This window comes from Megalobrama amblycephala, linkage group LG7 (assembly GCF_018812025.1).
Source record: "Megalobrama amblycephala isolate DHTTF-2021 linkage group LG7, ASM1881202v1, whole genome shotgun sequence".
NCBI classification, from domain to species: Eukaryota; Metazoa; Chordata; class Actinopteri; order Cypriniformes; family Xenocyprididae; genus Megalobrama; species Megalobrama amblycephala.
Window position 1 is genome coordinate 34,467,681 of NC_063050.1, and position 72,089 is coordinate 34,539,769.

The 72,089-nt window shown below is 42.2% G+C and overlaps 3 protein-coding genes, 1 long non-coding RNA gene and 1 pseudogene across 6 annotated transcripts; 4 read left to right on the plus strand and 1 right to left on the minus strand.

Annotated features, from left to right (window-relative positions):
- Window positions 1-17,277: 17,277 nt before the first annotated feature.
- On the plus strand, window positions 17,278-17,977 carry LOC125271443 (zinc finger BED domain-containing protein 4-like). The gene is made up of 3 exons (XM_048195508.1): window positions 17,278-17,475; window positions 17,571-17,691; window positions 17,774-17,977. The coding sequence occupies exons 1-3, from the start codon at window positions 17,302-17,304 to the stop codon at window positions 17,923-17,925; spliced, it is 447 nt and encodes a 148-aa protein (XP_048051465.1). The 5' UTR covers window positions 17,278-17,301; the 3' UTR covers window positions 17,926-17,977.
- Window positions 17,978-21,693: 3,716 nt separating this feature from the next.
- On the minus strand, window positions 21,694-24,037 carry LOC125272384. The gene is made up of 3 exons (XR_007185828.1): window positions 23,859-24,037; window positions 23,544-23,751; window positions 21,694-23,292 (listed from the first exon to the last, which is right to left on the minus strand). It is a non-coding gene; the product is annotated as an uncharacterized LOC125272384 (long non-coding RNA).
- Window positions 24,038-30,396: 6,359 nt separating this feature from the next.
- On the plus strand, window positions 30,397-35,620 carry LOC125272386 (pre-mRNA-splicing factor CWC22 homolog). The gene is made up of 4 exons (XM_048197180.1): window positions 30,397-30,953; window positions 34,562-34,622; window positions 34,866-35,003; window positions 35,234-35,620. The coding sequence occupies exons 2-4, from the start codon at window positions 34,562-34,564 to the stop codon at window positions 35,491-35,493; spliced, it is 459 nt and encodes a 152-aa protein (XP_048053137.1). The 5' UTR covers window positions 30,397-30,953; the 3' UTR covers window positions 35,494-35,620.
- Window positions 35,621-41,500: 5,880 nt separating this feature from the next.
- Window positions 41,501-49,382, plus strand: LOC125272385. 3 transcript variants are annotated; one of them, XM_048197179.1, is made up of 9 exons: window positions 41,501-41,636; window positions 42,597-42,752; window positions 42,863-42,950; window positions 43,080-43,168; window positions 43,320-43,394; window positions 43,561-43,635; window positions 43,839-43,846; window positions 43,937-44,148; window positions 44,371-49,382. In XM_048197179.1, the coding sequence occupies exon 9, from the start codon at window positions 47,810-47,812 to the stop codon at window positions 49,073-49,075; it is 1,266 nt and encodes a 421-aa protein (XP_048053136.1). In that variant the 5' UTR covers window positions 41,501-41,636; window positions 42,597-42,752; window positions 42,863-42,950; window positions 43,080-43,168; window positions 43,320-43,394; window positions 43,561-43,635; window positions 43,839-43,846; window positions 43,937-44,148; window positions 44,371-47,809; the 3' UTR covers window positions 49,076-49,382. The 3 variants fall into 3 exon arrangements, with proteins under 3 accessions (XP_048053136.1, XP_048053135.1, XP_048053134.1); XM_048197178.1 differs by having other exon boundaries at window positions 42,879-42,950; XM_048197177.1 differs by having other exon boundaries at window positions 43,561-43,846.
- A 5,481-nt stretch (window positions 49,383-54,863) lies between these two features.
- Window positions 54,864-60,492, plus strand: LOC125273154 (annotated as a pseudogene).
- Window positions 60,493-72,089: the final 11,597 nt, after the last annotated feature.

Consider the following 72,089-nt stretch of genomic DNA (forward strand, 5'->3'; position numbering starts at 1 on the left):
CTTATTAATAGACAGTAAGGTAGTTATAGTTAATATATAGTTATTTAAGGGTGGATATCAGGTAGGTTTTAGGGATGTTGTAGAATAAGGTCATGCAGAATAAGGCACTGATATCTGCTTTATAAGTAATAATAAACAGCCAATATGCAAGCTAATAAGCAACTAGTTTAAAGGTCCCGTTCTTCGTGATCCCATGTTTCAAACTTTAGTTAGTGTGTAATGTTGTTGTTAGAGTATAAATAAAATCTGTAAAATTTTAAAGCTCAAAGTTCAATGCCAAGCGAGATATTTTATTTAACAGAAGTCGCTTACATCGAACGGCCAGTTTGGACTACATTCCTCTACTTCCTTCTTTAATGACGTCACTAAAACAGTTTTTTGACTAACCTCTGCCCACAGGAATACACAAGAGTTGCGTTTGTAGAGTGTGTTTGTCGCCATGTCGTCGAAACGCTGTTATTTTCATCCCGCAGTCCAATCACCGGGTCTGATTCCGGCTCAAATTGATAGGGTAAAATTAAAGACATGTTTACAATAACACTGAGCGTGTGCATCTCCACGTTTATGGTAAGAGGCGTGACCTTTCCGGGCAAGGTTCGCTAAGCTGCTGTCGAATCACAACACAGGAACCACTGGCACAATCAGAACTCGTTACGTATTTCTGAAGGAGGGATTTCATAGAACAAGGAAGTCATCAGCCCGTTTTTATGACAGTGGAAACAGCGGTATACAGATAAGTAAATTATGTGAAAAATACTGTGTTTTTTTACACGCGAAACATGAACACATGTTATATTGCACACTATAAACACAATCAAAGCTTCAAAAAAACACGAAAAACGTGACCTTTAAAGTGAGAATTGTTCCCCAGTGCTTCCCACACACAGACTTTACTTGGGCAGGCCGCCCACGTATAATAACGGCCGCCCAAGTATATTTGGAGACACATTTTTTCTTTTATTATTTTTATCCACTTATATTTTTATATCCGCGCTAGATAATGAAACCATCCGCGATCGATAAACTAGTCGTTTCATACCTGCTCGTTATGTGTGTGTCAGAACTGTTTACTCCCGCTAACATTCCCACAGGCGCTGCATTTTGCAAAGTCACTAGGCGGTGCTGTTGCGCGTTCTACAAGCTCACGCAACTGCGCTTCAGTCTGCTTCAAAGTGATTCTCAATCAATGAAAAGCGCAGATTTATGCCAAGTGATTGCTAATGAACTCAAGTTGATGAATTATTACAATGTCTACTTAATGGCCTTTATATAAAACGTTTTAGACGATTGTAAGAATCTGAAGGATCAGCCTGCAATAGTACAGACATTTCAAAATAAGAGTACCTGTGTATTTCGGGCTTGTTTATAATTAAAAGTCACACGCTAAGTTTTTTTCTTTTTCTTTTGGGCATTATTGGTATTTTGGTTACACAATAAATTGTATTTAATTTGATTTCCATTTAATTCATTGTAAATTATTGCAGTCTCCCCCACAGGAAGAAAAGACTAAGAACATTATTTGACACATATATTATTCATTTTAAAAATTTTACTAGTAAAATCTGTGTCCCATTCACTGAGAGAGACACTATATGACAGCAAGGAGAACATAGGAAAAGGTAAACCATTTAAATGCTAAAATTTTGCATAATTTACAATGCATAATAATGCATAATATTAGTATGTAATTAAATGCAATATGCTATGTAATTAAAATTAATTCCAATAAATAAAAATACTGTTAAAAATCACACATTATTTGTTTGTCACATGTAGTAGACCATTTTTGGCCGTGGGTAATAGGAGGATTTTTTGCCCGGCTACCACCGCAAGTATATTTCAAACCTGTGGGAAGCACTGTGTTCCCCATACTAAAGTGTTACCCTCTGAGGAAAAAATGCGTATTAAGTTATTTAATGAGCTTTCTCAGTTCACCTGAGTTTCCTAAAGATACGTTACTCCTGTCAGAAGCTCTTCCCCCTCTGGTGTTGTTGATTTGTTCACGCCTGAAATCACAGAACATTTTTTCTTCAATGTGATTGGTATTAAATTATTAAACATTTAATGTAATCAAGGTAATTTGTTTACCATTAAAGATAATTTCATTTCGTTTCATTTGATTTTCGCGCTTCCTGTAAGGGATGTCAGTACAGCATTTTAAATAAATTAGCTCACTTCCAATTACCCATTGACAGATTACCAAAAAAAACCTTAACAAAACTATCAAAGCCTCTCTTCTGAACATAAAGATGTGATTAAAAACGCAAACTTTCATAAGAGCTCAGTATATTAGCCAAACAGTTCTGAAAACGGTTATGCTAACAGACTTTTTCGAAGAAAATAAACTATTTCAATAAAGTAAATATTCGACAGAAGCGTGTCAATTACAGGTAAGAAACATATCCAGAACAGTTTTATACTATTTATGTGATTTTAGGGACTAAACTCACCCGAAAGCAGAGAAAGCAACAGCGAGAGATGGAGATTTTGCAGCTTGTCCGTTACTGCGGTGCACCGTTACCATGGAACGTTCAAAGCGCGCGCCCATTAAAACACGTCAAAGTCACGCAGCATTTAAACATCTACCATTACCGGTTTATGACCTGATCCGCTTATTTTGCAGAGGACGAGATATGTTAAAATAATTTGACTACTTACTACTACTTAAAACTTTTCTGAACTAAACAAGCTGGGCTGACCTAGCATTCCGCTGCTCATCTTCCCTTTGCCTCCAAGAAATTGAGATTACAAACTGCCTAAACTAGTGTCGCAGAATTATAAAAAGATTTTTCTAATTTACTTAAAGTGAAAACTTACCTGAGAACCACAGATGTTGCCGGAGTCGTCATTTCTCTCGTCCGTTGCAGAGATGAATGGTCACGCACAAACAGAAAAGCGCGGCATATCGGCCTGCAGTCGTGATCCGACCCAAAGCCGACGAGCCGGAAATAGAGCTCGGACTGAAGATACGCACCTATGCCTGGCCGATCTTTATTAGATGTTACAGATATGAGGCCGACGTTCCGCTCTGCGGTGCTATCTGTGTGCTATCTGGGAACTTGAAGTTAACCCTTACGCCTGTTTCACACTGCAAGTGTGAGCGGCGCGTGAGCAGTGTGTGAGCAGTGTAACTACATCACTGCACTTGCAGAGACGTGCGAGTATTCACATTGGAAGCATTTGTACAGCGTCACAGCAGCGGCTCGAAGCTACATATAAAGTGAGCATTTCTTTACAAAGACAGCTATAAATTTGTTTTTGTAAGTTGGTCATTTATAAACTTGATAGCCTTAAAAGTTTGTTAACATGGGGAGGTGTACAACATTTGCATATAAACGTAATAAATAAATAAAAGCCTTGTGTCATCCATTGCTACACATGAATGAGGTAAGCTTTGTATTTTACATCATATGCCACGTGTACGTTTACAAGCCAGCAAACTCGGGTTTGATTTGGGTATATATATATCTGTGTAATAACTAAAATAATGTTTTTTACACTTTTCAGAAGGATGCGTTCTTGGGGCAACACATTTATTTCTGTTAAAACACATGAAATAGGCAGGTTTAACAAGGAGCACTTTCCGCTTACGCCTGTTTCACACATAATCCGTCTGCAGTGCGTGTGCGGTCCGTATGCAGTGCGTATGTGTTGCTGAAGCAGGAAGTGGCCATTGTGCTTTCACACAGCACACGTTTGCAGTGCGCTACGAGACTGTTCGAGTTTAATATTTACTAAAATGAAAATTCATCAAAATTGTAACGTGTACTCCAGATTTATATTTATACATCATGTACACTTTCAACATACTTATTTAGATGTACATTGATACATTAAGACGTTTTATAACTACTTCACGGTCTGCCCTATATAAATGACATGTAGCATACTAATTAGACATACAAATGTATGTACAATGAGCTATTTAATGCGTAAACTTAAATGTATACACCTACATGCTAATAACATTTAGCTGCAAAGTGACGACCCCCGCCCCCTAAAAAAAGATAGCAACACTACTGTATTCACGAACAACATATAGGCTTTACAGCAATAATGTTTGTAATCATTTTGAAAAACCATAAACATAAATAACGTAATGTTATATTCATTACGCTTATATATTGACAGTTGCTGGAGTAGTTTAGTACACGTAAACATGACACAAAGATTTGAAAACTTACTGTCGACACCAACAGCCGACGAAACTGCTTCCATGCCTTTTCCTTCGCATTCAAATCTTTGTACAATACATTCTGCGGGTCATACAGAATTTTATGTTCCCTTTCAGTCGGTCACGTTCGACGTACGTCAGTAGTGACCGACGAATTGGGATATCGCTTAGAGAGCCCTATCAGCTTCGTGTGAACTAAAACAGGCCAATGGAATTGGCGTGCGATATTTGCATAATGCGCACCGCCCCCGCCAGGTGTATATAAATAGGAAGCGGATGCAATCGCACTCTGTCTTTCGCTTCGGAGCCATATACTGGTGTCCTGCTTCAGACTTTTTGTTTAAAACTAAAACTGCCTCAGAAGAGGATTTACAGCGAGCTGTCCGTGTTGGTAGTCAAGGCACTCCAGCGAGGTCGCGAGTTTCCGAGGAGCCGAGCTATAAGCTCTCAACTGCTGTTGTAACAGCAACACTCTAAAAGTGTGTGTGCGTGTTGCGATTTGGGCCGGTTCCTCGGTGTGTTCAGGGAGTGGTGTACCTGAGCGCATCGCGTCACTCCCTGTGTGCTTCAGCACAAGTGAGCTGATCTTTCCCCTTCTAAAAGAGCTTTACAGACGAACCCTGACAGTATGTCATTTCGTCTGTGCGTTACTGGGTGCGGTCGTTCCCTGGTCCCTGCTGATGGGCACAATCGCTGCATCTCGTGTTTGGGCGTTCAGCACGCTGAAGCAGCTTTTGTGGATGGTTCATGTTCCCATTGCGGGAATATGACTATCGCGGTGCTGAGGTCTAGACTCTCCTTCCTGAGGTCTCAGGAAGCGGGGGTCCCCTCTCCTATGCCCCGTTCGACCGTTTTTTCCGGCCCGGGCCGGAAGGACGGTTCGGCGGTGTATGGGAAGGGTGACCTGAGGATTACGGTCAGGGCTTCCCTGCCGAGCGGAAACGCTCCGCGGGCCCCTGCCGCCTCATCAGCACCGCAACCCGTCGTGCCGCCGTTGGTTTCCGCTGGGCCCTCTACGGACTGTCCAGCCGTTACCTTTGGTGCGCCTGCGGCGGACCGGATGTCGATCTCTGCATCGGAAGGTGAGCCAGGGTCCTCGGGGGAGGAAGATCCGGACGCGCTGCCGCCCTCCGGGACGGTAGCGGTGGCCGAGTCGGATCCCGAGTTGACGGCTGTGCTTTCCCGGGCCGCCTTGTGTGTCGGGCTCGAGTGGAACCCTCCACCCTGCCCCGGCCCATCTCGGTTGGATGATTGGTACTTGGGGGGGGTCGCGCTGGTCAGGTCCAGCGTCCCGCCCCAATGCCTTTCTTCCCGGAAGTGCACGATGAGGTGACCAGGTCTTGGCAAACACCTTATAGTGTTCGTGCGAGGCCCGGTCCCTCGTCCGCCTTCTCCTCCCTGGATGGCGGAGAAGCCAGGGGGTACGCGAGGATCCCGCCAGTCGAGCGGTCCGTTGCGATGCAGCTGTGTCCAACGGCCACTGGCTGGCGTGGTGAGCCGCGCCTCCCGTCCCGGGCCTGTAAGTTCTCAGCCGGTCTGACTGAGAAGGCTTACAGCTCCTGTGGGCAGGCTGCCTCCGCCCTGCACGCGATGGCCCTTTTGCAGGTGTACCAGGCAAAAGCGCTGTCGGAGATGCCCCAGGAAGGGCCTGACCAACAACTGCTTGGGGAGCTGCGCGCTGCCACCGACCTTGCCCTCCGGGCGACGAAGGTGACAGCACGCGCTGTTGGTCATGCGATGTCTACCCTGGTAGTCCAGCAACGCCATCTCTGGCTGACCTTGGCGGACATGCGGGAAACCGACAAGCAGCGGTTCCTGAATTCCCCCGTGTCCCCGGTCGGCCTCTTCGGCGACGCGGTGGAGAGCTTCGCCCAACAGTTCTCCACCGCACAGAAGCAGGCTGAGGCTATCAAACACGTCATGCCACGGCGGTCCGCTGCTGCCTCCACCCACCCGCCCGTGGCTCAGCCTCAGCCCGCTCGTCGCCGAGGGCGCCCGCCTGCGTCGTCCTCCGCCCCTGCTGGTTCGGCAAAGCAGCAGCCTACACCGGCCAAGCAGCAGGGTGCCGGTCGCGGACGTGGTGCCCAGCCCGTCTCAGCCAAGCCAGGTGGCAAACGCAAAAGGAAGTCACGGCCCTGAGACGGGCAACCTGGAGGGGAAGGATCTTGCTCTTCGGGAGAGTTTTCCACCTTCTCTCCCACCCCCGGAGGAGGGCCGGGGGGAATTTGTGATGTCTGTCTATCTTCCGCCGCTGGCTCCCCGGAGTCCAGCGGTACCCACTTTATCACAAAAAGAGCAGTTTCCTCAAACTCCAGGTCACAACAGGGTGCGCCTGCCAGTGTGCCAGGCCCCGCCTCGCCACTCGCAGCCCCCTCCCATTTCGCCAGCAGGTGGCAGTGTGATGGTGCAGCCCGCGCCCCGTGCGCCGTCTCCCATACGCACTGCTGCCTCCCAGAGTTCGACCACACTCCGGGCCGCTCCCATGCCGTCCGAGTTGGATCCCACTCTACCTTGCTGCCCCACCCCCGGTGCGTCTGTGGTGCCTTTGGTCCCGCTGGCTCGGAGTCTGGAGGCGTGGATCACGCTTCCCAGCCCGTCCCGCTGGCTCATTCGCACTATCAGACTCGGCTATGCGATTCAGTTCGCCCGGCGTCCCCCGGTCTTCAGGGGTGTCCACTTCACTCAGGTGTCGTTGGACAGTGCACCTGTTCTCCGGGCGGAGATTGCTGTCCTCCTGGCGAAGGATGCAATCGAGCCGGTCCCTCCAGCCGATATGAAGTCGGGGTTTTACAGCCCCTACTTCATTGTACCGAAAAAGGGCGGTGGGCTACGGCCAATCCTGGATCTGCGCGTCCTGAACCGGTATCTCCACAAGATGCCGTTCAAGATGCTCACGCAGAAGCGCATTTTCGAATGCGTCCGTCCCCGGGATTGGTTTGCAGCAATCGACCTGAAGGACGCGTACTTTCATGTCTCGATTCTGCCTCGACACAGACCCTTCCTGCGGTTTGCGTTCGAGGGTCGGGCATATCAACACAAAGTCCTGCCCTTCGGGCTGGCCCTGTCCCCCCGCGTCTTTACGAAGGTTGCGGAGGCGGCCATTGTTCCCCTCAAGGAACAGGGCGCTCGTATCCTCAACTATCTCGACGACTGGCTGATCCTGGCCAGCTCGCGAGAGCAGTTGTGCGAACACAGGGACATGGTTTTAGCTCACCTCAGCCGGTTGGGTCTTCGGGTCAACTGGGACAAGAGCAAACTCGCCCCCGGGCAGAGGATCTCTTATCTCGGTCTCGAGCTAGACTCGGTCGCACGGACTGCGCGTCTCACCGAGGCGCGCGTCCAGTCGCTGTTGAACTGCCTGAGCTCGCTCAAGCGCAGGACAGCGGCTCCACTGAAAGATTTTCAGAGGCTCCTGGGGCATATGGCATCTGTAGCCGCGGTCACGCCGCTCGGATTGCTCCATATGAGACCGCTTCAACACTGGCTCCGCGGCCGGGTCCCGAGATGGGCGTGGCAGCGCGGCACGCTCCGTGTGCCCGTGACACCGAGCTGCCGCCGCACCCTTGTCCGGTGGTCGGACCCTTCGTTCCTGCGGGCCGGAGTACCCCTGGAACAAGTGTCCAGGCATGCTGTGGTCTCCACAGATGCCTCTGCCACGGGATGGGGGGCCACGTACAACGGGCATGCAGTGTCGGGTCTTTGGACGGGGCCTCAGCTGCATTGGCATATCAATTGCCTCGAGTTGCTAGCAGTACGTCTTGCTCTGGCCCGCTTCAAGGAGCTGTTGTCAGACAAGCATGTACTGGTCCGTTCGGACAGCACTGCGGCCGTTGCGTACATCAACCATCAAGGTGGTCTACGCTCCCGTCGCATGTCGCAACTCGCCCGCCATCTCTTGTTGTGGAGTCAGAAGCATCTGAGGTCCCTTCGGGCCACTCATGTCCCAGGTGTGCTCAACCGTGCGGCCGACGAGCTGTCACGGCAGCCTCCACTTGCGGGCGAGTGGCGGCTCCACCCCCAGGCGGTTCAGCTGATTTGGCAGCGTTTCGGCGAGGCCCAGGTAGACCTGTTTGCCTCCCCGGAAACTGCCCACTGCCAGTGGTTCTATTCCCTGACCGGCGGCACGCTCGGCACGGACGCCCTGGCACACAGCTGGCCCCCGGGTCTACGCAAATATGCGTTTCCCCCAGTGAGCCTTCTCGCACAACTCCTGTGCAAGGTCAGGGAGGACGGGGAGCAGGTTCTGTTAGTGGCTCCGTACTGGCCCACTCGGACCTGGTTCTCAGACCTCATTCTCCTCGCGACAGCCCCTCCCTGGCCGATTCCTCTGAGGAAGGACCTCCTGACTCAGAGACGGGGCACCCTGTGGCACCCGCGTCCCGATCTGTGGAACCTCCACGTGTGGTCCCTGGACGGGATGCGGAGGTTCTGAGTGATCTCCCGCAAGCGGTCGTAGACACCATCACTTCCGCTAGAGCTCCTTCCACTAGGAGTCTCTACGCGCTGAAGTGGAACCTGTTCGTCGAATGGTGCGCCTCTCGCCGAGAGGCCCCCGATCATGCTCGGTCAGATCTGTGCTTTCCTTCCTGCAAAAAGGGTTGGAGCGAAGGCTGTCTCCCTCCACCCTGAAGGTGTATGTTGCCGCTATCGCTGCACATCACCACGCAGTTGAGGGTAAGTCCCTGGGGAAACACGATCTGATCGTCAGGTTCCTGAGGGGGGCAAGGAGACTGAATCCTCCTCGCCCTTCCTCCGTACCCTCTTGGGATCTGACCCTGGTTCTCACAGCTCTCCGGGGTCATCCCTTTGAGCCTTTGCGATCAGTCGACCTGAAGGTTATGTCCCTAAAAACTGTCCTTCTGGTTGCATTGGCTTCCCTGAAGAGGGTAGGGGACCTGCATGCATTTTCGGTCGACGAAGCGGGCCTAGAATTCGGGCCCGGTGTTTCTCACGTTATCCTGAGACCCCGGCCTGGATACGTGCCCAAGGTTCCTACCACTCCCTTCAGAGATCAGGTAGTGAACCTGCAAGCGCTGCCCTCGGAGGAGGCAGACCCAGCCCTAGCTTTGCTCTGTCCCGTCCGCGCTCTGCGTGTGTACGTGGACAGAACGCGAAGCTTCAGGACCTCAGATCAGCTCTTTGTCTGTTACGGAGGCCAGCAGATGGGAAAGGCTGTCTCCAAGCAGAGGATGGCCCACTGGATAGTGGATGCCATCGCCTTGGCGTATGAATCCCAGGGCGTGCCTTGCCCGCTCGGGTTGAGAGCCCACTCCACCAGAGGGGTGGCCTCTTCCTGGGCGCTGGCCCATGGCGCCTCGCTGACAGATATCTGTAGAGCTGCGGGCTGGGCGACACCTAACACGTTCGCTAGGTTTTATAGCCTACGTGTAGAGCCGGTATCTTCACGTGTACTCGCATCTACTAGTCGGTAGACGTGTTGTACCCGCTCTAAGTGTCGGCTTGCAATGCCATTCCCGCCCCCTGGGCCGGATACGTGCATACTTTTACTCCAGTCGTGTTCCCCGCTTGGCGAACCCTGTCGAGTTCCTCCGCCTCCCCTTCGGCTTGGACATTGCGGAGTGTCTGATGCCAGGCCTACATCCGTCGCTGACGCTGTCTGTTGGCTGGGGCCCATATGTCGTGACCCCTCTACGTGAGCGGTCCCATATGTGTATTGTCCACGGGTCTAAACTCCCTACGGCGAGCCCGTGTCTTTCCCTTAGCAGAGCCAGCTCTGCTGTCACCTGTCAGATGAATCTCCCCCTACCCAGGTGGAGCCATCCCAGGGACCCCATATGCGTACTGCCCCCCGGGCCAGTCCATATGTGTATTCTCCACGTAAACTCCTCCCCCATTGGGTAGGTAGTGGCCTCCGCAGCGTCCCTTACGGGTTCGCTTCCCCAGTGTAGTCTAGTTTACTTAGTGGGTATTCGGTAAGACAGCAGTAAACTCTCTCGGCGTAAGCTCGCCCTTTCACCGTTCCAGCTGGTGCTATGGGTAGCCGAGCTTGCGCTGGGCACTGGAAGGGGTTTCGTAACTGTGGCGCTTTAGTTGGGATCCCAATTCGTCGGTCACTACTGACGTACGTCGAACGTGACCGACTGAAAGGGAACGTCTCGGTTACGTATGTAACCCTCGTTCCCTGAAGGAGGGAACGGAGACGTACGTCCCGTCGCCACAGTTTCTGTGCCCTCGCTGTAGTGCGGACACCAGCTGTCTCCTCAGCGAAAAACAGAGTGCGATTGCATCCGCTTCCTATTTATATACACCTGGCGGGGGGGTGCGCATTATGCAAATATCGCACGCCAATTCCATTGGCCTGTTTTAGTTCACACGAAGCTGATAGGGCTCTCTAAGCGATATCCCAATTCGTCGGTCACTACTGACGTACGTCTCCGTTCCCTCCTTCAGGGAACGAGGGTTACATACGTAACCGAGACGTTTTTCCACCTCAACGATGAGACGAGTGTCATCCATGTCACCTAGTTTTTGAATAGGTTGGTTTAGGTCCGCCTGTCACGTCATTGCCTGCTGGGATGCGAGTTTCCCTCTAACGATGGGGAAAAACATATCTGATCGCATTATGAAAGTAAACACTGTTCATTTTTTTAAAATAAAATAATTGTTTTGAAATGATACAACTGAACTGTGAAATTGAAATGTTTCCTTTTGGCATGAATATAGCTTGTTGCTGGCATGGCGTTAAATCATTAAAAAAAATTCTTTATGTAATGTACTAAATGTACAAAGTAGTTTAAATGTGCATAATTTCTTTTTTTTTTTTTTTTTTTTTACAATTTCAGGTCAATCCATGTTCATTTTGCCCACACACATAGACTCAGTACGTAAACGATCGCTGCACTGATGCAGACGCACCGCTCCTGGAACACAATGACGGACCGCAACCGCGTGCAGTGTGAACGCTCTAATCCGTTAACATGGGTGCGTAAAAAAATACGCAACGCATACGCACTGCAGACGGATTATGTGTGAAACAGGCGTTAGTTTGTGCAACACTCATCACATACTGAATACTATATCTATTGTCTTAGAGTCAGGTACCTTAACAGAGTATCATTAACGATAATATGTCTGATCGAAAATGTCTACACAGATACATGGCAATGGACATATTACTCCTTATCCCTTTCGCACGTAAGTTTCAAATATTCTGGCTGACCCCCCAGCGTGAGTTTTTTGAAGCGACCGTTATTTAGAACGTATCACTTTATGGTTTCCAAGGTGACGCGTCATTGCTTGTTATGTGACACACTGCAGCACTGTATGAATGCTAATCTGCTTTCATTTAATTTTTCCTTTGTTATTCAAAATATTCACAAATTTGTTGACTATAGCATGAAATATCTAATATTCCGATTGACAAATATGTGCAAGTGGATGTGTTTTGCAGTTTAAACACCTTTTATAACGATCATGTTAGTTGAGCCATATGCGCGATGGGCGCCTCCATGTTAGTTTGCGCCGCACAGAGAATCGGATCTGTTGGATTTACAACCCGTGAATTTATCCACTTCTCCCGAAATACATGAAAGTAAGTGAGTCGGTGAACTGGGGAAGAATAGAGTAAGCTTTAAAGTTACTTTCACAATGTGTATCTGATATGAATAAAACGTGTCGTCTAATTATAATATAAAGGGTTGTTATTTCCGCTTCTATAGACACCATTGTGTATTTTACAAACTCTAAATATATTGTTTTGTTAGTACTCGTGTGTATTTAAATGTCTGAAATCTACAATAAACATTATTTGGTTGAAAACACTGCATATATGTAATATATGAAAAGCGCTGCGCGCGTCCGTCTCTGGTTTAGCCCATAGACTGTAAAAAAAGATGGACGACGCGACGCCGTTTCCTTCCATTGTAATGAACTGAAGGTAAAACGGACGATGATGGGCGTTGACATGTTGGAACCTGGGCATGCGCAGAAAGACTTGTCAGTGAAACCAGGAGGCGGAGGCAGAGTCGCGGTATCAAACTTCCGCCCAGACGTCTGCGTCATCAAGATCAGATCACCTATTTGTTTTATTATCTATTGTTTATTATATTTTCCTTTTCCTCCTCCCTTTTTCATTTGGCTTAAACGATGGCTTAATTACATCTGGCAATAAGGAATTTACATTTATTTGAATGTTTATTAATGCACATTGTTCAGTTTTAAACTAAATTACTCATAACTAGGTCAAAACAACATATCGTAATTGATGTATTTTAAATAAATAAATTATACACAAATTAAAATTATACTTGTAAAAAAATATTCTGTTTCTAGAGTAATAATATTTTTGAAACCTCGGTAAAGTTGAACTAACTCTACAGCAGATCGATTGCTGTAACGTTAGACAGTGCTCTTTAATTAACTAGAGTAGGATTAGTTTTGTCCTGATAATTATTATTTTATACCCATAAAGATAATTAGTAACTGCCAGATTATGATCACCTGCTTTTTCCGTCATGGCTAACATTAGCCGTGTTATCTTGGCTAATAACATTTAGCTTATAAAGCCCACATTTAACGTGACCGAAAAAAACTCAGTGATCCGTCAGATCTGTAGGTCGGTTAGGACAGTTTACTGCTGAACAACAACTTTTGTCAGTGAGAAATAACACAGAAATCGAAAAATAATAGTTATTTATTCATTTTCAATCTCCCCTCAAAGCTCCGACAGTCCTCAGAGAAGCTGTCAATCAACTGTAAATCGTGACGACACGCCCCGTTTCTATAGCACCAAATTGCTTGCAAAAATCAAACTGATCACAAAAATGAACTACTGAATATATATCAGCATGATAACAACTACCTTAAATGACCAAAACCATCTTTCGGAAAATTTTATTGTATGTGTAATTAATTTTTTGTTATTTTGACAAGTGCCATTAGTTTGCATTGAGAGGGTGGGTTTATGACTTGTACTGCATCCAGCCACCAGGGGGCGATCAAAGAGCCCGCGGCTTCACTTTTCAGGACGTATGAGACACACCCGGTTTAGCCCCAGCCAAAGTGCGCACGCACATTTGAATTTGGCAGTTGATCACGCGATGCACTGAACGTTCTAATCACACCAGTGTGATCGTACGTGTTAAAGGGTTATACCACACTCAATTCTCAGGAAATACCTGCTCTAAATCCATAAAACCTGTCACTAGACAGATCGGAAGGTGTTCGGTGCTCACTCTGACACAAAAAAATTAATACAAGCGGAAATTAATACAAGCGGGTATGCATAAACTCAAACATAACATGAAAATAACTATTTGAAGAAGTATTACTCTTTTTAATCACCGTTTTTAATCTTCGGTGAAATATGCTAACAAACTGACTTTATCTCAGGAACTATAATTTTCAATAACAATCTCACAAAATTATTAATAGAAGTATTTTACCTCTGAATCTTACTGGAATTCTTTTTAACAGTACATCCTGAATGCACTTTTAAATGTAATGGCCGACAGAGTGACAATAAATGGGGTTTTATCATGTTAATGCAGTGGTCTCAAACTGCCGGCCCGTGGGCCATTTACGGCCCACCCTCCCCCTCTACCCGGCCCGCAACTGATCTCAAAAATAAAACATAATCCGGCCCGCTAAATTATTATTATTCTCGAGTTGCTACCTGTCTGATATGCAAAGAAAAAGTCGCCGTTCTATGGGGGCATTCACATATCGCGTCACATAAGCGGCCGCGCCGCGTTCTACTCCTTTCCAATGCGCTTTCGCTCCAGTGGCGTCTGTCGTTGCTATGCAACCATGAGCCGCGCTCTCAGTCGCTTCTATTATGAGCGCGCTTGCCTAAATTACAGTAAAAGCACTCGACTTTAAGTCACGAGCGTCGATTTAAACCACCGAAACGCGTCTGATGCAGCCATTAAACGTTACCAATGCTCAAACGGCATCTTGGACAAATGCGCTGCCAGGTGTCTGTCAAGGAACAGAAGAGTGTACAAATGTATTCAGGGATTGTATTTGTTCAGTAGCCTACAGTGTTGGTCAGTGCAAAATTTTAATGTTATTTAAGCTAACATAAAGTAAGGGAAAATACTTCCACTAAATATTAAAAACTAATAATGTATGTAACAATGAGAGAATTTTTTTTTTTTTTTTCAAAATAAAGTTGATATATATATATATATATATATATATACATATATATATATATATATATATACCAGCTTTTTGTTCATTTCTGACCCCTCCACACCACAAGTGTTGATGGTTTTGTTCCTAAATTACTATTTTTTTTTTATTCCATGCACCTTGCTGGATGTGAGAAGTTGCACCAGACTATTGCAATTAATAGTATATTAGTAGTATATTAGTAATAGTATTATATAATTATATTACACTCTGTAACAATGAGAGAGACACTGCTGTTTACATTTAGTATGGTAAATAAAATATTTATAGTATAGTTATAAAGATATTTTAGTAGGCAAATTTGATGTAAATGAGAAATAATGCAAGGGAAAGTAAATTTTCTGAAATGTTACGCTTTATATATATCGTATATCTCAACTATATGTATTTTTAGAAATTCACTTCTCACTTTGATCATGCTGTAACTAGTCTTCCTTAGAATTGATAACACTCTCGTCCGCCATTTTATGTACAACACTCTTAATCACGGTTAAAGTCAATATTTCTTACTTATTCATGCATGAACTAAAACTCTACAAGAACATAGTATTGTTGGGCATTACTACAGTAGTGATTATTGCCAGCTTACCTGTTAAAACACATGAAATAGGCAGGTTTAACAAGGAGCACTTTCCGCTTAGTTTGTGCAACACTCATCACGTACTGAATACTATTTCTATTGTCAGCTACTGATGCATAGTATGATGCTCGGGTGCCCCCTGCTGGCGAAGCTAACAAGAACCATTTTAAACAGAACAGTGCACTCCAGTAATGCAAATTAATTTCAAGCTAATTCACTTTGTTCCCTGACAACAGTAATTAATGAGATAAAAATTTGAAGGGGGCATTTTTTTTTATCTGCCTTTTTTAAATACTCAGCGCTACATATATATATATATATATATATATATATATATATAGGGTTCATATTTTCTGGCTGGTTTACTTTAGTTTTTTTTTAATAACACACCATACTTTAACCCAAAATGAATAATTAATTAGTTTTTATGGGTAAGTCTTCTATAATTATTTTTGGTTCTTAACTTTCTTTTCTGTCATACTCAAATTCTTGTTAAAACACATTAGACATGCGTATTCTGTGCATTTTGAACTCTTTGTGTGAAATTATATTTATTTTGTTTATCAAAAGTGTGCTTTCACTTTAATTGAGCGTCAGCATCACAGCAAAAATAGACTCGGCGCCGAAACCCCCGCTTCACTGCTGCTTACGCGACAGAAACATAAGGGCAAGGCAGAAGGTAATGTCAAAGGCAATGGTCAAGGCAAGCAGCAAACGATCATCAAACAAGGAATAAACAGTCCAGGGTCAAAGGCAAGGCTAGGAACTAGGAACAAGAATTAACACGGAAAACATACGACTAAACAATACTCAGCCTTGTGTGTGTGTCTGGGTGCAGCTTATAAAAGCTTATAAAGCCCAAGGAGCGGATACTTCCAGATACTCCCAAAACAGTGCAACCCCGGAGGATGGTGGAACAGAATGGGAGGAGGGACGGAGGGCCAGGACCATGTGGTCGGACAAGGACTGAAGGCAGAAACAGGATCGAGGGCTGAGACAGGAGCGGACTCGTGGGCTTAGACAGAAACCCCTCTGGGTTCGGGACAGAGATGGAAGCCCCCTCAGAGCTCAGGGCGGAGACTGGAGCTGACTTGGCTACTGAAGTGGAGTCTGTAAACACCGGCGAAGCAGCCATCTTGTCTGTAGACACCGGCGGAGGAGCCATCTTGTCCGTAGACACTGGCGGAATGGCCATCTTGTCCGTAGACACTGGCGGAGCGGCCATCTTGTCCGTAGACACTGGCGGAGCAGCCATCTTGTCCATAGACACTGGCTTGATGGTCATGATGGGATGATCAGCGGAGACGTGACGTGGCTCTGGACGATCAGCGGAGACGTGACGTGGCTCTGGGAGTTCTGCTGAGACGTGGCGAGGCTCTGGGAGGTCGGCTGAGACGTGGCAAGGCTCTGGGAGGTCGGCTGAGACGTGACGCGGCTCTGGAAGATCAGCGGAGATGTGACACGGCTCTGGAAGATCAGTGGAGATGTGACAGGGCTCTGGAAGATCAGCGAAGACTTGACAGGGCTCTGGAAGATCAGCGGAGACGTAACAGGGCTCTGGAAGATCAACTATGACTTGACTTGACTCAGGAAGATCAACTGTGACTTGACTTGACTCAGGAAGATCAACTGCGACTTGACTAGGTTCAGGAATGGCAGCCATCTTAGCTGAGGGCTCAAGCGTGGCAGCCATCTTAGCTGAGGGCTCAAGCGTGGCAGCCATCTTAGCTGAGGGCTCAGGTGTGGCAATTACAGGACAGGAAGTGGCATAAAGCACAGGGCTAGTAATCTTTAAAACAGTACATGCTGGTAATAAAGATGGGCCAAGCTCCGTGGCCATCGGAGCTTGGTGCGTTCTGCTGAGTATGGCTGAGTATTCTGTAAAGTAGGGAGTCGTGACGACAAGGGGTTGATTCAAACGCAGGCTTTATTAGAATGAGCGTAATTGTACAGGCAAGGGTCAAACACCAGCAAACAGAAACAAAAGGGCAAGGCAGAAGTAGTGATGGGACATTTGAACCGAGGCTTCGGAGCTTGTGTCGAGCATAAATGGGCGTGCCAGATGAAGCGTCGATTCGAGGCTTGTGTTGGGAATGTAGAAATCACGTGACCGATGACAAACGAGGCCTCGGTTTGTGTGGAATACGTCATCAGTTCGGTTTGAGTGTCGCTTCCGGATAAAGGGGGTTCGAAACACGCGCCACCTTGTGGGTGTTTCAGGAGTAGTAGAACCAGTAGTAGTAGTAGAGTGTCGGAGAGTCAGAGTTAGAGAGTTGTGTCATTGTCGTTATTGTATTATTAGAGCTATATTATTATATTATATTAGGTTATATTAGGTTGGTATATTGTTATTATTAATTATATTAGTTATATTATATTATTATTATATTACATGGATAAGATTGGTTGGATTGCTTTGGATTTTTGGATTTGGACTGGACTGCTTGTTGATTTGGATTGCCCTTTTGGATTTGTTTGCTTTTTTTGTGACCTCTTAATGGAGCCAGCAAGAAAGAGGAAATCCTCCCCTGTCTGGGAGCATTTTGAAATGGTTGCTCACAATAAGGTATGTGTAATTGTTATATTTTACTGTCTTAATATAATTATAATCCTCACTATATGGCTGTATAATGTTTCATGTCTATTATTTCATGTTTCAAGGTGAAATGCTTGCTGTGCCTGAAGGAGCTGACATACAGCAATAACACCTCCTCCATGCTCAGGCATTATCGAGCACTGCATGAACATGCAGAAACTAGTAACAATCCACACAGTACTCAAAGTAATACATAATATATATTTTTTTATTTATTTAAATAAGGTGTTAAGCTCCTACAATACACCAGCTTTGTATTTTATTATAGATTCCAAAAAAGAAATGGTGAATGAGGCCCTGGTGAACATGGTCGTCAAGGACTCCCAACCCTTTTCCATTGTTGAAGATGCTGGATTTAGGGAGCTCCTGCATGTGTTGGATCCTACTTATGTTATCCCAACTCGAAAGGTATATGATTAATAAAGTGGTTTATAATTATTCAAGCAGTTAATTAAAAGTAACTGCATTTCTTTTTATCCACAGGCTTTGAAGGTCATGGTTGAAAATAAATACAAGGAGGCTAAGGAGAAGGCCAGAGAGCAGTTGCAGAAAGTTGCGGCTGTAAGCCTTACGTCTGACATGTGGACATCCCTACACATGGATGCCTACCTAGCAGTAACCTGCCATTTTATAGATGAAAACGACAAGCTCTGCACTATTTCATTAGGTGTAGAGCATTTTCCTAAGAGCCATACCGCTGAGAACTTTGCTACTGGACACATCAAGCTCATGGAGGAGTGGGGCATAAAGGAGAAAGTGAAGTGCCTGGTAACTGATGCGGCAGCCAATATGATTGCATGTGTAAGATCATTAAATGTTAGGCATGCAATATGCATTGCACATGCACTAAATCTCATTGTGAGGAAGTCCTTTGATGACATCAGCAGCTTCAATGACATTAGATTGAAATGTAGGAAACTTGTGACATATTTCCGAACAAGCACAACAGCAAAAGAAAGACTGGCCCAAGTACAAGAGCAGATGGGGAGACCAGTACTGAAGCTGATAACTGAAGTGGACACTCGCTGGAACAGCACTTATAACATGCTGGAACGGCTCTATCAGCTGAGAGAGCCAGTGGGGGCAGCCCTTGCCTGTCTAAGGACTGACATCACCCCACCTACTGCCTTGGAGTATAAGGCTATCCAAGATGCCTTACATGTTCTTGCCCCTTTACACCAGGCTACAGTAGAGCTTTCTGCTGAGAAAAGAGTGTCTGCCTCAAAAGTGATTCATTTGATGAAGATGTTGAATCATACGGTAACGAGTAAGCTGGAAGGCCTCAAGTCCAATTTAACAAGGCAGCTGTGACAGCCTGGTCCGGAGGGTCAGAGAAAATGCTGTACATTTTGAATCATTAAGTGTGATGACCATACCCACATTATTGGATCCCAGATTCAAAAAACTGGGATTCTTAAGCCAAGGGAAACTACAAGAAGCAGTATCAAGATTAAAATCAGAATGTGCTACTGTAATCAGAAGTTCTGGTGCCCATTCTGCTTCCACCAATACATCCCCAGCTCAGCTGCCAGCCTCTTCAGAAGTAGGTCAATCTACAAACAACAATAAGTAGTATATTTCTTTGTTCTGTGAATTTTCACATAAGTGATTAGTACTGTGAACCATTATTAATGGAGTTTTTCTCTTTGTACCTCTATTATTAGGTGACCTTTGGCATCTGCTGGATAGCACGGTTGATCACAGTAGAAGGAGCTCAAGTGCAACAGCAGATGCTACTGTTGAAGTGGACCGATATTTATAGGAAGTGAATCTCTCAAGATCTGAGGATCCACTAGTATATTGGGCTCAACAGAAGCATCCATATCCTCACTTATACCAGCTGGCACTGTCATTCTTATGTTCCCCTGCATCCTCTGTTCCTTGTGAAAGGATCTTTTCCAAGGCTGGAGAGGTTTTGTCCAAGAAGAGGAATCGTCTAAACCCCAACACACTTCAAAAAATTCTGTTCCTCAATAAAAATCAATTATAATCCTTCCTTCACCCACCCACCCCAAACTGCTCTGTTGCAGTTTGCTCCATATCTCCAGTCCCATAAGCACAACACTGCACTAAAACTGTTCGCTGCACCAAAAAACTGTAACAATTCTTACCTTTTCCCACCCCAAACTACTCTGTTGCAGTTTGCAGCATTACAGTCCCTCCATAATAATCACTGCACTCAACACAGCATCAGTTTTGTTATACATACTGTCACTATCCAAACAATTTATGAATAATTAATTATCTGTGTGTGTGTGTGTGTGTGTGTGTGTGTGTGTGTGTGTGTGTGTGTGTCTGAGCCAGTTGTCTCTGCACAAGTAAAGTCAGACAGAGAAAAATACATATTTTATTTTATACCCAGGCAATGCACAAATGTCCGTTCAGGTCATAGGCTCAGGATTAATTTTGTCTGCTATTTCTTTGCACAGTAGCTAGGTGTCACTAGTGAGCAATGCTGAATGAAGCTTCGGGTAATGAACCTTTTGGTGAACCAATGGGTTGTGAAGCCTCAGTGCTTCATGAGGCTTCATTTGCCCATCACTAGGCAGAAGAGTAATCCAAGTCACAGGCAATGATACAATTTATGTAAATTGTAAATATTTATGTAAAAATTCAGAATGTAAAACAGCTTCTGCATTAATTAAAATGTTCGGTAACACTTTATTTTGATGGTCCCTCTATAGATAGTCTATAGATAGTCTGCTGACTATAAGTTACTTTACAAGTGCATATCTACTTGATCTCATCAGGATAGTATCTGTAGATTATCTATTAAATGTTTTGTAACAAGCAATACACTGTATGTAACATGTATACAGCTATTAAACAGTCTGTCAGTAAAGTGTTACTGACGTGTTATCCATTTAGGTTGTAGATGTTCAACAGCATATTAACAGACATGCAACAAATCCTCAACAAGTTTTCAGTACTCTAAAATACAGCAAAGTAAGAGCTTTTAAGTAGTCAGCATGTAGCTATTAACCAAAGTATCAACAGACTTTCACTAAACATTCAGTTGTCTATCAGTAGCAACACAAACATTTCAAACGAACTTTGTATGTATCAGGTTACCTACACTTGATATTTTGCTTTCGCAAGGATTTTCAGAAGCGCTCAACTAACAGTTTGTTGCATTTAAATTACATTTCAGTAGACTGTCATTTTACTTTGAGGTGAATTCATATATCCATCTGTTGCCATATTAGGCCCATCAAAATGAAGTGAAAATCTAGGAAATGCTGTCGAATGACTCTTACAAGAATTTTCAGGAGTGCTCCACTGACTGTTTGTTGCATGCAAGTTACATTTCAGTAGACTGTCATTTTACTTTCAGGTAAATTCATTTATCCATCTGTTGCCACATTTGCAGACCTGCCAACCTTGGAAATTTTTTTCGAGTACCAGTGTGACTGGACGGGGGGGGGGTAATTTTTTACATTTTTGATAATACAATACACAAAGCACACAAACCCATCTTCTTTAATCTAATTTTGACTGTTAAAGTTTTTTTTTTATTTGACACAATTAAAAATGTTACTACACCTGCTCAAAAGCATTTTTTTTAATTCATGATTATTCTTGCATTGCATAATGTGTGCTTATACAAACCACAAGTAAATCACATTCATATATTTAATATGGACAAAATTTTTTGTTTGCAATTTCAAGAAGGCTATATTTACATACAACTAACCTGACAGTTGAGTCGTTCATACAGGTTTTGTAATGAAAACTAGTCTACAATTAAGAAACCCTTAGAAAATAGTAAACATTGAGTTTACATGTGATTCATTTAAAATACTTAATTTATTATTCCAATATCAAAATATGATACTAAATCCCACAGAAAAAAGGGTTTCTATTTGTAGCGTGCTGTCTTTGAATTATAAACAAGACAAACATTCGCTGAATAAAAGGTTAGCCAATACAAACATATTTATAGAAAACAGTTGACAATGAATAGAAAGGACCAATAAGAGTATTCAAGAATATCAAGAAGTTAGTCATATAACGAGGGGTTGTGTTAACTAAAGCGTCCGTCATTTACCGAATCTTAAAAACACGGGTGGATAGTTAAAAATCTTTTCTGACAAAAAAAAATAACACAAGCAAGAATAAATTTTAAACCAAACACGGCAATTTTCATTTTACCTCTCTGTGCGCGCACGCGTTTGTGTTTATGAGGGCTCGCGCAGCATTGAGACAACGGTCATGTTAAATGCATAAGTAACTAATGTGCTAGTTTTCATACAAAATAAGTAGGCTATGTAACATAATTAGTTACTTTAGTTAGTATTAACATAATAACGCAACACATGTAGGCTATATATGTTTCTCAACACTGAGAATAAATAAATAAACGCCTGTTTCTCCAGACTCGCGCTTGTCAGTCAGTCACACATCACAACATTTTCATAATCAGCGATTTCAATTTTATTTAGATTTGTTGTCCAACATTACTTGTACATTTTATACTCGTTTACCTTAAGGTGTCAGAAGTACCATGACTGCTGTATTGTCCTCGCTTGAGAATTCAGTCACAGACGGCGGGAGTGGAAGGAGGGATCGAGCGGGATTTTGTATTGCTGTCGATTTGCAGTCTCTTTTTATTGATAGGCTGTACGCATTTGTCAATCATCCCCTCTTGCTATTTAGGGAAATGAACCCAGCGCTCAGATTGGTCGAACTCTTTTGCTGGATTTGAGTACTAGGCGTGCACAGAGGAGTCACCGGGTTTTTGCGTAGTATAGAATGACAAATCGTACCAGCGTACTTTGAGGTCAAAATGCGTACCTGGTACGCAAAATGCGTACATGTTGGCAGGTCTGCATTTGGCCCATCAAAATGAAGTGAAAATCTAAGAAATGCTGTTGAATGACTCTATAGGCCAACATCAAAGACAACATGGCTACCAGTCGTCAGTGGATTTTCAGCAGACAGTCAATAGATAGTAAGTACAGACACCAATAAGTATTTGGTCTAAGATTAAGGAAATGACAGCACCACAGTACAAGTACATATCTGCCAAATGGGAAATAAATACCAGAGTCATTAGTTTGTCCAGCCAACTGCTTTTAATGAACTGCTGTAAAAAAATTTAAAAAATAAATAATAATAAAAGGAGGCTGTGGACAACACAAAATGAAAGTCTCCTTTTTTACTTTGCTATATGTGTGTGCATCTGTGAGAAAGTTCCAAGAAAAAAACATGAACATTTTATATTACCAACAACACTTTTTTTATAGGGTTATAAACATGAATTTAAAAAAAAAAAAAAATAATAATAATAATAATAATAATAATAATAATAATAATAATAATAAAATAAAGTCAGTGATAGAACTGACTGATATCATGCAAAAGCCTTCCGAGAATCCCCTGTCTGTGACTCCTGCCTAACCAATATGTCCATTCTATGTATATCAGATGTTTTTTGAGAGCCTTCTCTGACCGGTTTGCACGCAACCTCCACACTTCCCTTTTGAAGTTTGCCCATGCCCGTTCAATGTTTTGTGTATGCACCCCAGTCAATGGATTAACAAAATTAATGCTATGGTTCACTGTGTGGTGTTGGTATCCTCTCTCTGAAAGCGCTGAGTATGCACGCCACTCATCACTATGAATGATGCTGCCTCTTTTTACATGTTTCTCTATGATTGGTAAAAGGGTTGTCTTGTCCCTTTTGTCCACCAACCGCAATACTGGTTTTCGGGAAGGCAAAATCTCAACCATTCCGAATACCCAGCTTTTCCTTCTCCATGCACCTCCAAAACGGCCTCTGGCATACTGAAAAAAACAGAAATTTATGTCAGACACTCCTGTTTTCTAAAAGTCAAAATCACTAGCCTTACAATAAATATTTTCATGCCAACTGATAGGCCTACTTCTAATCCAAATTTAAGTAGTTTTACAAGATTTACAGTATCTAATTTTTTTTTATTAATTTTTATTTTATTAATAATGTAACCATATTGTGTCTTGTCTACATATCCACATGTAAAGATATATTAGATGTGTTTTCTGAGGTCAAGGCTTACTTTTCGTCTGTGGTGAAACTTGCTTTCGTCAATGTGAACACATACATTGAGCCCACCAACTTTTTGTCCTCTTTTTTTCCTGAGCCTCCGCATACTTCTCACACATACACTTCGCAATTTCATGGACATCTTGGACAGAGTCGCACTACTATTTGAGATGTCATCTAGCATCATATCCACCTGTCACATACGGAGACCCTGTGAAAATCTAAACACAATGCCATACAATATTGTTTTAAAAGGACAGAAGCAAGAAATAAATGTGCAGACTTATGGATGAAAAGGCACTAGAGATCACAAAGAATAAAAACTTACCTGTGTATATACTTCAGCCAACTAAAAAGGCTTGCATGGGAATGGGAAAAAATGGACTTGGTCCTAATGCTTTTTCTGTTTCGTCCACATGACTTCTTGCACTGCCTGCAAATGAGAAATATTCATCATATAAAATACATTCCTGTTGGCACTGCCTTAAAAAAAAAAAGAAAAAGAAAACGAACCATCAACATAGACTGATCTGGTTTAGTACTTGTAGTGGGATATATATATATATATATATATATATATATATATATATATATATATATATATATATATATATATATATACACAGTACAGTCCAAAATTTTGGAACCACTAAGATTTTTAATGTTTTTAAAAGAAGTTTCGTCTGCTCACCAAGGCTACATTTATTTAATTAAAAATACAGTAAAAAACAGTAATATTGTGAAATATTATTACAATTTAAAATAACTGTGTACTATTTAAATATATTTGACAAAGTAATTTATTCCTGTGATGCAAAGCTGAATTTTCACCATCGTTACTCCAGTCTTCAGTGTCACATGATCCTTCAGAAATCATTCTAATATGCTGATTTGCTGCTCAATAAACATTTATGATTATTTTCAATGTTGAAAACAGTTGTGTACTTTTTTTTTCAGGATTCCTTGATGAATAGAAAGTTCAAAAGAACAGCATTTATCTGAAATACAAAGCTTTTCCAAACTTTTGGACAGTACTGTAAATATATCAAAATAATCTAATTTTATTTATTTTGACTTGCGTTTGAGAAGCCCCAATTTATATCCATACAGACGTATTTGGCAACTTGCAAATTCTAAAGACTACTACAGTGGGGCTTGATAACTACCTTGACATATTGTCATATGAGCTACAGACACAAGACTCATTTGTTAGTGAATTGGTTACACTGCATGTTATGGGTTCATTACACACGAAACATTTAACAACAACAATAAAATTAAAGATATAACTTTCAGAATTATTTTATTTTCTCTGTTAAAGATTATATTAAAGTGTTAAAGTTTAAAGACTAATGAATGGGAATTCTGTTTGAATTCCCATTCATTGGTCTTTAAACTTTAACACTTTAATAATAATCATCATCCCACCCTGTCTGGAATTATCTTGTTAAATTCTGAAATGATGTCTCTTAATTTGTACGTAGGAAAAAAATATTTTATTCTTATATAATAAGAATATATAAATATAATATAAAATATAAATATAATATAAAATAAATTTTATCTTTATTTTTAACACAATGATAAAGATGTCAATCTTTTTATATCATATCAAGAAATAATCTTCCAAAAAAAAATAAAAAAATAATATATATATATATATATATATATATATATATATATATATATATATATATATATATATATATATATATATATATATATATATATATATATTTTTGGAAGATTATTTCTTCACAATTTGAAACGCAACCCAAAGCTGAATGATTTCTGATAGGTATTGTGTTACTATAAGATGGTGAAACTTTGTAAAAGTAGCAAAGCAAAAAGATTTGTTAAAGTCTAACAGTATATAAGTATCCATTAATGCTTATGTGAACGGAAACCTGTTTTCCTTTATTTCTTATTTATTTTTTCCCTGTTGTAATCAAATAAATGGTACTTCTATTGCAGTGGCGGCTACTGGTCTGTCAGAGAGGGGAAGCTCATTTTCAGCCTACATCATAAAATTGTCTATTTATTTCAAAGTAAATTCTGCCCTACGTTCCTTTTCAAGAAAATGGTCTGTGACCCTGTCGTACCAACTAGGAGTCTTTTCAAGTGACTTGACCAGTGTCCTCTCAATGGCCAGCAGAGCTAGGCTGCTTAAACGGCCTTGGCCCATTGTGTTTCGGGTGTAGGACTTGAGTCGCTTTAGACAGGAGAAGCTCCTTTCTACACCTGCAGATGTAGCTCCAATTGTTGCCAATAATGAGAACAGTTTGGATGACTTCCATTAAACAGACTTTGTCATACCAGGAGAGCTGAAAAGACCTGTTATTTTTCCCTATCTTTTGCACTAAATCAATCTTAGGTGTTGATCTGCCCTGCTGTTTAATTCTAAGTTTTTCCTCATAAGGAACACTTTCAAATGGCTTCGCCAAAATCAGGTCGACAATATTAGCACCGTCTGCCATCGTGCGCAGTTTCACCCACGACGCCAGCCTAGCCTACTAACGTTATATGAATGAATGAATGAATGAATGAAGGAATGAATGAATGAACGATCTAAAAAAATTATTAAACTCTGTAAAACTGAAACAAGGAATGTGGTGTATAATTGTGTGAAATGTATGATGAAAATCAAGCAATTTCGCCAAGCAAATATCAAAGAAATAGGTTGCAGCAGTTTTTATTTCGACTGAACTTGAGAAATCCGCGATGGGACTGAGCGCGAATAGCTTCAGTGATTCCTTATAGTACAGAATCGCTGTCAGTCAAAAGGAGATGCAGTCTTTCGACAGACCCTCCAATCATCACGCAGAAGCTCGGAGTCCGGGCCAGCCCACTCCCCATTCACCCCCAGAGACGCTGAGCGTCCGTGGGCGGGACATAATCGCAGCGTTTATCCAATGACCGTCTAGTTTCGAAGCGCTGAAAAAAACCGTTCAAAGCAGCCCCATTGAAGTCAATGGACGCTGGGCTTCAATAGGGAAATGCACTGTGACGCTGCGGGAATGTATGAGAAGGAAATCGAGTCAGCCGACCTGCTATATGTAACTGATTCTGAACGAACTCGTCTTTGAGATGAACGTTTTCTAACGCATTTTTAGTCAATAAAATGTTAATACAATAGTACATATTTGACCATTAATTTTGTGACATTATAAGGGAAGCCGAGCTTCCCTTGCAGTCTTAAAGAAATCGCCACTGTTCTATTGATGTTTTTTCCTTAACTTGTTTTACATGCCTGATATTTAAATATGCATTTAACGAGTTCGTTTGCCCATATAATCTTTAGGGTATTAGGTTAGCTAATTTGGCTTGCTGTCCACTGAGGAGGGGCTCGATGAAGCATCTTCAACTCGAGCTCTGATACACCCCCCCAGTGAATAAATATAGGATATGATTATATAGGGCAAGGTACCTGAAATGAAGGTGGAGTTTGGGGAGGTGGAGGGATGCTGAAACAGCTGAGACTGAAGAGAGGTAAGCAGCTGCTTATATACTCTGGCTGTTGATTGGAAGATTAGATGGGCTCGCTCCTCCCTAAATTACGTTTAGGAACTTCACTTAACGAGTTCGTTTGCCCATATAATCTTTAGGGTATTAGGTTAGCTAATTTGGCTTGCTGTCCACTGAGGAGGGGCTCGATGAAGCATCTTCAACTCGAGCTCTGATACACCCCCCAAAAATTGCAGAATAAATTTGGGACAGCAAGTTGGATTTAGCATGGTTGAAAATGCTTAAGGATTTAAAGTATATGGGATACTCAGATACTTAATGCTTGTTACCCCCCCAAAAGGAGCGAAAGATTAAAGCGATATGAAGAATAGAGTTGAGGTGTCGAGTGGCATTAGTGTTTCCTATGCCGGAACACAAGGAGGTTGCGATTAATTGGCCTGAAGTCATGAATGAACACTGCTGCAGCAGTGATATTTAATGAGGCTCCTGTGGGATCTGGGCTGGAACGCGTTGCCCTACTATGTCCACCATGTGGAGCTATGAGCAGGCTTCTGCTGCGGCAAAATTATTATTTAAAGAACTCTGTCGGGAGCTTGCGTTTATTGCTGCTGTGTGAGTTTGACTAGGATGCATCTCGCCGCTGCACTGCTGCGGCAGTGACTTCTAAAATTACTCCTGCGGGAGTGTTTTTTGGGACTGGAGGTTTGAGTACGTGGTTGGAGAACTTCCCGCCGCAACGTCTGCAACATGGGGGCCCATGAATTCAGAAGTACATGGGGCCCCCAGCTGCCAACAGAGGGAAAGGAGGTCCTCGTCCCTAAAGGGAAAACGGGCCACTGATATCCAGAGCGAACCTGCCTGCCGCAGAAAAAGGGAGCCTACGGTATATAGATAAAACGCAGAGCTACCGTCCTTCCAAGGTGGTTTGGATCACATAAGGACATGAGGGCCCACTGCGATCCTTATGGGACGTACGATCCTTGGTACCTCCAGTCCGCTTGTTCAGATAGGAGGGCCCACACTGCGATCCGAACGGGAGAGCCTCCATGGTTAAGAACATGAAGAATCACACTGCGATTCAGAAAGGGAGAGCCCCCACGGCGCCTGAACGGAAGCTCACACTGCGATTCGACCGGGAGAGCTCCCACTGCGTTTCGAAGGAGAGAGCCCCCGATAAAATAAACGGGAAGCTCACTCTGCAAGTCGAACGGGAGAGCCCACACTGCAAGTCGAACGGGAGAGCCTGCACAGTATCTGGACGGGGGAGCCCACACAGCAATTCGAATGGGAAAGCCCACTCCAGGAGTGGTAGCTAACACACATACGAAAAGGGAGAGCTCTCACTGCATCCAGATGAATATGAGCCCTGCGGGGCTTGGTAAGCGGGGAGATGCAAAAATAGTAGGGAGAAGCGGTCCAGACTCAGAAAGATGCTAGTGTTTGTGATGTAGAACTGATCGAACATATGTTGTTTTAAAGGCGTGGCATCGACCGATCATTTTAATTTGGTGTTCGGATAGGCCCCTCTGGGCTGCTGTGATGGCTGCACCTATGCAGAAAGATAAGAAAAATGGATGGTTAAAAGGTTGTCTGGTGTTTGGCTGAGGGGGATTGGTTTTGTAAACCTCTGATGAGGAGGGATATCTGGGGACTTGAAGAGTCGGGGCACTGTTGGCCATGGATGAACTTGGAGAGCAATGTATGCCACTGAGGTAGATTTTGATTGTTCCTGAATTAAATTGGTATGATGGAGGTAAGAGATGAAGGATATTGAAAGGAGGGAAAACTCCTGGAAAGCTCTGTGGAAGGAAGGAACTCCAAGCTGTCCAGTAGGATTGGAGTGTTCTGGGAGAAACGGCTTGCAGTATGGTATTTGAGGATGTGGTATGAAGATGTCTTGAGGAAATGGACCAGACGAATGAGAGTTCTGAATCAGGAGGAATTGAAGTTGATTGGAGTCTGCTTCAAGAGCCAATGTTCTAAATTTGAAAAAGAAGATAAAACATCTGTGATTTTATTTTGGTGACCTGGGATATGTTCATCTATGATGATGAACTGGTAACAGGCGGAAATTCTAAGGGGCAATTAACATTTCGGAACCCCACAGATTGGCTGTTACTACTATGGGATACAGGTTTATGAGAATGATTGCTTGGTCTATGTTGTGGTGGTGGAGAATTCATCTAATTTGGTTACTCCAATTGGGCTTATGCGGAATAAGGTGGAGAATCAAAAGGGACGGATCATGAATCCGGAATCTAGTTCTTTTTGATGAGGCCTTCCACTATATCGGGTCCTATATCGGATAAGTTATTGCAGATCAAGCTGGAGTCAGGTATACTTTCCAGACTGCGGCTGAAATGTTCTGTCAGGCCTGAAAAAAGAACTGTTTGGAAATTGTCTGGATGGTGTCCATTTCACTAACTAACCGGGAAATAATGATTGAAGAAGAGAGAGGCTGCTCACTTAGCTGCAAAGCTTGAGGTAGATATAAAAATGACTGCTCCAAAGGAGGAAGAGGGACTGCTGTTGCGAGAGAATGGGCTGGCAAGCGGGGAACAGAAGGGAGGAGAGGAATGAGGCAAGTTGTAAACGGATAGAGGGTGAGGGACGACTAGCGGAGGCAGCCTCACGCTAGGATCCGCTTTCTGGGTGAGCGAGAAGTAACCATCTGCGAGGGCATCCTGGCGCATGGGTTTATCAAGAAGAAGATTGAAAAAGAACTGAAAAAGCAGAAGGAATTAGTGATGTTACATATGAAACTGAAGCTTCAAATCTCATATCGAATACACGGCTCAATTATAATGAATGCATGTTTTCAGAGGAGCGGTGATAAATGAAGGACGTCTCAACTATCTTTCCAGTCACATGAATGCTGTGCATTTCAGAATGTTGAACCCAGACCACTACTCTACAGGTTTATGGAATTTAAAGTCCATTTACTAATCTATATATTATATTACATGATCGTACATTCTGCCATAAAGACAGTATAAAACCCCATCATAATTAGAGCATGATTTACTTGCATCAAACTCTGTTAGTATTATTATTATTGTTATATTTAATTTATTGCAACACATTAGTATGGAAATTATATTATCAGAAAACTACACGTTTAACATTGCCAGGCTTTTATTTGCTTAATGGAATGACTGAGCTGTACATCTATATTCTTTAGCTGCACTGGCTGGTTTATGGCTGCTGTAAATTTATTTATTTATTTTTAAAAGCTTCAAGATTCAAGAGGCTTAATTTCATAATCCATAGAAGGAAGTAAAGTGCGGGAGACAGGAGTAAGTTTGGATAGTTCTTGCCTGAGGAGTGGAGCTGCGTATGGGAAGAGCTGGAAAAGCGGGACTGTTTTTGCGGCCGCTGTTGTTGATCGGGCGGAAAAAACGGCGGACGAGGAAGTGCGTGCGGCGGCAACGGACTGTGGATTAGCGTGCTGTAAATGTTTATGTTCAGGACATCAGGTCGGAAGAGAAACTTCTGAGTCTTGCTTTTATGATGCTGAAGTGTTTGTTGGCATCCTGGAACTGTTGTTAGAACTAAAGAAGATCGTAGAGTTTAGCTTTTGATGATCTGCGGGAGAAATTAATTCCAGAGCTGGAGAGGACTTGACGTAGGCTGTTGGCGGACCTTTTGAAATGGGTAGAATCAGTGTATTAACGGCGGTAGAATGAAGAGATGAAGTCTGTGAAGAAGACTGATGAGGCGCAGTTAAACGGGCGATCCTGAGCGTGGAGGAGAGAGTGGTTATCCGCAGCGTGGTCTGTATGAGCGCTCAGAAAGAGCATCCGTGTTTGGATCTGTGAGATCCGATCTTACGCGAGATGTGACTATTGGTGTCACGGGGAAAGTTCGTCGTCTGAAGGGGGATGGTGGAATTTCCGTGGTGTCGGACATCGTTCAGTACGGCACTACCGGATGCTGAAACAGCTGAGACTGAAGAGAGGTAAGCAGCTGCTTATATACTCTGGCTGTTGATTGGAAGATTAGATGGGCTCGCTCCTCCCTAAATTACGTTTAGGAACTTCACATAAATTAATAAATCAGATACTTACCAGATGTATCCATCTTTGCAAGAAGAGGTCACCATTTTCATGCGTTTCTTGCATCGCTTGCATTTCATTTTACCATGGAGTAATCTTTTTCTTTGCATCCACTTTATTAATTTCAGACGTGACTTTTTCGTTTCACTAACATAAACTTTCTCAATGAGTCCTCTTAATAAAGTGCTCATCTACACGGTGGATTAGCCTTAATGTCCAATATTCTTACTTCTTTTACCTTCTGTTTGATTTCTTCCTTCCTACTCGAACTTCATAACCTGCAAATTCAAATATTTTTTTTTAATGTTGAGCTATAGACAAATCCGGCGAAACACGGAAGTAAAGCAGCGCCGCCATTACTGCGTGCCTTGCTGCTAAGGAAGTAGCAGAAGTAGCGTGTTGGTCCCGTAGGCTGTAGCAGATGTTAGCTATATAGTTTTTTTAGTACCTATGCTGTCCAGTGATGCCGGGCAGAGCGTGTTGTGTGGTTGGTTGTTTTAACAACAGCACAAAACTACAGGCCTGGAATAAAACCGTTTGTGTAATCCACGAAGCTTTGTTGCACATTGACTGCCCATGTTTACGGCCATATGGATTGCACAGAGTTCCTGGTCGAGCGGAGGACCAAGATGTGCATCAAAAGTGGATGAAACACATAACCGAGATGGCTCATCGCATGCCAGATGATTAATAAAATAATCTTGAATACCTGTAAGAACATGTATTTTATTGCTACAACTGGTCGTGGCTAAGGCCATCCTTAAAAATATTTTGGTTTGCCGTAACAGCCAAAAAAATAAAAAATGGTCGGTAGGTCGTAAAAAATGTAAAAAAAAAAAAAAAAAATTTATTGCATCACAATAAGTGTATTGTGATTGTCAAAACATTTTAGTAACTAAGCTGAATTTTATTAGGTTTAGTGACATGATGTTACAATGTTTACATGGTAGGCTACAATTTCTGGTAAGCTACACTTTTTTATTATTTTTATTCAATTATTATCATTTAATTATTATTGTGATTTGATTTAATATTGACTCATTTGGATAAATATTAGCTAGGCTACACAAGGTAGGCATTCATTTTTCTCAAGAAAAAAACAACTCACCTGACTTAATGCTGTAAACATACAGAGAGCCCTATCAGCTGGCAGTATTATTTAAAAATAACAATTTAAATATAATGCATTTTTTATTATAATAACAACTTTATTTAATGATATAAGTAAAATATAATAAAGATTTAACAGGTTCTGTGTGAGGGGCTGCTAGCTGACAGCGTTCGGTCATTTCTGAGAGATTTACCTCAGACAGTGTGAATACATAAATCCATTTTGAAAAACATGTTTACAAGAACATAACATTATACGTCGTTTGATGTTGTAATATTTTTTAATCTGTATTTCTAGCATGTCACATTTACAAGCACCAAAACGGTATTTATTGTTTGAATTTCGTAATAAAATTGACAGAATCTGAGAGCTGAGATTTTTTTCTATCATAAGTAACCTGCTCTGTCTAGTCTGTCGGTCTCTGTGTCCTCTTTACTTCGCGATTTTTCTGTGCGTGAGAAAATGGATGTGTGGCGTGAGAGCGTGTGAAAAGCGTCAATTGCGTGTGTCTCACATTTTATTGCATTTGTATTAGCTGTTTGAAGAGTAAAAAAAAATCCGTGGGTCTTAATGCAATTACAATCGGCAAGTCGGTCGGACTAAAAGGGGAAAAAATAATTAATTTGGTCGGTCCTAAATTGACAGGGTCGGTCGGGTTATGGCAAACAAGAATATTTTTAAGGATGGCCTAATAATTATTTGAAACTTAAGCTTGTGAACATATTAGCAACACAGCTAGTAATGACAGCGTTCGGTTTTATTGTTGTCATCAATTAATACACTTCTTAATTACATTACATTACATTTTTACATTATTACATTATGTTGTCAATAAATTACCTTTATCTGTAAGTTTTGGCCACTGCCTGACATCATCTACCCATGTTCCCTTTCACCAGACATTTTCTTTAATGAGCAGGTTGCGCTTTAATTGAAATGTCATTAGAGGGCACCGGCCGGCAAGTGTCACACCGTCACACTTCGCAGGCACGCAGTAATGGCGGCAGGCAAGATGGCGGCGCCCATAGAGTTCGCGGCGGATTTGTGTATAACGGCGCGATTTCAGTTTCCAATCACAGGCGCGAACAGACAAATCCGGAAATGAGCGGGACTTGACGGCCCAGTTGTTTTGGCAACAATTATTATTTTAAATAAAATAATATACTCTATGCTCTTTGTTTTTATAACGTTTAATTATTATTAAGTTTTAATTAAGTTTATTTGTTTTATTATTTAGTAGTTTTTCTGTCCCAACTGCACCAGCGGCGTTGTCATAAGGTACCTGATACATTTCTCAGCGCTGTCGTCACACAATGTTTTCCGATTACTCAAACAAAATTTATTTAATCATTTTTAAAGCTTACCGGGGTAGATTTTCATTCGTATGTCAGATACATTGTAATTATATGTTGTACTTTTTATTTATTTATTTATTTTTTTAAATATACGTTTTAGTGTTATAAGACAGACTCGAATAGAATATTCGACTTTCGGAGCAGCCAAGCGCTCTCTTGAGGAAGACTATGGTGCTTAAAAGTTTTGCTGCCCAGTGGATCTTATCGGCAGAAAAGCCATTTTTGAACTCCTGCACGGTGTGATCGAACGCTCCAGAAAAAAGGTATTTTATTTAGCTTTTTACTTAAAGTTACTATGTCACTTGACAACGTGAAAAGTGATTGGCTTTCTATAAAACAAAACTTATAGTGTGAACCATTTAAATGTATCAGGCTATATTGTAGTTAGTCACTAGTAGTAAACTATTTTTTTTTATTTTCTTTTTAATGCCTAAAAGCTTTTCTATACAAGTACCAGAAATATAACAATGACAAAGTGGAAAAATTAAACATTGTCAATTGTCAAACTGGGGCTGTTGCATGAACTGCTTAGTCATCAAGTCATTTTTTTAAGACTTGTTTTTAAGTCACTTACATAAAAACTTTGGTCAAATCTATCACTAAAAAGACAAAGTAAGACTGATTACCCCTTGGGGAACTGGCTAACGTTAACTTGGCAATACATCTGATACTGTATTTGTTAATCTTTGTTAAAGTTAGTTGATAAAAATACAGCTGTTCATAGTTTGTTTATGTTACTTCACAGTGCATTAACTAATGTTAACAAATACAACTCTTGATTTTAATAAATTAACATTAAAAAATATTAATAAATGCTGTAGAAGTGCAGTTCATTATTAATTCATGTTAACTAATCTAGTTAATTAATGTTAATTAATGTTAATTAATGAACCTTATTGAAAAGTGTTACCAGACTGTCTTTGCAACTATCCCATGGTCTTACCTTGAAAATGTTTCCACCCACTGAAATGATTTATGGTATGCATGCTACTGTATGTAACATAATTAATTAATTAATTAATTATTTTATTTATTTGATTATTAGATGTCACATTACAACACCTGCAAAAAACGCAATGTAGAAAATGTAGAGGATGAATGTGAAGGTAAGTCATTGGACAAATAATTATATAGCAGTTTTCTTACACCTAACTTCACACTGGTTTCTTTAGTTTATTTGTGCCCTTCAATATATAGGAAATCTGTTATGTCTTTATATATTTGTATGATCTGATACTTGTGTATAATAGTGCTGCTAACTCTGTATATAACTAAACTACATAAATGTGTAATCACTGTTTACAACAGTGAAAAGGGTCACTGTGTTTTTGTTTGTTGTTTTGCTCCAGTGAATACAATGAAGCCAATAAAGCAAGAAATACTGATGTGGCAGAACAAGGCGGAATTATTACAAAATAAAGTGAATGAGTTGGAAGCCTTGAACAGCGAGCTTCGGCAGCAAGTTGTGGAGCTTTCAGCACAGCAAAGTAACAGCTCAACACATTAATTGTATAATCTATACATTATTATATACATAGAATATATTAGATTGTATAGATATATATTTTAGATGTGTAAAATGTATTTTGAGCACTGTTTCAGATAGTACACCAGAAATTCATTGTATGTATCATGCAATGACAATAAAAGGAAATCGAAAATGTATATTGCCTTTGTATTGATTTTGATGCAATATTTGTTATATTTCTTCATTCAGATCTGATTCCTAGTACTTCAGTGGCACATGGAGAAAGTGGTGCTGATGACCTAACTAGTGATGGGAACACATCAACTGATGTAGAGTCATCGGTCACAGAAGAATCATGTGATGATTCCTCTTCAAGTTCAAGTTCTGAAGAGACTCAAAGAAAAACAAAGAAAAGGAAAAACAAGAAAAACAAAAGCAAGAAACATAAGAAAAACAAGAAGAAGGGCAAAAATGAATATGACAAGATAAAACGAGGTAAACACAGTTGACTTTTTATGGTTTTTCTGTTTAAATCATAGTGAATGATAAGCTACTTATTTATTTATTTATTTATTTATTTATTTGCAATGCAAATACTTTCTTATAAATACTTATCCACATTTTGTATAGCACAGGAAGAGGCAGTTAGGTAGAGGTGTGGATCACTGCATATAAAACAGAATTTCCATACTTTTGCACATCTTCACACTTACAGTCCACACTCCACAGACAAAAATGTGTTTATGAAAACGGAAACTTTATTCAACCTCATGTTGTATAATGTACACTGTTTTATCTTTGAAACACAAAAAAATTACATTTTAAAGATTTTTTTTAAAGAATAATACTGGATGATGATTTCCATGCTTAATTCATTTACATTAGTCATGATATATTTGTGTGCGAAAAACAGTAATTTAAGTCATTAAGTAAACCACCAATTAGGTTTAGGGGTATTTTTTTCCAAATGTTTAGAGTGATTGAACTCACTGGGTTAAACAGTAGTACACTGGCAAGTACTGTAAAAACCATTTCGGTAGCACTTTATTTTACAGTACGTGTACTTTCCTGGTACATATATAGTAATTATGTTGTACATACAGGTAAAAGAGTGGTAACACAAGGTACTTACCTGACATCTACTGTATGTACATGGAAACTAATAAGAAACACTGCTGTACTTTCCAATGGTACAAACATGGTAATTACTCTGAACATATAGACAAGTGCTGGTAATAACAGGCACTTATTTATAGTGTCCGTATATGGTAACTAACAGACACATTACTGTACTTACTAATGAAATGTACATGGTAACTACAGTATGTTGTACTTATGGAAAAGTGTGGGTAATAACAGGCACTTATGTGTGGTAACTAAGACACATTACTGTACTTACTAGTGGTATATACATGGTAACTATGTTGTACTCACTGACAAGTGTGGAAACACATAACGGACACTTACTTACAGTGTGTGCATGTTAACAACAGTACAAAACAGAGGTTTACCAAATAGTGTTTTCTCACTGATGCCATTTAAAAAACAAAATTCTCAAGAAATAAAGTAATTGTTTTGCTGCACTATGTATGAACTTTATGTAGTGTTTTATGAACTGGTAATGCTAAATTGCTCTCCACAGCAGTGCATCTTATTTTACAGTCCTTACTAGTTAATATGCTTAAGCTTATTATTACAAACGTTAAAGAGCAGTTACTTCCCATGTAATGTTTATGTACAAGGATGCACTTTATTTTATGGTCCTATTTCCATGTACTTGCTATGATCGTACCAGTGAATATACCAGTTAGTTAATGTGTAAGTTACACCTGTGGCTGGTTGCATAAACTTAGCCTCTATGTTAAGACTGTGACTTAAGATCTAGTTTGACCAACTAGCAGGTTAGCAGGTACCTTGTGTTACCACTCTTTTACCTGTATGTACAGCGTAATTACTATATATGTACCAGGAAAGTACACGTACTGTAAAATAAAGTGCTCCCACTATTTCAAACAAACAAAATAGCAAATGACAAACAATATTTGTAACAAACTATAAAATAAGAGTTCACTCATTCAGTCTTTATATAATTTATAGATGTGATTTATATAATTTGCTGTGTCATAAAGCTACAATTTCAAAACTAACACAATCTCCAAACGTCTTAGCTTTCTATTGATGTATTACTATGTTGGCCGTCATAAAATCTTGTTTTGAGATAATGGGTTCTAAGGATTCCAAACAATTTTTGACATAATTTGACACAATTGAGTGATTTATGCAAACAGGCATTAACATTAAAAAAGTAAAAAACTATATATAGTAGGGGTGCAACGGTTCAGATTACTCACGGTTCGGTTTGTATCACGGTTTTAGGCTCATGGTTTCAATACGGTTCGGTATGTCAAATAAAAATAAAGAAAATAAAATAATAAAACAAATAATTAAACAGCACAATTAAACACAGTAAAGCAAAGATAAAAAATAAATAAAGTTTTTCAGGTTTTTCATGTATCCAGTTTTAAGGTACAGAAATTGAATAAAGTAGCTAATAAAATGTAAAACAACATTGCATGTAATCTTCACAGTATAAATTAAATAAAGATCAGTCATTATTAATTATTAAGTTACTATTCCATCATGGGCAATGAATGATTTCCTTGTCTTTTGTTGTTTGATTAACATTAAAAACACATTCAGAGAGCAGGAATGCAAGGGCTGTTGTCTCTTTAAGACACAATACACAGATCAGTACACTGAAACTGAACACATGCATTCTTTCTCGAGTGTATAAGTTCACTTTAGACATAACGACTATGCTTGCTAGGATACTTGCCAGGTCGGGTATGTTGACATAATTTTGTGTGAATTTGTCCATTCAAACACAAGACTTGAAAGAGTCCTCAATATTTGGATGAGTGCACAAGTCTTCTCACAGCACGCGCATTCTCTTTCGCGACTTGCACTTGAATGTTTAAATTGGAAAGGCTTAAATGAGTTTGGGTTAAATGCAGATAGCAACGTGTGCTGTTCAGGTCTCATCTGCGCTCGTGCGCTATCAACACCTGGGTGATGATAAATGATGTAAATGACTGGTTATATAAAGCATAGCCTACGGCATCCTAAATGTGTATGCGTCGTCAGATACAGATGAACCGTGGTGCAAGTGTGTGCCGAACCGAGTGTGCAGAATGGTATGGTTCGATTTTTTTACCGAGAACCGTTTCACCCCTAATATATAGGGCACAACAGGGCTAAAGGCCCCCCGGGGTGAAAGGCGCCCTAGATTTTATTTTTTCTTTAAACCACTAGATGGCGCAAAAACTTTCCGCAGTACTTTCTAAAACATCCACTTTTCAAGATGTTTACTTTTTAACTTGATCTGGAAAAATAAACCAAACAAAAGTAAGAAAATATCCTTATTATTAATATCCTTAATATCCTATAATTATTTGAAGGTGGGTTAAATGTGTTAAATTCTTTTAAACTAAATTTAAAAAAATCACTGGCCTTAAAAACTTAATACAACCAAAGAAACATATGGCCTCATATTATTTAAAATAAACTGGTTGGGGTGTATCTCTGCCATTGAGGTATTCACTTTTGTTTGTTTAAATTGTTTTTCAGCGAATAATGTGCGCGATGTCATACGTCGATACAAAAGGCTTTTGAAGCTTACAAAACGTGGAGCCACCATGACCAAAGCCTTCAGAAAAGAGGGTGTCTCTCGGAATGCAGTGGCCCAGCTCGCCCCTATCGCAGAGCTGTACTTTGCGGACAGGGTGCAGTTCAACAGCATCAGCTTCACACCAGGGAAGCTAGCCGAGTTTGCGGAGAAATTCCGAGAGCACATTGTGGGAGATGTTAAAAAAAAAGTGTTAGCGATGAAAATTAAAGGTTCACTTTTGCCTTTTTGTCTGAATAAGTGATAAGTTTGTTTGCTACGTTTGCTCTTCGCTAAGAGGATGTTTGCAATGTTTATATTTCTAACTGTCATTTGCTACAGTGTTTGAACTGAGGGGAACATTTTATTGTTACAGAAAGTATTGTTACAGAAAGTTTTTTTTTTTTTTTTTTGGTCAGTCTAGGCTAAGCTGTTTTCTAAAAACAGACTATACTTTTTTCCCCATGTTTACTTTTTCTGTGGTCTGTTAATTTAATGCTGTCCACTTTATTTTTATTTATTTATTTATTTGTTTTTTACAGCAGTTCATTAAAAGCAGTTGGCTGGACAAACTAATGACTCTGGTATTTATTTCCCATTTGGCAGATATGTACTTGTACTGTGGTGCTGTCATTTTCTTAATCTTAGACCAAATACTTATTGGTGTCTGTACTTACTATCTATTGACTGTCTGCTGAAAATCCACTGACGACTGGTAGCCATGTTGTCTTTAATGTTGGCCTATAGAGTCATTCAACAGCATTTCTTAGATTTTCACTTCATTTTGATGGGCCAAATGTGGCAACAGATGGATAAATGAATTTACCTGAAAGTAAAATGACAGTCTACTGAAACGTAACTTGCATGCAACAAACAGTCAGTGGAGCACTCCTGAAAATTCTTGTAAGAGTCATTCGACAGCATTTCCTAGATTTTCACTTCATTTTGATGGGCCTAATATGGCAACAGATGGATATATGAATTCACCTCAAAGTAAAATGACAGTCTACTGAAATGTAATTTAAATGCAACAAACTGTTAGTTGAGCGCTTCTGAAAATCCTTGCGAAAGCAAAATATTAAGTGTAAGTAACCTGATACATACAAAGTTCGTTTGAAATGTTTGTGTTGCTACTGATAGACAACTGAATGTTTAGTGAAAGTCTGTTGATACTTTGGTTAATAGCTACATGCTGACTACTTAAAAGCTCTTACTTTGCTGTATTTTAGAGTACTGAAAACTTGTTGAGGATTTGTTGCATGTCTGTTAATATGCTGTTGAACATCTACAACCTAAATGGATTACATGTTGGTAACACTTTACTGACAGACTGTTTAATAGCTGTATACATGTTACATACAGTGTATTGCTTGTTACAAAACATTTAATAGACAATCTACAGATACTATCCTGATGAGATCAAGTAGATATGCACTTGTAAAGTAACTTATAGTATAGTAACTTATATACAGACTATCTATAGACTATCTATAGAAGGACCATCAAAATAAAGTGTTACCAAATGTTCAATTTACTTACTCTGATGTTGATCCCGAGCTGTATATGTAGCTGGTCCTACTCGCACAGCTCCAAGCGGGATTCGACATTAAAGACCATAAGCCTCTAGCATCAGTCTCTGTTACATCTCTTGAGGCTAGGTTGAGTGAGGTTTACTCACAAAGCTCTTACTAATTGGTCTCTGTTACATATAAATGACATAACACTCTGCCCTCTGCCTTACACTTCACTTCCTGTTTGTGACAACACTTCCTGTTTGTTGCTGCCGCAGAGCTCCGTCGAGCTGATTCCTAATTGCTTGTTTTTGTCTCTTAAAATCAAACTTATAACCTATCACTCTTTCTTTTTCGGAGGGGGAACACATCCCCAACATTATTTTATATAAAAAAAACTCGGATTACCTTGATATCGCTAGTTTTATCCGACTTCCCGAACATTCGCTATTAGCTTTAGCCTGTTAGCAGTAGCGGCGTGGTCACTCTAGCATTTGTACTCTTCTCTCATTATATTATTGTTCGTCTGTTCTAATGGCGAGTGTATCGGATGTTTCTCTACCTTTGTGTGCAGGTGAGGACACGTTTGAGCTAAATGCAGTGCAGTTGGAGCTGGAGGCCGTGGAGCGACAGATTCGGACCCTTCTCGAGAAGCAGGCCGAGCTATGCGAGCGGCAGACAGCGCTGGAAACATCCCGTGCTGACACTCAACAATCCTCTGTAAGTTTGCAGCGCGATATTAACACTCCTGCTTCCTCTACGCCGTGTGTTTCTCTGCACAGGGCTTTGAGCACCCAGAATGCGTTCATCCCAGACCTCGTTCACTCCAGCGCCATCACACCAGGGACCTTGGGTTCATCAGCAGTGGAAGGCGCGAGCCAGGCCTAGGACCAGGACCTCTCCTCTGCCGCCGCCCCCGGTCTTCGAGGTCTTGACGCGGAACCGCTTCTCCCCTCTTCGCGAGGCGGAACGCGACGCCATGGTCATCGGATACTCCATCGTCCGCCACGTCCACGCTACCACAGCCAAAGGTAAGGTGCGCAGTCACTGTTTTCCTGGTGCTTGTGTTCTCGATGTCGCTGCGCAGGTTCCCGCAATACTCAGCGGTGCTGAGACCATCGGAGCTGTTGTTCTGCACGCGGGGGTGAACGACACCAGGCTGCGGCAGATGGAGGTCCTGAAGCAGGACTTCAGGAGCCTGATCGAGACGATATGAGCCACATCGCCCACGACGAGGATCATCGTGTCCGGACAGCTTCCGACGTACCGACGTGGACATGAAAGGTTCAGTAGATTATTTGCTTTAAATAAATGGTTAATGTCTTGGTGTAATGAACAGAAGCTGCTCTTTATAAATAATTGTAATCTTTTCTGGGAGCGACCTAGGCTCTTCCGTGCTAATGGCCTGCACCCCAGCAGAATCAGAGCTGATCTTCTGTCAGAGAACATCTCCAAGATGCTTCGCACCGTATAACTAGTAAGTCAAACCTCAAATCACAGTCTGTGTTCTGCCTACTTAATTGATAGAAATGTGAGTGTAGTACAGTCTATAGAAACTGTGTCTATTCCCCGAATAGTGAGGTTTAACAATAAAAATAAAGGATCTAGAAAAAATATGATTGTGATCAAACCAGAAATTCGCAAATTTACTGAACTTCTAAACTTCTGAATTTCTAAAGCTAGGGTTACTAAACATTAGAAGTAGTGTTGACATATACCTAGTGTCACTTTTGAATGATTTATGACTTTTGTACACAATTTATTACACCCTCATAATTCTCAGACTGACAGTTGTCAGATGTCAGGACATATGTCAGGTAATATATGACCCATGGTGTTACATTGTGACGTGGCTATGTGACTTCCTATACCAGTGGCTGTATGACTTCCCAAGCTGTTGTCAGTACGTGTTAAAAACAGATCAAACAGGGGGAGACTTCTGACTTTTGATAGGGTATCACATCTCTCACTCAGCAATGATGTTTTATGATTATTCCTTCCTTGACTGGTGGTTCCTTCCAGTCTGATGGGGCAAAGGTGTAATGTCTGCGATCGTTCATTTCTTTGATTGCGGGTTGTCTTAAAAGACACCCAAGCCTAGTTTGTGTTATGCTGACACCTCACCAGGAACAGTAATGGCTGTTCAATACAGTATATGTTAATTGAGTCAAAATATTTGGATTGTGACATTCAGGTAGACAATCATCCCAACAAAACAAAAGGTATGGCCATTAAAATAAGTGGCCTGGTGTTTTAGAAGCCTGTTTGGACTATTAATGGTCGATGGGTGGGGTGGGGGGGTCTATCATACTGGGTGATTATGCGTAGTCTACGTGACGCCTGGGGGTGATGACCCATTTATTGGGGGGTGATTGGGTGAAGTTTTATATGTATGTTAATGATGTTGTGGGCTGTATCGGCTATTTACGTTTTTTAGGTCTCTGTATAAAGCTGGCCAGTTTTTCGTCAGTATGTATCCAAGCATCGTGTGTGTCAGACAATCTTCGATCTCAAACAAGCTATTTCATTCACACCACGGTTGTTATCAGGACGCTCGAGTGTTTTACTGTGAAGATGGCCGCTTTATTCAACAGTGAGTATGCTTTATTTATTATCGTTGTTATTATTATTATTATTATTATTATTAAGAAAAAAAGTTTATTTGTGTCCGTGAGTCACGGAACTATTACGTTACTTAAACAGGATCTCTACGCTTCAGGTGATGTGGACAATGCGTATGGAAATCTTTATGATCTTGTTGAACAAATTCAATTTCTCAATCAAGCGAGCGGTATGTATAATTTCATGTTACATGCAGCACACCGCATATCTGTAGTATAATTTGTCATTGTACAAAATGTTTTTATTTATTCATGCATTCGTATTTTTTATTTATTTATATATTTAATTATTTTACCAGGAGGGCCGAAAAACGGACTCAGATCTGCAACAAATCAGCCGCCTTCGCGAGGGAATACGAACAATCCGGACAACGAACAACTCACCTGGGTGAGTGTTTGTAAACCATATGCCATATAAAATGCCTTTGGTGGATTTACATTCTGCCTGAACGAACGTTTGTTGCTCTTAAATTCACACGAATCGTATACATGCTGTATTGTAATTTATATAATGTGTATATTTTTAACATTGTTAACAGGAGATCCTAAACCTGAAACTAGCTCCTCGACAAATCAGCCGTCTTTCTGAGGCAGCGCGAACAATCCGGTGCTGGGTGAGTGTTTGTAAACCATACGCCATATATAATGCCTTTGGTGGATTTACATTCTGTCTGAACGAACGCTTGTTGCTCTTAAATTCATACGATTCGTATATACATGATGTATTGTGAGTGTGTAGTGTATTTTATATAATGTGTATATTTTTAACATTGTTAACAGGAGATCCTAAACCTGAAACTAGCTCCTCGACAAAAAGGCCGTCTTTCCGAGGCAGCACGAACAATCCGGAGCTGGGTGAGTGTTTGTAAACCATACGCCACATAAAATGCCTTTGGTGGATTTACATTCTGCCTGAACAATGCGTGTTTGCTCTTATATCTAGACACTTGTATGTTGTTTAGCGATGGTGTAAATGTATAATGTGCTTTTTTTTCAAATTTGTTCAAATTTGTTGAACGAATCCTGAGAGTACATCATCAAAACGTGTGTGCATCCAGCCACTCAAGTAAGTGTTTGTAATAATTCGTTATCTACTATGACGTTATGTTTTTTGTTGTTGTTGTTGTTTTAACAGTTTTTATTATATGTATTCCAGCTTGTAAAAAGTATCGATACGCCGCAGTGTGGGGGTGATACAGAGAAACCTGGCTGCAGTGGGACAACGTCGAAAAACCGCCTCAAACGTTAAAAACACAGTGGGTAACCGGACAAAAGCAAAACCTCCGGTTGATTGTGAGAGAGACACCGACTGTATTCCACAGACGCCGGATCGTAAGAGACCAAGACAATCATTTGGAGTAATAGTTGGTAAGTGTGTGAAATCGTTAGATACTCAAGCATATGAATAAAACAATGCTGTGTTGATTTTCTGTTTTAACTATTTGTAATGGTAACCTGTATATGTGTTTAGTATGAGCAAATAGTTTCTAAACAACAACCCCATCTATCGACGCTTGTTAGTATCACACACACACACACACACACACACACACAGTATAATAAAATAATATACTTTCTTCTTCTTAACAGATGTGAACACTGATGACAATGTGGTCCCAGATATATATGATGTCCAGAACTGGGGTGATGGTCTGTTAGAATCATGGGATGCCTGTGAATTCACTGTGTTACCTAAAGAAACGCAACCGTTTGTTCCATCTGATGAAAACGTGGCAGTCGTGGCGGAATCAGACCCTGAGGAACTACCTTCAAATCAGGAGGCTTTCATACGGGAGTCACATCTGAATATAGACACTCAATTCATAACCACCCTTATACAGGATACAGTCAAGGCTGTATTGCTTACCTTGGAGGAGCAGCGTACAAAAATTATACAGGACACCGTCAAGTCTGTATTGCTTGCCTTGGAGGAACAGCGCACGAAAATTATACAGGACACAATCAGGACTGAACTTTGTGCTTTAGAAAGACACTTTACAGCCCTTTCACAGCAACAACAACAGCAAGGTAATTGGATTAAACAATCCATAGCAGAGCATCGTTTAAACAATGGCGTGGTCCGTCAAGTGGCGCGTGATTTTTTTTAAATAAATAAAAAAGAAAATTGTTTAAAATGGCAAAACGTTGTCGGGAGCCAGATGATTGTGGTCGAGGTGTGGTAGGGCGGTTTAGACGAGACGATGGTCGTATGGACCCCGTCGAACTGTACCCCGTCGAACTGTACTATAACACAGATGCTTTGCATTATTTATTTTGGGCTATTGAGGAAGAGGCTAATAGACCTGTATATACAACAGATAGGTTGCAAGGGTTATTAAACTACACAACACCACATAGAGAATAAGAACCAGATGGTAATTTTGAACAATTTGAAAACTTCCTGCGCACTGGTGGGTTGTCAGAAACACCCCCACAACAATTTGTACCAGAACCAAATTCTGATCTTGCACAATTTGAACAAAATGACCCAGATATTGGATTTGAACAAACTGATCCAGAACCAAATTCTGATCTTGCACAATTTGATCAAAATGACCCAGATGTTGAAATTGCACAATTTCCACACCAGTCAGGTGGTAACACTGGTACCCAGTCACAACGCACTCTCAATCTTGACGCGCCAAACATGGGTCTATCACATGACGTTATACAAACTTTGATAAGAGAGGGTGGTAATGTAGATGGGTACAATGTGCTACCGTGCAGACGCTTCAATGGTTTGGAGATCCATAGACTACTAAATCTGAGGGAGATATCTTCTACAGATTTAGCAGACTACACTGTGTTTTTACACAACACACTTGGTGAAATAATGGCATTTTCCAGATTATTAGGCGGTGGTGATAGTTTAATCAACATCACCTTGGGTGGCCCAAGCCTGACATCAGATGTCAACACAGTCGTGGCTGGTAATGATGATAATGCAATAGATTTATTTATAAATCAGTTTGAAAAAATAATGCAAAGCAATGCTAACGTGCAGTTCGATGAGAGGATGAATTTAAAAGTGTCGATAGCAAGAAGTAAACACGGCGGCGTTTATAGAAAGGTGCGTGATCTAGCACATAATGAGGTGATTGGTAAAAACAGACTCAATCTGTTTTGTCCCACAAATATTTCTAACAATCTTTGTTTCGCAATCTGTTTGGGTCATTTCTTAAACCCCCAGAAACCACACATGGAGCTTGAGCCAGTAGCGTCAACGATACAAAACTCGGCCGGATATGCTGATCATCACAAGATCGCTCTGAAAGATATTGTGCAGTTTGAACGCTTGTTGAATATTAAAATAGTGGTGTTCTACAGGTCAGACACAGGGGATTTGGTGAAGTATGCAAACACTGATGATCCACATCCTAAAACAGTGTTTTTGTACCTGCATGACAGTCATTATTTTATGATAAAAAAATCTGCGTGCGTTTATTGGTACACCGTACGTGTGATTTTTGCTACAAGGGTTTCACGTGTAGAAGAGATCACAGATGTCAGTACGTTTGTGATGTCTGTAATGCACCCGATTGTCACAAGTACCCCAAAAAACCAAAACATTGCGCCGACTGTCTACGGTATTGCAAATCAGACTATTGTTTTGACATGCATAAAAAAACACCTGCAGGCATGCAACATGCACAGTGCGACGTTAACAAATATTGCCGAAAATGTAATAGGCGTTATCACGTCAGTGGCACAAACCCCAAACCCCATAATTGCACTGCAGATCGTTGCACTCACTGTGGTGAGAGTTTTGTCACTGTTGGTGAACATCAATGCTTTATTCAACCACTTAAACCGGAGAAACCGAATGATCGTTACATCTTTTATGATTTCGAGACGCGTTATCAAAATAATCAGCACACACCCGATTTTGTGTGTGCTATCACGTTTGATGGTGAGGAGTTTGTGGCTGAATGGCCCGATTGTGTGGATCGTTTCATTAAAAAGTTTAGATGCCCTCGTTATAGTAATTACACATGGATTGCGCATAATGCATCAGGCTTTGACAATTTTATTCTTTTGGAATACTTCACTAGAATGGGGATTGCGCCGAAAATTACAATGCGAGGTTGTCGTCTAATCTTGATGTTTGATGAGGCATACAAGCAGCGGTTTATCGACAGCTACTCTTTCATACCAATGCGCTTGGCAAAGACACCTGCTGCATTTAATCTGACTAATGCTGAGAAGGGCTATTTCCCACACCACTTTAACCGTGTTGAAAATGACAATTACGTAGGCCCTTACCCCGACAAGGAATTTTATGGATACGCAACAATGTCGAATCAGGAGAGGGTAACGTTTGATGAGTGGTACAATACTGTGTCTGACAAAATGTTTGATTTTAAAAAAGAATTGTCAATCTATGGTAAAAACGATGTTGTTTTGCTCAGGGAGGCTTGCATGAAGTACCGCGAAGAATTCATTCTGTGCACGGGCTTAGATCCTTTTAATTACACAACATTGGTGTCGACATGTATGGCTGTGTATAAGACACATTACATTCCAAAAGACACGGTAGCTCTGACCCGAAATGATGCGTATACCAATCAGAACAAGACGTATTCAAATGTCTCAATTGAATGGCTTGAATACATCCAAAAATCACGTTCCATAGATATCCAACACGCGCTAAATGGTGGTGAAGTTTCAATTGGAAAATACTATGTGGACGGATTCCATGATGATGGCACCACGAAAAAAGCATTCGAATTTCTCGGTTGTTTTTTTCATGGATGCGAACGCTGTCATAACCCCACCGATATAAACCCTTTGACAAAATTGCCTTATTCCGTACTCCGAAGGCAGTGTGACGACAAGTTTGAAATTTTAGAGTGTGCATACAATCTTCAGACCAAGCGGATTTGGCAGTGTGAATGGGAGTTCGTTAAACAGACTGATGACGCTGTTATAGAATTCATGTCCACATACAACCACCCTGAAAGATTGAAACCCTGCGATGCACTGTATGGCGGTCGAACAAATGCGTTAAAGCTATACCACAAAGCTGCAGATGGCGAATTTATTCGTTATTTTGATTTTACGTCTTTATATCCCTATGTGCAGGCACGAAAAAGGTCATCCACAAATAATCCACAAGGATTTTCAAAACCTTGAAGATTATTATGGGCTAATAAAAGCTACCGTCATCCCACCGAGAAAATTGCTTCACCCCGTACTACCGTTCAGAAGCTCGGGAAAGCTCCTTTTTCCTCTCTGTAGAACGTGTGCTGAACAGCAGAACCAGACTCAGCCGTGTGTACACAGTGATGAAGAAAGAGCCATTCACGGGTACTGGGTTAGTATCGAGCTTTTAAAAGCTGTCGAGAAGGGGTATGTGGTGTCTCAAATTCAAGAGGTCTGGCATTTTCCGCAACGATCTGACACGTTATTTTGCGATTATGTTAAGACATTTTTACAGTTCAAACAGGAGAGTTCAGGGTATCCAAAAGACGTCGTGACCGATGCAGACAAGGAGTCTTACATCAGAGACTACTTTGAGAAAGAAGACGTTAAATTGAATCCGGACAAAATTGTGTTTAAAGCGGCACGCAGATCAATAATGAAGCTCCTGCGGAACTCGCTTTGGGGTCGCTTCTCAATGAAAGAATCTCTACCGACATCTGAATTAATTACTGACCCTGAACAGTTTGCCCGACACATTTTTAACACAGAATATGACATCAAACATTTATCATTTGTGTCAGACACTGTTGCACTTGTTCAGTGGGCTTACGCAGATGGGAAAGGATGTCAGACCCGTGACATCAATGTCTTTCCTGGCGCTTTTACAACAGCCCATGTGTGGTTAGAACTTTATGATCTTATGGATAGGCTGGGTGATAGGGTGCTTTATTGGGATACTGATTCTGTGATATTCACATCTAAAGATGGTGAATATGAACCCCCGCTAGGGCCGTACCTTGGCAATCTCACCGACGAGGTTGGCGATGACGATCACATAGTGGAATTCTGTTCAAGCGGCCCGAAAAGTTATGGATATCGCACGGCTAAGGGTAAGGTGTGTATGAAAGCCAAAGGCATCACACTAAACGCTGTAAACTCTGAGTTCATTAGGCTAGACTCTTTGATCGGCCTTGTCGAACAGTATGTTCGGGGGGTGGGGCGTGATAACTATATTCTTGCACAAGCTGATGGTATCGTAAGGAACAAAAAGAAATTCACTCTTCAAAACAAGTCAGTTGGAAAGAAATTCAAGGTAGTTTACAACAAACGCGTTCTGTGTCCAGACTTCACCACTCTACCATATGGCTACTGACAATGTTTTTGCTCACCATGGTGTACGAGACACAGATGGTTTTGATTTCAGATTACAATTTCCATTTGCTTGTGTATTATGTGGACCTTCCAACTCTGGCAAAACGTTTTTTGTAAAAATGTTATTAGAAAATGCTAACAGTGTGATTTCTAAAAAGATTGAGAACATTGTGATAATATACGACTGTTGGCAGCCATTGTAAGATGAATTATCAAAATTGTATGATATCAGATTTATTGAAGGAATACCACAGAGCTTGAACGATGATCAACTGTTTCCTCCCAATAAAGCTTCCCTTTTAATCCTTGATGATGTCATGAATGATGCATGTAACAACGTTGAGATTAAACATTTATTCACGATTTATGTGCATCATAAAAATATGAGTTGCTTGTACATAATTCAGAATCTCTTTTGAAAAGGAAAATCCAGTAGAACCATCAATTTAAACAAGTTATTTGGTGTTGTTTAAAAACCCCAGAGACAATACCCAAATTAATGTGTTAGCATGGCAGATGTATCCCAGAAACACCCAATTTTTTATGGAATGTTATCACGATGCTACCGGTGTTCCTTACGGCTACCTTTTGGTTGGCTTTAAAGCAGCAACCCCAGACCAGTATTGTCTCATAACGAGTTTACTCTCAAAACATCCTGTTGTATACATTCAAAAAAAGAAGAAAAAACACTGATCCTGCTGTTTGTTAAAAATGTCTGCAAGACTTTTAAGGAACCTTCCGCTTTTAAAGCTGTTATTAAAAGCAACACCTAAACAAAGACGGGTTATTTTAGAGTCAGCTGCAGACAAGCTCGTAGCAGCATTGTGTGAGGTTGCTCTTAATGTTCTTCACGGCAATATTCCGCTCACACCACAACAATATCAGAGACTGAAGAGAAGAAGATCTGATATTAAAATTGTTGCAGATAAGAAGGTTGGTGTTAAAAGGAAAAGACGGCTAATCAATCAACCAACAAGGGTTTTTTTTATTACCGCTTTTAAGCGTTGCGATCCCCTTCATAACAAGCTTGGTTACCTCTAAATAAGGTCTGACGATGGAGTATGCTGAGAAGATGTTTTTAGTTCCACAACACCAGTTGGATATGTTGAAACCCTCTAACACACATGAGTCTATACGTCAGTTCACGGAAAATGATTTGGACATTACTATAAAAAACATTCTGCACAGAGCCGATCTGAATCCCCATGAAAAAGCTAAAATGTACACAGTTGTTTTGCAAAGATTTTTAACACTAGCTAAACAAGGGGATAGAGAGTCTGCATCTGTTACGGTACACAGGAGTCAGACACAGATGTAAACAGGTAATGGATGTTTATTGACACCAGTAGAGCATATGGCAGAGAACAGGTAAGCAGTAATGGAATTGTAGATGGATATGGAGGATGTATGGAGATAGTTACTGTCCTTTTCTTTTCAGATATGGAAATCCTTGAACACGCTGGAGCTGGAGATCGCTGGAGAAGGGTTGAGCACTCACACACAGGAGACAGGTAAGTATGAAGCAGGGAGTCCTTGAGGTAAGCATTAACGTGAGTATCTGCAAACGAGACCGGACGTGGAGTGCTGTGTGTGCGTTCTCTTTATGGTGCTGTTGATGAGTGCAATGATGAGGTGCAGGTGGCGGTGATTAGTACTCTGGAGATGGGGTGCGCTGTGATTGGTGGATGTTGGAGCCTGACGTGTCTGTGACAGTACCCCCCCCCCCCCCCCACGGCCCGCTCCAGAGTGGTGGTCGTCCTCTTCCCCGCGGAGCCGGTCTATCAGGATGACTGTCGTGGAAAGCTTGAAGTAGGTTGGGATCAAGGATGTCGTTTCGTGGAACCCAGGAGCGTTCCTCAGGGCCATAGCCTTCCCAATCGACCAGGTACTCCAGCTGACCACCACGGCGCCGGGAGTCCAAGATCTCGTGGACCTCGTATGCTGCACCGTCTTCCAGGATAAGTGGAAGGGGGGGGGTTCGGCGGGAGTCACGTCAGGCCCTGTGGAGAGAACAGAAGGGTGATAAGGCTTGAGGAGTGAGACGTGGAAAGTTGGGTGAATACGATACCCTTGTGGAAGTTGAAGTTGGTATGTGACCGGGTCGCTTGATCTGCTTGACGATGGGAAATGGGCCAATGAACCTGGGACTCAGCTTTTTGCAGGGCAGATGCAGTCTGATGTCCCGTGTCGACAGCCATACCTTCTGTCCGGGCTGGAAGACAGGGATGTTGGAGCGCCGCAGGTCCGCTGTCATCCTGCGTCTGCGCAGGGCTCGTTGCAACTGGTGGTGGGCTGAGTCCCAGACCCTCTCGCTCTCTCAGAACCAGTAATCCACCGCCAGAACGTTAGATGGTTCCCCGGTCCAGGGGAACAGTGGGGGTTGGTAGCCGAGTACGCACTGGAATGGAATGAGTCCTGTAGTCGACTGCCGGAGAGAGTTCTGGGCGTACTCGGCCCAACCCAAATACTGGTTCCAAGAGTCCTGGTGGTCATGACAGAATTTACGGAGGAAGCGGCCAATCTCCTGGACCTTCCTTTCCGTCTGCCCGTTCGACTGTGGATGGTACCCCGATGTTAGACTGACGGCCACACCTAGGAGCGAGTGGAAAGTCCTCCATACTCGAGAGATGAACTGGGGTCCTCTGTCCGATACAATGTCCTCTGGAATTCCGAAATACCTGAACACGTGATTGAATAGCAGTTCTGCAGTTTCCATGGCTGTAGGTAACCCTCTCAGTAAGATGAGACGACAGGATTTGGAGAAACGATCTATGATGACTAGGATGCAGGTATTTCCGTTGGAAGCAGGAAGGTCCGTTATGAAATCCACTCCTAGGTGTGACCAAGGTCGGTTGGGAACGGGCAGAGGAAGGAGTTTCCCAGCTGGCAGATGACGTGGACTTTTGGAGATGGCACACTCCCGACAGCCCTGCACGTACCTTATGACATCTGCTGCCATCCCTGGCCACCAGAAGCATTCTTTCAGCAACGAGAGGGTTTCATTGACCCCCGGGTGACCAGTGCATAGTGACGTGTGAGCTGAGTGGATGGTTGGAGTGCATTGTGTCCGGGTGATGTAAAGCAAGCCAGGTGGGCAGCCCAGTGGAGGGTTTGTGGAGGCATTGGAGGAGGGAATGGTCTCTTCTGACCATGTGATAGGGCTTACTATGAGGGAGCTTGGGATGATAGGCTCAGGTTCTTCTGACTTCTCTTCAGGAGCATGGAGACGGGAGAGAGCATCCGCTTTTGCGTTCTTTGAGCCAGGTCGATAGGAAATGGTGTAGTTGAACCGAGATGGTTCAACGAGGCCCATCGAGCTTGTCTTGGATTTTTTTTATGATCTGTAAGGACCAGGAACACATGCTTGGCTCCCTCCAGCCAATGCCTCCACTCTTCCAGAGCAAGCTTCACAGCGAGGAGTTCCCTGTCACCGATGTCGTAGTTGACTTCCGCCAGGCTGAGCTTGCGGGAGAAGCATGCGCCTCCTTGGAGTCTACTTGGCGTCCCCTGCTGCTGTGACAACACCGCTCCCACTCCGGTGGTAGAGGCGTCCACCTCCACGATGAAGGGCATCTCTGGATCGGGATGGACGAGTAGGGGAGCGGTGGTGAAGGCTTCCTTAAGGCGGTTGAAGGCGTTGGTGGCAGCTGGTGTCCAGGACAGAGACTTGGGCTTATTTCTGAGTAAACTGGTGAGAGGATAAGTGATGGAGCTGTAGTTCTTGATAAACCGGCGGTAGAAGTTAGCGAATCCAAGGAAGCGTTGTAGTTCTTTGATGGTTGTGGGTTCTGGCCAGGTGGTGATGGATTCCACCTTCCTCTCGTCCATCCGGATGCCACTGTGGTCGATGATGTATCCCAGGAATGATACAGTAGACTGATGGAAGGAACACTTTTCTGCTTTGAGGAACAGGTAGAATTGACGAAGGCGGGTGAGGACCTCCGCAACGTGTTGGCGATGTTCGGCCTGGCTCCGGGAGTAGATGAGTATGTCGTCGATGTAGACTAGGACGAATCGGTGGAGAAACTCCCGGAGCACCTCATGAATGAAGTCCTGGAATACGGAGGGGGCGTTGACCAGGCCATACGGCATCACGAGGTACTCATAGTGGCCAGTAGGTGTAATGAAGGCGGTCTTCCACTCGTCCCCCTCACGTATCCGGATGAGGTTGTACGTGCTGCGGAGGTCCAACTTCGTAAACACAGTGGCACCACGGAGATGTTCTAGGGCCGCTGGGACGAGAGGAAGGGGATATCTGAACTTTACGTTAATCTTGTTGAGTGAGCGGTAGTCGATACATGGCCGCAAGCCTCCGTCCTTTTTTGCCACAAAGAAGAAGCTGGAAGCAGCAGGGGAAGTAGACGGCTGGATGTATCCTTAAATGAGGGCCTCCTTGATGTAATCCTCCATGGCCTTCTCCTCCGGGATGGATAAGGGGTAGATCTTACCCCTCAGCACTGGTTCACCAAGAAGCAGATCGATGACACAGTCCCATGGCCGATGTGGAGGCAGCTTGGAAGCCCTTTGAGGGCAGAAGACGTCGCTGAACGGGGCGTAACACTTGGGGATGTCGATGGACCATTTCTCCACTGGACTCTCGATGGATGTTGCGCAGATGGGAAGATCTGAAGGAGGAGTTCATGGTACAGGAAGTTCAGCGAGGCATCGAGAGAAACAGGTTTCGCCCCACTTCAGGATTTCGCCCGTCTTCCAGGAGATGGTGGGATTGTGCTGCTCCAACCAGGGGCGCCCTAGAACCACGTCAGCGGTGGAATCCTCCAGAACCAGCAGATGTAATTCCTCTTGATGCAGAAGTCCTACTTGTAGCTTAAATTGGTCCTGCCACAGTTCGGACGTGCTTACGGCTGAGAGGCTTGCCAGTTATGGAGTTGATCTGGTAGATCATCGGAGACGGAGAGGTCTTGAGACGAAGTTGCGGGCAGAGGGCGCCAGAGACGAAATTGCCGGCTGACCCTGAGTCGAGGAGCACGACCACTGTAAGGGAGACATCAGCGGCAGTAAGATTGACGACAGTGGTGAGTGGTTTCATTTTCTGAATAGAAGGGATTATGGCACTCACCATGGGTCGAGGAGGTCGTGTGGGGCACGCCGCAATCGCATGCCCGGGAGCGCCACAATACAAGCACAGGTTCAGGGTCAGCCGACGATGGCGCTCAGAGGGAGTTAACCGAGAATTTTCCACATCCATAGGTTCGTTGGCTGGTTCTGGGGAGCTGACGGGTTCGGATCGGCAGAGGAGCATGTTGGGAAGAGACTGGTCCTGGTGCTCTTGGAGGCACGCCTGCATACGAGTGGCGCAGCGGATGGAAAGCTGGATGAACTTCTTGAGGCCGATGGAATCCTCGTATGCAGCAAGATGCAGCCGTACCCGAGGCTCCAGTCCTTGACAGTAGGTGGTTATTAAAGCCTGCTCGTTCCATCCGCTAACAGCAGCAAGCGTTCTGAAGTGCAAAGCATAATCATAAATTGACTGAGATCCTTGTTTAAGATTATAAAGTTTCTCACCAGCAGATGAATCTGTAATCGGTTTCCCGAAGACTTCCCGGAAGTGGGAAATAAAGGCAGGATATGATTGAGTGACAGCACCACGTTGTGACCAGATGGAATCTGCCCATTTCAATGCTTTGCCGCTTAACTGGGAGATGATGAACGATATCTTAGATATATCACTCGGGTACAGGTGCGGCTGCATCTCCAGGACCAGTTCGCACTGCAGCAGGAATCCACTGTAGTTCTCCGCCGATCCTGAGTAGGGCGCTGGTTTGGCCATGGGACTGGCGTACAACGGAGGTGAAGGAGAGCTGACGGTGCTGTCTGAAGGTGCCGCTGGTGCAAGTGAGGGAGAAGTGGCTGGAGATGGTGACGGTGGATTGGTGGTGAGTGTTCGCCGAAGCGTATCCACCAGGGCTTGAAATGGGTCTGGTTGGCTCATACTGGGTCTACGTTGTTGGTCCGGTCTTCTGTTACGGTACACAGGAGTCAGACACAGATGTAAACAGGTAATGGATGTTTATTGACACCAGTAGAGCATATGGCAGAGAACAGGTAAGCAGTAATGGAATTGTAGATGGATATGGAGGATGTATGGAGATAGTTACTGTCCTTTTCTTTTCAGATATGGAAATCCTTGAACACGCTGGAGCTGGAGATCGCTGGAGAAGGGTTGAGCACTCACACACAGGAGACGAGGAACACAGAGGGAAGGAGACACGCTGGAGACAGGTAAGTATGAAGCAGGGAGTCCTTGAGGTAAGCATTAACGTGAGTATCTGCAAACTAGACCGGACGTGGAGTGCTGTGTGTGCGTGCTCTTTATGGTGCTGTTGATGAGTGCAATGATGAGGTGCAGGTGGCGGTGATTAGTACTCTGAAGATGGGGTGCGCTGTGATTGGTGGATGTTGGAGCCTGACGTGTCTGTGACAGCAACATTAACGCTGAGTTTTCCACAGCCCGCACGTGTTGAAAAAGAAGACCCAACAACAACAGTTAGTGAACCGTTTGGTGTTTTAGATAATGTTTCAGAAGAGATTTTAAAAAATGTACCACAGAGGCGTGTGAAAAATGTCCGCTACATTTTAGAAAAAATGTCTAAATCTAAAGGTGTTTCTTCATGGACTGACACTGGTGAGTTTGTGTTTAAAGGGCGTACAATCCCTGGTTCCCATATGCTTGATTTAACACTCTGAGGTCTGAGGGTATCGCCGGCGATACCACCGCGGTTTTTTTCTTACCAGTGTGAAAGAGACTCAAAATACTCCGTTAATGTTGCACATACAATTGAGAGTTATACACCATTTTAATCTGTGGAATATCTTCTTTTATTTGTGTACACAAAATGTTGTGCTTTTTGTAAAATAAAGAAAACTAACATGATGCGTGATCTCTCGTCTCCCTCTGAAGGAAGTCCAATCTGATAGTTCTCAGAAAATGAACTGTAACTTAGTGAATACTAATCACAAAAAAGTTATACTTATGTCTGAAAAAACGTTGAAATGTCAGGTTTTAAATCGTGTAAGTCAAATCGAAAACAAACATTCTGTGTTTATGTAATCTGTATGAAAAGAGAGCCATGTCAGAAATCCGTGATTCAGCTCATTATCCGCTAATGCAGCCACACCCACAGAGCCAGCGCTATTCAGACGCAAATACTGAGGCAATACATGCATTCATCGTCTCAATCGTGTATTTATTGTCTTGAAAAGTGTTTTGAACAGCCATAGTTAGCGATCTCTGGCCTCTGTTAGTTCAGTTATTTCCTGGATTGCCTATTCTTCTTTAGCATTGGCATTTGTGGACTAAAAGTGCACAGAGCGGCCTCCGGCTGCACGTATGAATTGTAAACACAATATCCAGCGTTCACAGTGACGACAATAAATAATGAATAAATACTCCTCTGTATAGAAAATTGACATAAACATGAGAATCCATCAATATTTCTCCAAATGTGCATGCTTTTAAGCTAAAAGTCTATATGAAATGCCATAGAGGTAACATAATTGTTCAGACACTTTGCATCACAGAAATACATTATATTTTAAATAATATAATAGAATACCATTATTTTAAATTGTAATAATATTTCACAGTATTGCTGTTTATGATGAGCTGAGACATTATTACAGAGGGTTTTTCTCACAGCCTACCTGACTGAAAGGCCTCATTAATATGCAAGTCATTTCAGGTCATTATTATTATTGTCTTCTCCGGTGTAAATGACCCATTATTCATGATGATTCACGCCTCCACGCAAACTGTGTCATGATCACTAGTGAGAGTGCCCTAATCAGCCACTAGAGGGCACTCCATCCCGGACTCTTGTTTTCACCCATTGGACTACATTACCCATACTCACTTCCCAGACTCATTACACCTTGTCATTGCAACCAGCTGTTTTGTGTTTGTTCATTAGTGTCTGTCTATTTATACCTGGTTTGTCTCTGCTCTTGTTATGGTGTTTTCATGTATGGTTTCCCGGTTCTCCGTTTTGGTTTTTGGTTTTCATGTTTCGTGTTTTTTGTACAGACTGCCTTTTTGGATTCTGACCCTTGCCTGTCTGTGGATTACGTTTCTGGATTTTCCCAATAAATGCTGCAAATGGATCTTGTTTCCTGGACTTTGTGATTTACGTGACAGAAAACACCATCATTTCTAGATCCAGCAGCATGAGCATTCGGATTCGTTCCCCAGCCTCCATTGGAGAGCGGATGGCTCTATTTCGGGCAGTGGTGGCTCTGCGACAGGAGGGAAGAGAGGTAGGGTGTTTTGCCCAGTTTTTCTGGACTATGGCAAGAGGGCTGCGCTATAATGATGAGGCGCAAAAAGGGATTTCAATGGATGCCTCGATGACCCTCTGCCTCAGTGTGAGTTGGAGGAGCTCCAGACCCTGGATTTTTGGGGCTTTGTCAGCTATCTCTCCCACAGAAGCCATTGGGCAACACATGCTCAGCCAGAGTCCGCTCCAGTCCGTGAATCCGCTCCAGAGCCCGCTCCAGAGTCCACCGAGGAGGTGGGCACAGGTTCACCGCCTAACTCACGTAAAAGGAGGAAGAGGAGGAGAAAGGCTTCAGTCATTTCTCAAGGCCTGGAGGCCTTCCCGGAGTCTGCTCCAGCCAGTGAGTCCACTCCATCCAGTGAGTCCGCTCCAGCCAGTGAATCCGCTCCAGCCAGTGAGTCCATTACAGAGCCCGCTCCAGCCAGTGAGTCCACTCCAGAGCCCGCTCCAGTCAGTGAGTCCGCTCCAGCCAGAGAGTCCACTCCAGAGCCCGCTCCAGCTAGTGAGTCCGCTCCAGCCAGTGAGTCCACCCCAGAGCCCGCTCCAGCCAGTGAGTCCACTCCAGAGCCCACTCCAGCCAGTGAGTCCACTCCAGAGCCCGCTCCAGTCAGTTAGTCCGCTCCAGCCAGTGAGTCCACTCCAGAGACCGCTCCAGCCAGTGAGTCCACTCCAGAGCCCGCTCTAGCCAGTGAGACTGCTCCAACCAGTGAGTCCGCTCCAGAGCCCGCTCCAGTCAGTGAGTCCACTCCAGAGCCCGCTCCAGCTAGTGAGTCCGCTCCAGCCAGTGAGTCCACCCCAGAGCCCGCTCCAGCCAGTGAGTCCACTCCAGAGCCCGCTCCAGTCAGTGAGTCCGCTCCAGCCAGTGAGTCCACTCTAGAGCCCGCTCCAGCCAGTGAGTCCACTCCAGAGCCCGCTCTAGCCAGTGAGTCCACTCCAGAGCCCGCTCCAGTCAGTGAGTCCGCTCCAGCCAGTGAGTCCACTCCAGAGCCCGCTCCAGTCAGTGAGTCCACTCCAGAGCCTGCTCCAGCCAGTGAGTCTGCTCCAGCCAGTGAATCTGCTCCAGCCAGTGAGTCCACTACAGAGCCCGCTTCAGCCAGTGAGTCCACTCCAGAGCCCGCTCCAGTCAGTGAGTCCGCTCCAGCCAGTGAGTCCACTCCAGAGCCCGCTCCAGTCAGTGAATCCACTCCAGAGCCCGCTCCAGCCAGTGAGTCCACCCCAGAGCCCGCTCCAGCCAGTGAGTCCACCCCAGAGCCCGCTCCAGCCAGTGAGTCCACTACAGAGCCCTCTTCAGCCAGTGAGTCCACTCCAGAGCCCGCTCCAGTCAGTGAGTCCGCTCCAGCCAGTGAGTCCACTCCAGAGCCCGCTCCAGTCAGTGAATCCACTCCAGAGCCCGCTCCAGCCAGTGAGTCCACCCCAGAGCCCGCTCCAGCCAGTGAGTCCACTCCAGAGCCCGCTCCAGCCAGTGAGTCCACTCCAGAGTCCGCTCCAGCCAGTGAGTCCACTCCAGAGCCCGCTCCAGTCAGTGAGTCCACTCCAGAGCCTGCTCCAGCCAGTGAGTCCGCTCCAGCCACTGAGTCCACTCCAGAGCCCGCTCCAGTTAGTGAGTAAACTCCAGAGGTTGCTCTCTGTTTTCCCAAGCGCCTCGCCCTGCCGGCGCCAACTAAGCGCCTCGCCCTGCCGGCACCAACTAAGCGCCTCGCCCTGCCAGGGCCACCAGAGCAGCCGGAGCCCGGTGCCGTCCCAGAGCAGCCCGAGCCCGCTGCCATTCCAGAGCAGCCCGCTCTCCCTGATACGGCCACGGAGGCCGTCACCGAGCTGCCCGCTCTTCCTGATACGGCCACGGTGGCCGTCACCGAGCTGCCCGCTCTCCCTGATATGGCCACGGAGCACCCTTGGTCAGCCCTGCCGCCGCCCAGGTCTTCTGCCCTGCCGCCACCATTCAAGCCTTCTGCCCTGCCGCTGCCGCCCAGACTTGGCTCCTGTCTGCCTCGATTGCTCCTGTCTGCCTCGCTGCCTCTGCCTCGCTGCTGGTGTTTGCGTCTCCGTATAGCTTTGTTTTCATTGTTGCTTATATTATTATTATTGCCTACCACATTAATCTGACGTCGCTAGCCTGTAATCTTTGAATCTAAATCGCTGTTACAACGCGTTTGCATCTCGCTTGTTAACTTGTTATCAGTCTCGCGCGCTCCTTTTCAACGCGTTCATCAAACAGCTGTGGTAACTCGGATCAGTCTACAGTGGTAACTCGGATCAGTCTACAAACACGGTGAGTCATGTCATCCTTTCCCACTGTTATCTCGTGTTCAGTTTGTCACATGTTCAGTGTAGCTCTCTCTGTCAGTGATGAGGGATTTACATGTCATAAATGTAGGGAAATAGTCAGGCTGACAGAGAGAATCTCAGAATTAGAGACACGCATCCAAACTTTAATCGAGGATAGTAAGAATGCAGGGGCTTCAGATACTGTTTTGGATGCGACTAGCTTAGTGAACTCTGTACATTGTTCGGTTCCGGCTGTAGAGCCCACGCAGCAGGGCACTTGGGTAACGGTGAGGCGGCTTAGCCGCGGAAAACACCACTCTTCCGTTCCATTAAGAACATCAAACAGGTTCTCCCCACTCAGTGACGCACCCACTGAGAATCCTGTTGAAAGTGCCCTAGTTATTGGCGATTCTATTACACGGAACGTGAAAATAGAGACACCAGCCACCATAGTCACATGTTTGCCGGGAGCCAGAGCACCTGACATCAAAGCAAATTTAAAAGTGCTGGCTAATGCTAATCGTAAATATTCCAAAATTATTATCCACGTCGGCACAAATGATGTTCGACTTCGCCAGTCGGAGATCACTAAAATTAACATTAAAGAGGTGTGTGAACTCGCAAATACAATGTCAGGAGGAGTAATTTGCTCTGGTCCCCTTCCTGTTCGTAGGAGTGATGAGATAGTTAGCAGATTATCATCACTCAATCGCTGGCTGTCTAAGTGGTGTCCGCAGAATAATATAGGTTTCATAGACAATTGGAAAAGCTTTTGGGCAGACCTGACCTGTTGAAAAGAGATGGTATTCATCCGTCCCGGGATGGTGCTGCTCTTCTCTCTAGTAATATGGCACATAGTCTCAGAACTAAAACATGACAAACTGGGGCCCAGGACAGGAAGCAGACAGACTGGCTAAACCGACCGTCTGCTAGCTGCCTCACGTTACAGAAGTCAGATAATTCCCAACACATAGAAACACTTGCACCTAGATATTATCAAATAGAGACTGTGTCTGTACCCCAAATTAATAAAAACAAAAAACTTCCAAACCCATTTAATGGTAAAAATTTAATTGATGTTCAACAAATAAAAAATAGAGATAATAATGATAAACAAATGATAAAGCTTGGGTTGTTAAATATTAGATCACTTTCTTCAAAAGCACTTATTGTAAAAGATATTATCACAGACAATAATCTAGATGTGCTATGTTTGACAGAAACCTGGCTAAAACCAGACAATTACACTACTTTAAATGAGTCTAGTCCTCAAGGTTATGATTATCAACACAATCCTCGACAGAAAGGAAAAGGAGGAGGTGTTGCTGTAATTTATAGTAATATTTACAGTATCAGCCAGAAGTCTTTCAAATATAATACCTTCAAAGTGATGGTGCTTTACGTAACATTATGTAAGTTGACATTTGTGTTGGCTACTGTATACAGGCCACCAGGGCACAATACAGACTTTATCAAAGAGATTGCAGATTTTCTATCAGAATTAGTACTATCTGCAGATAAAGTCCTTGTTGTTGGTGATTTTAATATCCATGTAGATAATAAAAAAGACTCATTAGGATTGGCATTTACAGACAATCTAAACTCTATTGGTGTTAGACAACACGTGTCGGGACCCACTCATTGTCATAATCATACTTTAGATCTAATATTGTCACATGGAATCGATATTGATGCTGTTGAAATTCTGCAGCAGATTGACGACATCTCAGATCATTATCTAGTCTCGTGTATATTACATTTAGTGAAAGCGGCTAAACTGCCTCCCTGCCATAAATATGGTAGAACCATCACTTCTACCACTAAAGATTGCTTTATAAATAATCTTCCTGATCAGTTTCATCGCCTTAGCATACCAGACAGCTTAGAGGACCTTGATATTGCAAAAGAAACTATTGACTCTCTCTTTTCCAGCACATTAGACTCAGTTGCTCCTTTGCGTTTAAAAAAGATTAAGGAAATTAATCCAACACCATGGTACAATGAGCACACTCAGGCCCTAAAAACAGCAGTTAGAAAAATGGAGCGCAGCTGGAAGAAAACAAAACTAGAAGTATTTCGCATTTCGTGGAGAGAGAAAATGACTGAATACAGAAAGGCCTTAACTGCTAGATCTGCCTATTTTTCAAAACTTTTAGAAGAAAATAAACACAACCCTAGGTATTTATTTGATACAGTGGCTAAATTAACAAGAAATAAAGCTTCAACTTCTGATGTTTCCAAAGAGCACAGCAGTAATAACTTTATGAACTTGCAAGATTGATAATATTAGAGAAAAAATTATAACCATGCAACCATCTACTACAGTCTTGTGTCAGACAGTGCATTGTAGTGTCCCTAAAGAAAAATTCAATTCATTTACTGCTTTAGGAGAGGAAGAATTGTCTAAACTTGTTAAATCATCAAAATCATCCACATGTATGTTAGACCCTACACCGACTAAGCTATTGAAAGAGATGCTTCCGGAGGTCATAGATCCTCTTCTTAATATTGTTAATTCATCTTTATCACTAGGATACGTACCAAAAACGTTTAAGCTGGCTGTTATTAAACCTCTTATTAAAAAACCACAACTTGATCCTAGAGAATTAGTCAATTACAGGCCGATCTCAAATCTCACTTTTCTGTCAAAAATACTAGAAAAGGCAGTTTCATCACAACTATGTTCCTTTTTAGAAAGAAATAGTATCTGTGAAGATTTCCAGTCAGGATTTAGACCATACCATAGTACTGAGACTGCTCTCATTAGAGTTACTAATGATTTGCTCTTATCATCAGATCGTGGTTGTATCTCTCTATTAGTGTTACTGGATCTTAGTGCTGCATTTGACACTATTGATCACAACATTCTTCTAAACAGACTCGAAAATTATGTTGGCATTAGTGGAATTGCATTGGCATGGTTCAAATCATACTTATCTGACCGTTATCAGTTTGTAGTAGTAAACGATGAGATGTCATATCAATCACAAGTTAAATATGGAGTACTGCAAGGCTCAGTACTAGGACCGTTGCTTTTTACTCTGTACATGCTACCTTTGGGAGATATCATTAGGAAGCATGGCATTAATTTTCATTGTTACGCTGATGATACTCAGCTCTATATTTCTTCGCGCCCTGACGAAAATCACCAATTCGCTAAATTAACAGAATGTATAGCTGATATAAAAAACTGGATGACCAGTAATTTCCTACTACTAAATTCAGGAAAAACAGAGATTCTAATTTTTGGACCAAAAACTTCTTCACGCAATAATCTAGAATACTGTCTAACACTTGATGGCTGCTCTGTTAAGTCTTCGTCGTCAGCTAGGAACCAGGGTGTTCTCTTTGATACCAATCTTTCATTTGAAGGCCATGTTACTAGCATCTGTAAAACTGCATTCTTCCATCTGAAAAATATATCTAAACTACGACATATGCTCTCAATGAAAAATGCAGAACAGTTAGTGCATGCGTTTATGACCTCAAGGCTAGACTACTGTAACGTTCTACTGGGTGGTTGTTCTGCTCGCTTGATAAATAAACTACAACTCGTACAAAATGCAGCAGCTAGAGTTCTTACTAGAACTAGGAAGTATGACCATATTAGCCCAGTTATGTCATCACTGCATTGGCTTCCTGTTAAACATCGTATAGATTTTAAAATCTTGCTAATTACTTACAAAGCACTAAATGGTTTAGCTCCCCAGTACCTAAGTGAGCTCTTAATACATTATAGTCCTTCACGTTTATTGCGATCTCAGAATTCAGGCCAGCTGATAATACCTAGAATATCAAAATCAACTGCAGGCGGTAGATCCTTCTCCTATTTGGCACCTAAACTCTGGAACAATCTTCCTAGCATTGTTCGGGAAGCAGACACACTCTGTCAGTTTAAATCTAGACTAAAAACACATCTCTTTAACCTGGCATACACATAACACGTTATCAATTTATATTTTCAAATCCGTTAAAGGATTATTAGGCTGCATAAATTAGGTCATCCGGAACCGGGAACACTTCCTATAACACCAGATGTACTCGTTACATCAGAAAAAGAATGGCATCTACGCTAATATTAGTCTTTCTGTTTATCCCGAGGTTTACCGTAGTCAACCGGATCTGGGCCGTATCCAGCTGAGACCAAGGACCTGCGCCTTGACACGACCACAACGCAGCCCTGAAGTATCAGCAGAGATCGAGTCAACTAGATCATCCATTGTGAAGACATCATCAACACGACAGCCAGTGCCACAGTTCCTCAACAGACCGTCCATACCGGCGTGATGAATACGATCCTCAACTGGACACGACCACAACGCAGCCCTGAAGTATCAGCAGAGATCGAGTCAACTGGATCATCCATTGTGAAGGCCTCATCGACACGACAGCCAGTAGCACAGTTCCTCAACAGACCGTCCATACCGGCATGATGAATACGATCCTCAACTGGATGGAACTGAAATAAATACTTTGATTGTTGCAATCCTATCAGACTTATGATAGCAACGTGATTGTAACAAAGCACTGTTTGCCAGAGGAGAACTGGCCCCCCGACTAAGCCTGGTTTCTCCCAAGGTTTTTTTTTTTTTTTTTTGCCACTTGTTTACCACCTGATGTCACCTGATGGAGTTTGGGTTCCTTGCCGCTGTCGCCTTTGGCTTGCTTAGTTGGGGACACTTGACATTTGATATTCAATAGTATTCTTGACATTTATTCAACAGTGCTTCTTATCTGCCTGCATTGACACTATTATTTAAGAGCTGCTGTGCAGCCAAATTATGTACCAGTTATCAATGTAAAGCTGCTTTGACACAATCTGCATTGTATAAAGCGCTATATAAATAAAGGTGACTTGACTTGACTTGACAGACTTTCTGCCCTGCCGCCACTGCCCAGGCCGTCCGAACCGCTGGAACCTGCCGGGTCAGTTCCTCCAGCGCCGCCCTGGCAATCAGCCAGGACTCCAGACCTGCCGGTGCCCGCCTGGTCAGTTCCTCAAGCGCCGCCTTGGCAATCAGCCAGGACTCCAGACCTGCCGGTGCCTGCCTGGTTAGTTCCTCCAGCGCCGCCCTGGCAATCAGCCAGGACTCCAGACAAGCTGGAACCCACCTGGTCTGTTCCTCCGGCTCCCCCTTGGCCCTCAGTTGGGGACTCTAGACCTGCCGGTGCCTGCCTGGTTAGTTCCTCCAGCGCCGCCCTGGCAATCAGCCAGGACTCCAGACAAGCTGGAACCCGCCTGGTCTGTTCCTCCCCCTTGGCCCTCAGTTGGGGACTCTGGACCTGGCCCGCCATCCCTTCCCCTGATCCTCCTCCTGTCCACCTCCCTCCTGAGTTTTTGTGTTTTTGTTTTTTTCTTTTTTGTCTGGTGGAGCATCTGGTAGCCGCTCCTTTGAGGGGGGGTAATGTCATGATCACTAGTGAGAGTGCCCTAATCAGCCACTAGAGGGCACTCCATCGCGGACTCTTGTTTTCACCCATTGGACTACATTACCCATACTCACTTCCCAGACTCATTACACCTTGTCATTGCAACCAGCTGTTTTGTGTTTGTTCATTAGTGTCTGTCTATTTATACCTGGTTTGTCTCTGCTCTTGTTATGGTGTTCTCATGTATGGTTTCCCAGTTCTCCGTTTTGGTTTTTGGTTTTCATGTTTCGTGTTTTTTTGTATGGACTGCCTTTATGGATTCTGACCCTTGCCTGTCTGTGGATTACGTTTCTGGATTTTCCCAATAAATGCTGCAAATGGATCTTGTTTCCTGGACTTTGTGATTTACGTGACATACTGTGTTTCTTGACAAAAAGTGTCTTACAAAAACTAAATCAATATATTGTTTTATATGAAGGAGTAGGCAGCATAATTTTTACATAATTCTGAAGCAAAACTCTAGTCTACAACCTCCAATACCCAGAAGTCTTGTCAATACAGATTTAATATACTTTTTTTGGCCTTATTTCAGTGACTTAAGTTTTTTGTTTTTTCAATAACCACGCATAAATGTTATTCCTTCAAAAACAAAAACATGTACATACATGTTCCTCACATATTATTGTAGCCTAGTTTGTGCTGAATACAGTGTAATGACACTTGTGTCATTAATATGTTTATGAACAACTGAAAAAAGCACAAATGTCAGGGCATATCAAAACTTCTCCAGGCCCCAAATCAGCCTCAGACTCCAGAGGGTTAAAGCTGACACACCTACGGTTTCTCAACAGTTTTTTGCATCTCTCCACCACCACATTTTACAGGTTTGGGAAAAAATATGATCATTTTGTGTGAACTATCCCTAGTATAAATATGTTTATACTAATATTTAACCTTAGTGCAAAGATAGCTGCATTAATATTAACCATATAAACAACAAAAAATGCTGATACTGGTTGCAGATTTTTTTAAAGCAAATTTATTTGTTGTTTATTTGTTCAAAAAATATGTGTAGCTCTTTGATATTATACGCAAACACTTCATTTTTATCACAGTCCCAACAAATGTTATGAACATGAGCATGATCAGTTGTTTTTCATTTAAATTATTGTATAATTTTAAGATTAACAGAAAAAACAGCATGGTCTTACTTTAGCTTTGTGAAATTATGCTACATAAGACACCTGCACAAAACACAATCAGCAGACGGACTGAATGAAATGTAAATTCACTCTCTGACAGTAGGTGGCACTTATGGAACAGCAGTGATATAGCGTTTCCATGGATACCACTATATACACAGCAGCGCTGTGCTGGAGATAAGAGGAAAAGCCATCAAAACTAGTCTGAAGGCAGTTCCCTTCAGAGATACATTCATATCAACCCCAATTTAATATTTATATTGTTTTTCCTTTATTTCGCGAACAGTGAGCTTGTGCATGGTACAGTATTTCCTCTGCTGGTGCGTCTGTTCTCCTCTTTGTGTCCGTTTTCAGCGTGTGCCTGTGTTAACGTCCTGTTGACAGGCTTAGTAAATATTTCCTGAAATTTTGGGAAATTATTACAGAGCAGTTTGTTTGCAAGGCCGGAATAAAGATAAAACTAAAAAACCTTTGGATTTATGACCAGTGGACTACTGCATCTCTATTTTTGATCATGAACTCGAGTATGCGCCATAAAGGCCTAAGTTACCTAAACATTTGGAGTGAATTATTAAGATTTAAAGTTTCTCTGTAAAGTACACCAAGAAATTGGCTTTATAAAACATTATTTAATGCATGATTAAGTGGATGTTAATTCTATGAGGATTTTGTGTTATTTTTCAAAGACCTAATAAATTCTTAGAAATATTAACTGTAGGCTAATGATAACCATATAAAGCTCAACGTACAAGTAAATAGGAAAATAAGGAGTAAATAAGGAAAATAACATTTTCAAAGACCAATAACAGCTTATAGGCCTACCTCAAGATGCTTTTTCATGTTAGATGTTGAATCCTTTGAAGCCGATAGAAGTTTTGTTGCAGACATAGCTTGCATTGCACTATGATGTTACTGTACGTCCTTTTTCATGTTTATAAGTAAAACTGTATTTGAATTTCCACTAGAGAAATGCCTTATGCCATTTTCTCCATTTTTTGCGTGCAATCTCATGTCTGATGACTCTGCAGGTTGCTAATAACTGAACAGGCTGCGCACGTTTTTTTTTTTTAAACAGACAAGAGTCGGACAATCATCAACAATTAGCTCGTTGGTTACAAATCATCAAACAGCTTACATTAATAGCCTATTAAATGAAATAAATGACATTAAAACTCAAAGTAATCACTTTGGTAATCTAAAAAACTTTTTGAATGTAACTGTAATTTGATTACCATCTATTTAAAATGTAACTGTAACGAAATACAGTTACTCAAATTTTGTATTTTAAATACGTAATGTCGTTATATGTATTTCGTTACTCCCCAGCCCTGTTGATTATCAACACAAGAATGACACAGTTTGCAATAAAATTAATGTATTATCAAAAAGATATACAAGAGTAAAATATCACATTCACCAAATACTATGAAAGAAAATTACTAAACTAATAAGGAAAAATGACTAAACTACTAAAAAAAATTAATCAATAATCAAACAGAAACTACAAACTACAACACAAATGGATGTTAACAAAACTGAATGCCAAGTAGATGAGCAACAGATTGGACAAAGTAATGAATAGGTAAATAGCAGTCTATGAGGGAGTCAATTGTGGTCTTTCTGGATGCTAGTATTAAATAGTAAATAAGCATTTACTATGAATACAGATAACGTGTCTAATCTATCTGTGTACGCTTGACCCTAGATAAACAGTCTCTACACAAATAGCAATCTCATTTAGCAACAACCTAATGCCAAGGCATTTGGGAGAAGGTTTGATTAGCTTATATTTACGTTTCACTTGGTTGGGAGATCAGTCCAGGAGTGGGAAACATTGTCCACTGGTATCCTTCCATGTGCAGTGGGAGACTGGATTGCTTTCCAACAGTTGCAGAGCTGCACTGAGTGCTGGAGGTCTTTGTGTAATCCAGAGAACTGTAGGTCAGATGGTGGTCGGTCCGTAGAATCTTCTGTAGGTTGGAGGTACTTGAGTTATGCAGGTCAGGAGCCAAAGTCCTTTGCAGAATCAGTTGGGCTGCTTGAAGATCCGTGCGGTGAAAGGTTTACTTGCAAGAGTATCACCTTGGTCGTGCTGTTGTTCTTCCCTCGTCAGGTCAGAAACTCAGAACAAGGGTTTGTTCACTTGGAAAAGCTTTTATTCCTTCCCATTGGGGTGGGGATTACTAATCCCCACCTTTCCTGCTGTGGTGATGTGATTGGGTCACAGCATTCAAGGTGTCCACACATCACATCACCTTCCCATCCTGTGGAACTTATTATATTGTCCCAAAATACACAGTGTTACGTATGCTGCGTGTTCGTCTGTTTATGTATGTGTGGTAGTCTTGTCTTGTGTGTTCCAGATCCCATTGGTCCATCAGCCTGTCACTTTGATGATGTCTCTGGTTCACGCTGCCAATCATCTTTCAATGCCCCGGTTAAAACCCTGTATCTCCTTCGCGTTTCCAGCTGTTTTGCTCAACTTGCATTTGCTATTTGGTTGTTTTGCTTGTGTGTGGTTTATTGCGCTGTTTTTGTCCTGATACTGTTCATTGTATATTGTATGTGTGTTTATTACCTGTTTGAAGAGTCCTTTGTTGATTTTGTTTGTACAGTGTACAGTTGCGTTTACTGTCAGACTTTCCAGTCATCATGTTGTGTGTGAGGCTGGGAAGGTGCGGGCAGGTAAGTAAGTCATGCGACATACATTGTGCACATGTAGGACATTTTGTTTTCTGTATTAGACACACTAGTTTAGGAGAGAGTGCCACTCACTGTATGTTTTTTTTTTCCGCTTTTTGGGTTAGGCAGAGTAGTTTAGATAGGGCGTTTCTATGCCGAAGACCTTTTCTTTCTACTTTTTATTTTTGTAGTTAGTTTAGTTTGTTAAAATAGTTAGCGGTGTTTTGTTTTATTTATTTCTTTGATTTGATTTTTTTGTTAACTGTTATTTGTTTTTTGTATAGTGTAAATATTGTGAATACTGATTACACCCTTTCACTTGAGCACTGTGCACCGTTGAACAATAAACACCTTACACAGAGTTTTCTTGTCCCTTGGCCTTCCTACCACTCCTGTATATGCACACACAAACTTTCAAATGTTACTCCTTAAACTTCCCCTAACCAAACAAACAAAAAAAAAACATCTAAAAGGACATATGTTACAATACAGAGGAGGTCGGAGACACAGGTACAGTTTACGATGTTTAATGAGACAACCAGAGCGGAGTGCAGGTGAGTGAAAGCAGACGAAGTTTCCAGACAGATTATATATCAAGACAATGATACTTGACTTGATCTTCACACCAGGTTCAATGAGGACTGAGAGACGTGGAGCAGGAGCAACACAGAGACACTCACGGAGGACTGGAGAACACACAGGATCTAGGAGACACACTGGGCCGCCTTGCCGCCCTTCTATCCCTTTTCTCCACCTTCCAGTGGGTCTGGCGGCGATGTTCGGCTTAACCGTCTGGGGTCTGAAGATTTTCGGGCCCCTGGAGAAATTTTGACATGCCCTGACATTTGTGCTTTTTTCAGTTGTTCATAAACATAATAATGTCAAAAGTGTTATTACACTGTATTCAGCACAAATTAGGCTAAAATAATATGTGAGGAACATGTATGTACATGTTTGTGTTTTTGAAGGAATAACATTTATGTGTGGTTATTGAAAAAACTTAAGTCACTGAAATAAGGCCAAAAAAAAAAAAAAAAAAAAAAAACTAGACTTCTGGGTATTGGAGGTTGTAGACTGGAGTTTTTGCGTCAAAATGATGTAAAAATTATCCTGGCTACTCGTTCATATAAAACACTAGAGAGATTTACATTTTCTAAGACACTTTTTGTCAAGAAACACAGTATGCGTGAAGGCGTGAATCATCATGAATAATGCTGTAGTTCACAACTGAGAAGACAAAAGATCTGCATAAGGACCTGTAATGACCTGCATATTAATGAGCTCTTTCAGTCAGGTAGGCTGTGAAAAAACCCTCTGTGATCATGCTGATAACAGGATTAATGTCCACTCTTGACAAAAAAAATAAATTTTTTTTTTTTTAAAAAACATGATTTTTTTGTGATCTCATGCATGCACGTATTATTGCACATGATGTGAATAAAATTTTGTATAGGCCTATGTTAAATTACAGTACCAGTCAAAAGGTTGAAAACATTTTTTTAAAAGAAGTCTTAAGTCTCTAACCAAATAATGGTTTTCTATTTTAATATACTTTAAAATATAATGTATTTCTGTGATGCAAAGTGTCGGAACATTCTTACCTCTATGGCATTTCATATAGGCTAATAAATTTGTTATATTATAAAGCATAAATGTTAATGTGCAGTTGACAAAGTATACATCATTAAAAAGATTTAAGACTCAAGCTTCACATTTTGACTCTTAAAATCTTATATTGACCGTAATTTCTTAACCCCTTACCAGTCACCCCCACTTTTGGCCAGGTAGTGAAAAATGACATACCCAAAATAAAATGGTTGCTGCTAACAAGTCTGAGTTGAACACTTGACAGTTGACAGTTTACTATGAAACACTCAGAATTACTCTAGCAATTACTAATAGAGAGATAAAAAATCTCAAACACAATGGATATATATATATTTTTTTCATAATAATTGTTTATGAAAATAAAAAAAATGCAAAAGGCAGATACATAGGGGCCTGGAATTTTGATTAGCCATATGTCTAATCAACATATGTTAAAAATTTGAAGGTGATACAAGCAAAAATGAATTTTTTACAACCATTTATTTCAGTGCATGTCTAGGCACCTTTCCAAAAAGGCCACTTGGAGATGCCAAAGGGATACTTGGTAACCACCTTTTACTGTGAAGTATAAGTCTATTTGATCATTTCCATACATTTTATCATTCCAATATGACAAAGCACAATTTATATACTATATCTGGTATTTTTTTTTCCTCTTAAAAGTTTAGAAAAATGCAATCCAAGGATCATTTACATACAGCAATATACAGCCATACCCACCCTTTTGTTGCCCTGATGGCACATTTACACAATCTTAAATTTTTCTATTCAAATTCCAAGGATCATTTACATACAGCAACATATAGCCATAGCCACCCTGTTGTTGCCCTGATGGCAGATTTACATCAGTTTACAATTTTTCTATTCAAACGCAAAGGATCATTTACACAAAGCAATTTACCATCATACCAACTTTATTGTTACCCTTATTGAACATTTACACCAGCAGCTAATGACCAAGACTGCAATCAAGACGCTAGATACAGCACTCTCCTCCGAATAATCCACATTTTCTTCATCACTGCTTCGCATAAGTTCTTCCAATGCAGCAGCAGGAGAAAACAACTTCTGTGCACGACGCTGATCCATGGCTGGCGAATGCTAGCAGTGCGAGTGCTAGTGGCCAGCAGGTGTGTCCCTTATATTTGCGTCAAGCCAGCGGGCGCGCGCTATTTTTCCTGGAAGCAAATTGTTACGCACACTAAACAACAACGTATTACACACGAGATTATGCAAATCAACACATTGGCGTAATCGTTATTGCATCGGCTAACGTTACATGACAACACAATAGTTTGTCATTGCTGTCTTTTTCCTTTTTTTCCCACTTATGTTTGCCTGTGCGTAATCACATGTCACTGAAAGCGGCTATCCACTTTTTTTTATACATGTATATGTGTCCAGTTTTCATCAGACATCTTCCGGGCTGTTCTCATTCATTTACAGACACTCTACTAAATACAGTGATAAGTTATATTTCATTGAATAAAGTGCTAGATGTGGACAGTTCGTCGAATAAACATGACAGCGCACCCGTGAATAGCGCATTTCAGGATGTAAACAATAGAAGTTATACCGATTTTTATACCAGTTT

Excerpts from the sequence above, each read along its gene's own strand:
- LOC125271443 (XM_048195508.1), top strand. The coding sequence starts at position 17,302 with ATGGATAAGATTGGTTGGATTGCTTTGGATTTTTGGATTTGGACTGGA. Across the intron at positions 17,476-17,570 it reads AAATGGTTGCTCACAATAAG|GTGAAATGCTTGCTGTGCCT; the intron begins GTATGTGTAATT and ends TCATGTTTCAAG. Across the intron at positions 17,692-17,773 it reads CAATCCACACAGTACTCAAA|ATTCCAAAAAAGAAATGGTG; the intron begins GTAATACATAAT and ends ATTTTATTATAG.
- LOC125272386 (XM_048197180.1), top strand. The coding sequence starts at position 34,562 with ATGTCACATTACAACACCTGCAAAAAACGCAATGTAGAAAATGTAGAG. Across the intron at positions 34,623-34,865 it reads TGTAGAGGATGAATGTGAAG|TGAATACAATGAAGCCAATA; the intron begins GTAAGTCATTGG and ends GTTTTGCTCCAG. Across the intron at positions 35,004-35,233 it reads GGAGCTTTCAGCACAGCAAA|ATCTGATTCCTAGTACTTCA; the intron begins GTAACAGCTCAA and ends TTCTTCATTCAG.
- LOC125272385 (XM_048197177.1), top strand. The coding sequence starts at position 46,396 with ATGCATAAAAAAACACCTGCAGGCATGCAACATGCACAGTGCGACGTT.